A 72089-nucleotide genomic window follows, 5' to 3' on the forward strand; every position below is an offset into this window, starting at 1 on the left:
CCTTCCTCTGGTGGCGAGCATTGAGCTGATCTGTGTTGCCGCTGGCGGTACAGAGCTCTATATCATAGGAGTATTGCGCCAAGTGGCAGCGTGGGAGAACTGGAATATCGTAAACATCATTGGTAAAGTGGATGGGAGAAAACACAAAGCCTTGAGAGTACCCATCGATATGTGACGTAAGCTGGAGCATTGATCATGCTGAGTAACCAAGAAAATCCTACTGTGGAGGAAATTATCCACCATCTTCACATAGATGTCGGGTATGGTCGGCTGTCTCAGCAATTAGTACACAATATTGTCCTCAGAAGTCTTATCATACGCATTTTGCAGGTCCAGGAAAACCTCTGGCATAGAAATGTTGGAATGACAGCCCTTGCTGAAATTTTCGGTGATTCTAAGGACTTGAAGTTTGGCTGACAGATGGGAAGTGAATCCTAACTGTTCCAGACGAACTGTCCCAGCCAGAGGCTGGGAAATGCAGTGGAAGATCCAAGATTCTAGGACATTTGCCATGGTATTCAGAAGACCAATTGGCCTATTGTTGGTAGGGACTGTAGAATCCTTCAACAGCTTGAGGATGGCAATCATTTTGGCGTACTTCCACTGTGGGGGAAAACGGCCAGTTCTGAGACAGTGGTTCAGAATGCTGGTAAATAAGATCAGCCACTTCTCAGGGAGCTGGTGGAGGGGTTCGTGTAAGATGCCACAAAAACCAGGAGCCCCTTCCGCTGGAGGATCCGTTGGATTTCTGCTGGGGACGTAAGGTGAGGGGAAGTCAGAGGCAGTCTTTGTCTTAAAATGACAACGGTAGCTAGTGTATCGCTTTCATCCTGGACTTCATCAGGCATGAGGTCCTGGATGAGCAAATGGTTCTGGGCCTCAAAGGCATAGACCAGAGTTTCTTCCACACGAAAGTCATCATATCGTATTTATGTTGGAGGAGGAATGTGGACATACTGTTCTCCCATTGTTCTGTTTTCCAATCTCTGAGCCACTACCAGAATTCACGTTTGGAGATGCTTTGTGCGATGCTTATCCTGAGAAGCACAAAACTGCTTCCACTGCCTGCAGTAGTGGTTTTTCTGGATCTTGAGTTCGCACAGTTGCGGAGGCCAGTCATCTAGTGTGGTTAAAGCCCTTGGGACAGTGGAAGTAGAAGCCTTCATAGTCTTTTGGATTTTTATGGTTAGGTAATCAACCGCACTAACCAGTTTGGCAGGCCTTGACAGGCCGAGACGTTCTTGCGTGGTGTTTTTAAGGATCCTGGAAAATTTGTCCCAATCTGTGATGGTCAAGGTATAACAGACATCTAAAGACAGAGCAAATTTGGTAAGGTGCAGGAGCATGGGTTCGTGGTCAGAGGCCAGTTCGCGGAGTGTTTCCCACGAAAACTGTACTACAATGATCTTGAAAATGGCCACATCCAGCATGTTCAGCTGGCAGTCGGAGCAGACTGGTATATGGGTGGGAGTGTGTGTGTGTGTGGGGGGGGGGGGGGGTTATAGACCGACAGTACCAGAGGAGCTTCCAGGTCAAAGATGAGTCTGCCCTTGGGATCAGCAACACAATAATACTAAGCTAGATGCTTCGCATTGAAATCTGCCCCAAAAATGAGTTTGTCAAGTGATGTCAAGGTATGGCGGCCTGATTCCAGAAGTGGTAGGTTAGGACTCAAATACCCTGCAGCAAACGTTGTATCACCAAGGCGGGTAGAAACAGTGACAGCTGTTGCCTCCATACTTTTGAACGTTTTGAGAACCTAATGATTTGGGATTAGTGTCTTATGGGGAAACACTGCTGTGCCCCCACCGCAGCAATAGAGTCAATGAGTGCAATAGCAAACCATGTTGTGAAGAGGAAAATCGTCAGTGTGTTTCAGGTGGTCTCTGAGACAAGTAAAACGCCCACAAGGTGGTCATAGAGGAAAGTGTTCTATTCAGTCTTCATACCTTGAAGGCCATTAGCATTAAAAATATAGACTACTAGATCTCAAGAGGGCTGATGGTAGTGCAGTGGGCGATTCACCATATAATAAAATCTGGCTGGGCCCATCAGCAAGGGTGATTACCTCAGTGAGCCTGTCCTGCAAACGATGGATCCTTTGAGCTGTTTCACGGGTGACAGCACTGATATGGGGCCATGTGAACAGAGACTACCTTGAGGATCTATCATATGTCACCCCAGAAAGAAATATCAGTCTCCACCACTGGAGGAATTTCCCAGGGGCACTGCTGGGCTCACTGATAGGGGAGTGTAGTGGCTGGTGCAGAACGTGCCTCAACAGAGTGTTGTGGCACTTAATCAGGTGGGTGTGAGAAGGCCGCAGCCAGTCTTTCAGTTTGGTGGATGTTGGTATGCATCACAGAAGATTGATGAACAGGAGGAGACGGAGCTGCAGCAGTGAATGTGGTCATAGGGGATGGAGCCAGATGGGCGTCCTGTGTCGCAGATGTGTCAGGTGCCTGGGCATCAGTGGTGGGATGGTCGTCGGGTTTACCTCATTCGACGGGGAAATTTGTGCTGTTCCGTGATGGTGGGGTTGGCCATTTCGTCCTTGGTTTCCTTCTTAGAATGTGTGAAGACTTTGTAACCATCTGGTATATAGGACAATCCTTCTAGGAAGGCAGATGGTGGAGATCCTGAGAAGTGCCCAAACAGCATGCACATGTGGGTTTCTCTGAGACTGTGAGTTTACAGTCCTCTGATGGATGCAAGCCAACACACTTGACACACCAAAAAGGCAGTAAACCATAATAGCCGTCGTGACGCAAACGTTGACACCTACGGCAAATGGAGGGGCCGTTGAGGCCTTCAATGGTTCAATACGCACCTTGGTGCACAGGAGAGACCTGATTTGGTAAATGCTTTCGACGTCCTTTCTCCTAACAAGGGAGACAACATGGGTGGGCATAGGAATTAGTTTCTGGGACTCAAGGTCCCTCTTGTTGTATTAGTGGACCGTAAGGTCCAGGAACTTGACATAGAGTAATTCATTCCTGATTTCTGTTACTGTAACTTCGCAAGGAAGGTCTTTGATAACGATTTTTGTTCCCCTGTCACCAGAAGCCTGATTAGTGTAGCAGTTCATAGCCCTGGACTTCACAAAGTTGAGAACTTGGAGGTAGTCACCCGTTGTGTCAAGCAGATACTTGGCGTGGTCCTATACTGCCTGCAGTTGGCCCACAATGAGGTGTTGCAGTTCAGTGTTCGGTTTAATGTAGTTCTTTGGTGGTGATGGCGGTGTATTCCGAGAGGTGGGGTCGGCAGGTGGATCCACGCCCTGGTCAATGGCAGCAACAGGTCCTGCTGCTCCAGGTGTGGAGGCATTGGCATCCAAATCGCTGTCGTTGCGACGAGAGGTAGCGGAAGACCATTTAGACTGTCGACCAGGGGGGAACCTACAGTGTCGGAATCCCAGGAACGTCCGTTGGGCTGACGAGATGGTTTAAACAAAGCAGCACCCGACGCGGCGTCCACGTGGCGATCAATTGTATTAATGCTGGGAGCTGACATGACTTGACTGTTACTAGGTGACAGGTATATCATCAGGCAGGCATGGGAATCGTTGAAGGATGAAGAGGAAGATCTGTCCGTCACACGAAGCTGTGTGCAGGGGTCATGTGTATTGGTATCGCTTTCAGTGGTTATGGGCTACATGTGGCGGGAGACACAATATGCGCTCGGTCCTCAGCCCATTGTATGGTGTCAGCACCAACGCTGCCGGCAGCTAGCAAGGTCGGCCGTTGAGGGGCCGGTGGCACATTGCCGCGTGTAGGGCCGGCGGAAGAGTAGCCTAGCCACGGATTCCGGTCCTTGGCCCTATTTATGCTTTGCTTCGGCCCGACTAACGTAGTCACGACGCTGGCAGGCAAGTTACACTAACGCCTGAAGCCTATATACACCCGCTACAATGGGACGCGTACGAAATAACGTCGCCTAAGAAGGAGAACGACAAATCAACGTCGAATCAGACACTACGACTAAAGAACACTGCTCTACACTCTTCACTGTAACGAACAACGCGCACTTACTCGCAAGTAAACATTGTGAGGGTTCCAGCCTGACTCACGGCCGCGGCCAATCGGGAGCGGCGCGTAAGTCCTCTTCGCATAGAGGCCGCTGCTGTCGCGCTGTCGTCCTGGAAAGGGGTCGGTCAGCTTGCAATTGGCTGACGTCCTGTCACAGCCCTCTCTGATCTATTGTTCCCGAAAGGCGTGCTGGCGCTTGAATTTACGCCGTAACCGATAAATACCTAGCTTACTGATCTTCTCGTGCGTAAGAGGCGAGATCTGGAGCCAGATCAGATGAGATTATATTAGAAGCGTCGTGTGATGTTTTTGGGAGTAATTTTCGCTCTATGAATCATTTAGCTTACCTTGAACATGAACAGGTATGTGAACATCAATATTCTCGGTGACTAATGGTTAACATATATTAAGTATTTCCATGATCAGTCTGGCATCGACGGTTTGTTTGTCGAATATACTCGGCACATTGCTCGTCTCTCTCATCTCCGCAGAAGAGTCACTTAAATCAGGTGGCACGAGCCGTTCCTGTAGAGGGCTCGCCAGACACCGCCAAGTGGCGCTACACACGGCACCAGGAGATGCTGTTTTCGCATCACTTCATTATTCGCAATTGTGATTGATCCGCGCGTGGTTTTAAGCCCCCGCACTCAGAGGTTCATCTCAGATTGTCCTCAGATTATTATATGTAGACTATCATCAGTTTACTCTCGGATCACGCCGAGCGTACGGACGTCAGCGCTGTTTGATGGTTAGGAACCCAACAAGACGCTAGAGCTACTATTACTACAAGTGAATGTTTTACATTATTTACTTACTTATTGCCAAATTATAGGCTAGTTACCTGATGTTTTAAAATAGTTCGTACATTTTAAAATTTTAGTTTTTCACCTTTTTTGCCGTTTCCTTTCCTTTTGTTTTATCTACAACATTTTACAAAGAACAATACTACTCAAAATAACAATAATTTAAGGTTAAAATATAAATAAAGTTTTGTTGTCTTTTAAGAAGAATATTAAAATGTGATAGGAAAGAGGAGAGTTTTGTTAGTGCCATCACCGATTGTGACTGACGGTGAATACCTCAGAAAGGTTCCTTCGAGCTGTTGACCGCCAGTAAAACACACACACACATGCACAAATAGTAGGTTATTAGTAAAGAAATAATATTGTTAATCCTGTGTTTTGCTAACACTAAGTATTGCTAATCATATGTATTAACTTTAGGTGCTCATCCGTGTACAACATCTGGTGATTTCTTGGCTAGATCTCGAGCACTTTATGCTTATTTATTGTTGCATCTCATCTTCCTCCTCCTGTTCCTCTTTGTTGTCATTGGTTTCGCTATCAGTGTGGGTATCGGTATCCACCCTCTGGAGACTTTGGTCTCGCTACTGACTGCAGCTAATTTCAGCTTCCGCAAGTTCGAGCGCAGTGGCGTGACACCACACGTTTTGAATACGAGTGCGAAGTTGGCCATTGTCGACTGCCGTCGTCTGCTGTTGCTATCATCTCGCGATGGTAGGCTCGTACACAACTTCTTCAGCACCGGAATCCCAATATTATTTAAGTTTACGCCCTTCTCCTTCCTACTGAAATGGCAGCCGCTCGTGGTGGCCCGTACTTGAGTCCTATGAAAATGAATGTGGTAATCTCCTGATCGTAAGTCATGTTCCACAAAAGCTGAACTATCAGTCTGCCCTCTCCTACAATTGCCCTTGTGCTCTTCGAGTCATTTTTTGACAGTTCTTATTGTAGTACCCACATACACCTCACCACAACTGCACGTAATCCTATAAATGCCAGCTTTTTCCAGCGCTTGGTGAGCATCCTTGGCCGATTTTAAATGATTTTGTATCTTTCGTGTGGGTATGTAGATTACCGAAATGTTCCGCTTTTTCAGGATATTTCGTATGCGGTCAGTCACGTCCTTAATGAATGGCAGGAAACCATTAGATTTCCCCGGCGTTTCAGCATCGTTATAGTTTTTACGCTGTGGTCTTAACGCTCTTATCACCTCACTGAACATGCATCCATTCTTGAGCAATGCGTTGCTGAGATGTTTTAATTTTGCGTCAAGCAGCTCCGTTTGACAGGTTTTCCTTGCTCTATCCGCCAACTTTTGTATGATGCATCGCTTTCGTTGTGGGTGGTGGTTCGAATCCCGGCGTAGGTAACGGTCTGTGTGGGTGCGTTTTGGGTAAACCGTGTGGCCCAAGCTACCACCTTCTTTCTTGAAAACTAGTACCTGAAGAAAACATAATCTTCCGCTCGTCTCCTCCTCCTTGGTAAACTGAATTTTCGGATTGGTTCAAATGGTTCAAATGGCTGTGAGTACTATGGGACTTAACATCTATGGTCATCAGTCCCCTAGAACTTAGAAATACTTAAACCTAACTAACCTAACGACATCACACAACACCCAGTCATCTCCAGGCAGAGAAAATCCCTAACCCCGCCGGGAATCGAACCCGGGAACCCGGGCGTGGGAAGCGGGAAAGCTACCGCAGAATTTTCGGATTGCTTTTGCTGCACATAGTGGGCAAAATATGAAATACGGCGATTTTACTACTGCCAGCAGTGGTGTAGCATGCGGGAGAAAACATATCACCGAATGTTAAAGCTGCGCATAGTCCTTAACGTCTTCTTGCTCCTACAGCGTTTGGCGTGTCCTAAGGTGTTTCTCCACTTGGTTACGCTGGGGACGCAAGAGCCATTTATGTCGACGAGTTTGTGATCAGTGACTTCGCAGCTCTATGAAAGAAGATTTGACATTTCTGCATACGGAAGAAATCAATATTTCTTTTCGTGTCTGCGAAACAAACTGAAATTTTTCATTTCTAGAAACAGCTAGGAACGAAAAAATTCTATATATGTTGAATTTTGCATTGTTATTATTATCATTGTTATTGCAGTGTTCCTAGGTTGGTTGTATCTATTCTTTAAGTAATTTTTATTTTGTGTACAATTGCAACCTCTGTAGACCAAACAATCTATTGTTCAGTTTCAGAACTAACATATTCAGTCTTCGCTAAACAGCATATGTTATCTCGTGGACGCTCTACTATCGAAGCACAGAATCCCTGGGACCAGGTGCCGCGTCGTCTTTTCCCTTCTGTTGGTAAACAACAGGAGGAATGGAAAGAGTACCGGATACAGCTCGAGCAGAACTTCACCGTCTGCAAAGTCATAAGTTACTCACTACATTCTTTCTTTTTTTCTTGGCTAGTAGTGCCAGTACGTTTGTTGTATAGAAAACTGTTCCCGCAAAAAGGACTCGAAACCTGCCCTATTAGGAAGTTATTAGGAAACTTGATGAATTTTTTTAAAGAGCGGATTCGTGTAGTAGCTGCTAAATTTAAATTTTTTCTCACTCGTCTTCGACCTCAAGGGCATGACTCGGAACTGTAAATTCAACAGCACTTGTGGAGCTTCCTATCAAGAGGAAACGCTTTGCAGTGCAATTATTTAGAACCTTACAGACAACAGAATACGGGGTGCGATTCTACAGCATAAAAATCCTTGTCTCAGTGATACACCTAAATTAATCGACAAGGAGATAGTATAAGAATTGGCGGAATAGACTTACATGGTACTACAGTCACAGAGATTCGTTCTAGATGCTCTCCACACCGTGTGGCTTTTGTTCACAACAGCTCAAGCCAACCGAGTTCTTACGGCATGAGGCGCTTCACCAGTTATACTGATAAATTCACGGGCTCTGAATTCTTGTGTCAAGTGTTATGTCATACATGATCATAAACACTGTTTTGTATACGATCACAAACACTGTCCGAAATTAGGACAAATGTAGCATGTGTATCTGCAGAAGAAGCGCAAAGCAAACTATATTAGATTCAATCTACACTGGTGTCCAAAATTAAGGCAAAAAACCGTTATTTCCGTGTCCTGTGGCTTATTCGCGATATAATCACACATACTGTCAACCAGATGTCCGTACGATCTAGTTCTGCACAATGGAATTCCGGTCAACGGACAACCATGCCAACGATGACGTCAGGTCATTATGAATTGAGGAAGTGTTTGCCGAGTAGTTCCACATCCACAATCGCTGTGTACAGTAACAGACGGTGTAGTGTGGCACAGAGAAGATGCCTACCAGACTCTCCGTGGTGGAGGACCATAGAAAGAACGGAAGCAGGTCAGTCGCATAATCATGTGGCCCGATTGCTTAGTGTGAATCGTTCTGTTCCTTCTCGGATGTGGCGACAGTTTATAGAGACCGAAAGTGTATCCCGGCGACGAGGGCAGGGCCGACGTAGCGTGACTTCCGAATAGAGGACCGTCATTCGGCTGTAAGGGCACGACAATACCGCCGTAGTACTGCACGGCAACTGGCATGTGAGCTCGCAGCATCGGCTGGACTTGTTGTATCGAGGCAACCGGTCTGCATAAGGCTTCGTCAGAGTGGCCTTTACTGCCAGAGACCGTCTGTGTCTACCTCTGATTCGTCTTCACAGAAGCGACCATCTAGAGAGGAGTCATCAACATGCCACCTGGACGGTCGAAGAGTGGGCCGCTGTTGCTTTCACAGATGAGTCCCGGTTTGGTCTGGTGAATGATTCTCGATGGATTCGCATCTGGAGGGACCGCGGAACAATATTTCGGGACAAAAACATTGTGGAAGGAGACCAGAATCTTGGAGGATCTCTAATGGTGTTGGCAGAGATTATATTTACCACTCGAACTCGATCACGTAGAGCACGGGTGGTGGATGTTTTACTGGAAACGGAAGACACTGTACGCTCTCCCGATTTGAATTCCATAGAGCATGTCTGTGATGCACTTGGGAGGTGTCTTCCGTCACGACTGCATCCACGCCTGCTCTCTAAGTTTGCGAGCAGCTGTGTAGCCAGAATGGGCCTTAATGCCTCAACGTGAGACTGATGACATCATTCGCAACATCCCCCGTCATTGTCAGGCCTGTATTACTGCCCCATACTGAGCACATTAAGTAGTTGTCGAAATGTGTGTGCAAATACGTTCAGTTGGAAAAATGAAGAGCGTTTTTGTCTACCGTTATGCATATGGCAGCTGTTTACGTTCTGAATTCTTTGCTTTATTTCTACTTTACTGTCACCTGTTTATACTGTTTTGTGGAAAAATAAAAGCAAGTTTGCAAAATATCCGTCTTTCTCTAATTTTGAAGACCAGTGTAGATTTGAGCAAATGGCAGTTACTATGATCTTCCATTCTGAGTCTTTACCCCCACATTCTGGTTATACTCACATGAACTGTAGACGCGGACTCACGACTCGTAAATAAATGTTTAAAACGCAAAACTTGGGTAATTTAAATCAGTTTTCCTCACATGGACAAACAATAAAGGTTCTGTGTCTCACAGAAAGATTAAACCAGACTTCCAAAAGTTAGAACTGGCAGTTACATTCAGAGAACAATCCGTAAAGTATACTTATCATTACAGCTTTGCTGTCAATCTATACTATTTCTGACAGATGCTGGTGCTTCAGTCACTCTGATTAATGAAACTGCTTACGAGCTACAGAGACACTCTCACAACAAAAAATCACTTTTTCGCCTTACAGCCTACAACGGCAGCAGTTTCTCTGTTCTTGGAACGTGAAATTTGTTGGCGAAATATCGAAGTATGACACTACCAGTGCTATTCACAATAGTTCTATCACCATCGAGTACCAATATCTTTGGCGTGGATACTTTTAATTGGTTAGCATTAGATATTCAGGACAGGGTGCATTCTGTTGGTACTCAAATATCGAATGCCAAAATTCAGGAGTTGTGTGAAAATTATGTAGATTTATTCAGTGGCGCATTGGGATATGCAAAGAATTTTCAAGTGCACATTACGCTCAAAGACAATGTTCGACAAAACTTTTACCGCTCACGTCCGTTGCCTCACGCCATTCACAATGAAGTACCTTCTGAACTCAACGGGACATATTTGTCTCTTGAACCCTATTTTTGCTAGTGCAAAAATGGAATGGAAAAATTATCCTTTGTACTGACATTAACGCTCAGTGGTTATGGTTCTTTTCCGCTTCCACGTTTTGAAGACCTAATGGATCAGCTAAAAGGTGGACGTTTCTTTCTAAAATTGATTTCGCCAATGCTTCTGAACCTCCCTAGGATGCGGAAACGAAACAATATATGGGGGTCAATAAACACATCAGTTTGTATGATTACCAGTGTCTTCCCTTCGGAATCACATCCGCTTCTAAGTAATTTAGCGCTTTCTTGAACAAGTGATGTTGAAAGTTCCGTCATGTTAAAATTATTTGGATACCATCATTGTTTCCGGAAAAATACAGGAACAGCAAATCAAAATCTAGGAACCTCTTTTCCAGGTATTAACCAATGCAAGGCTTGACTGTAATGTACAGGAGGGTTCATTTTTCAACACTGAAACTGATTATTTGGGACCTCTTAAAAATGTAGGAGAACTACAGGCAGTTCTGGCCAAACTGACCTACCATATGAAATTTGAGCGCTGCACAAATTGCTACCCCTTGCATGAACTTCAGCGTAAAGGTATCCCGTTGCAATAAACTGGAGAATGCGAACATTCATTTGAGAAGTTTAATGATGCGTTTCTTAGTCGCCCATGCCTTAACTCGATCCACAAAACAAGTGGTGCTTGCAGCTGATGCATCATCAAACGAAATAGGAGCAGTTTTATGTCACGTAGTTGGTAGTACTGAACGCCCCATAACACTCGTGTCTAAGACTTTGAATAAGGCCCAAGTCAACTGAACTAGAGTCAGGAGGAAAAATAAGCCTGATCCTTCATCTGTGCTGTCATGAGATTTTATCAGTATCAGCGAGGGAGCTTCAACTTGGTCACTACTTGTTTCAAGTTAGCAGAAGGAAATTCTCTATCATCCTGTGACACAGCGTCCCAACACACACACTCTGTCTCGCTTACCTATGGGAAAATATCTGGAGTTGATGCATCAGAAGCTTCATGTCTTAAATTTGATCAACCTAATCAGCAAGCACTGCAAGCTTTCCCCATGGATTGTCGGTGAATTACGGTAGGTACTGAACGGAATTAGTCGTTACAATTGCTCAAGTATTCCATTCTGATGGGTTGGACTCCAAATCTGAATTGAATTTCAGATGCACCAGTATGCAAATACTACGCACAACGCATAAAACCTTCTGCTCAGAATGTTATTATTTTTTTACATACTAGTAACGATCAGACGCGAGTCATGATTGTCGTATCATTGCGGCAACATGTTTGGAAATTGTTACGTAGAGGACTTACAGGAATTTTTCGAGCTAAGCTAATAGCGAGCCAGCATTGTAAATGGCTTTGTCTCGACAAGCATACCGAACAGATAAGTGCCTACTGTCACGCATACACAAATAACTACGCAGATTAGCGCCAGCGTTTGTCAATTGGCGTCAACCTCATGGTCCTTGTGGTCCTTGGCAAAGCATCGACATTGATTTTGATGGTCCTTTCTGAAAAACACGGTCAGTAATTATCGGGGATGTATGCAGTGAATATCTAATACTCGCTCCAACAATGAATTTGACAATTGGTACTAGCACTAAAATGGGATAACAAAATGGGACTCGTCACAGCCCAACGGCAACACTATCTCCTCAATGTAACTGTGAAACCAAACGTTTCGTTCGCACTTTTACGCTCAGATTTCCAAAACTCTTCCTTCGCACTCGAGGGAAACTGCTTTTTAGTTGTTTCTCAGGGCCTATCGCATTCTGCCTTTTCACGATACCTTACCGGTAGAATTATTACATGGTCGTCGTCACTGCTCTGCATCAATTTCAACCTCGACTGTCTAGTTCAGACACGAACTTCGCAACGAAGTTCTTCACGAAGGACAAAGTTTTCTATCGTGTTTTTAACAAGCATCAAAACTATAAATCGGCCATCGAAACTCAGGCGACTGGTAGATCTCATTATACCACTGGAGGCAAATCAGAGACCCATCGACAGCACCAAGACTACTTTTTAGTGATGTTTTGATCCTGCGATAAACGTTCATGTTTCAGAAACGCTACCTGCTGCTGCCCGGAGCTGATGTTGCTGGTGCATGACGTTTAGATCGTTGGGTCGTCAGACGACTCTATCATGGAACTCGGCCACTGTCTTCCTACGCAGCCGCCGCCAACTCCACAGCCGCTGGAACATCATCCACCGCAATTCCCAGCGACGGCAGAGGAGGACGTAGAGTGTGCCAAGCCCTCTGCTTTCACTGCAGCACCGATGGTCGACCAGATTCTTGCCGCTGTATGGGCGTCCTCCCCCCAGATTTTTTGAACGTTGTTTGGGACATACACAGTTTCATCAGCAGCAAGACAATACAAAACTCACCCTGTTAGTCGTCTGTAACCTCGCTATGCAAAGGGGGTTTGGAATGCTTTCTTTTTTGCGGGTGGGGGGGAGGGGGGGTTGGAGGAGGGAGGAGTGCCGTACCGACGGTACCTTGGTCTACTGCCCTCGGCACATCACGCGTTGACCTCATCTACGCTGTTAGCTGTTAGAGAGGTCTCGCCAGACACTGTCAGGTGGCCTCGAACATGCAGCCAGAGAACGCCGAAATAAAGTCACATTGCGGCTTGAAATTATGATTGGTCTACTTGTCTCTATAAACCGAAAGACTCAGAGCCTGGCTTTACGTTATGCTAAGATTATCTTCATATCATCATATTGAACGGACAACAGTGCAATGAGAAATTTCCGCCCCGAAAAGGAATATGGTTCAAATGGCTCTGAGCACTATGGGACTCAACTGCTGTGGTCATAAGTCCCCTAGAACTTAGAACTACTTAAACCTAACTAACCTAAGGACATCACACACATCCATGCCCGAAGCAGGATTCGAACCTTCGACCGCAGCGGTCGTGCGGTTCCAGACTGTAGCGCCTTTAACCGCTCGCCCACTCCGGCCGGCCGAAAAGGAATACTGCAACTGCCGGTGACTATTGTAAATCCAATACTAGTGGAACGGAGGGAGATACAGCAGAGAGACAACAGGATATAATGTTATATATGCTTTCTAGCAAATATATGGTAAATACATACATTTATATTTTAGTCCTTCTACCGTGTTTGATCAATTCCGAAGGGTTCATCCATCTCGTTACACTGGAGGTTCGACAGTGAGTAAACTGTGGGCGCTCTGATTTTTCTAGATATCATCAGTCATGTACCCAAGTAGTGGGACTAAGAGAGAACGAGGCCAGTCGGCAATGTTGGTTGGTCCCCCCCCCCCACCCCCCCCCCCTCACACACACACACACACAGCCCCTCTGATATAGTTCAATCGCCTTACAAATAATATGATGGAAAATTACAAGAAATATTGGGAAATTGAAAATAGCAAAACAGTGCCACATATTTTCCCCACCACTCTGTTATCTCTGTGGAAATAGCCCACTACACGTAAGTGTCAAATGATGGGAATTTGAAAAACTAATATGAAAAGTAGTCTTTATGATGTGAAATTGAAATAACCAAGGTGGAGATCTGGAGACATGAGGACAGCCTATAAGACATCAGAATCGTAGGTAAGTCATCTGGCGTTACGAGAACACTCTGCGTGGTTGCCAGGTCATTTACGTCGAAGGTAGTGGATCTAGGGGTACACATCATTTTCCGATATCGCATGTCGTGAATTTACTATCATAGCCTAATCGTAAAATGATGGTAATCAAAAATCCTTCTATTCCACGACTCCTGTGATGCTACAGTTCAGAGTCCACTTGTCGTAAATATAAGTTCACTTGTGTTATGCTAATATTTAATGTATAAACAATTTCCTCCACCTTTCTAACATTATAAAGTGACACTCTAAGCTTAAAAGCCGGCCGCTGTAGCCGAGAGGTTCTCGGCGCTTCAGTCTGGAACCGCGCTGCTGCTACGGTCGCATGTTCGAATCCTGCCTCGGGCATGGATGTGCGTGATGTCCTTAGGTTAGTTAGGTTTAAGTAGTTCTAAGTCTAGGGGACTGATGACCTCAGATGTTAAGTCCCATAGTGCTCAGAGCCATTTGAACCAATTTTTTGTGCTTAAAGATTACGATAGAACCAGAACAGCAACAACTGCATCATCGTTTAAACAGAAAATCTGAGTGAGTGCTCTGTTCTGTGGTCAGAGGATCCATGTGCCAATGCCTGTCTGGTAACGTATTCATAAATGCGAGCACCATCCGCCACTGCCGATGGCTGCCGTAATGTCTCCATATGACTCACCACTCCAAGTGAGTCGCATGTCGTGCAGTGGAAATGGACGCTAAAAATCGTACCATCTCGAAGATAGCCCGGCGACATTTTGAAGCTGCTGTTGTGGCCGAGCGGTTCTAGGCGCTTCAGTCTGGAACTGCACGACCGCTACGGTCGAAGGTTCGAATCCTGCCTCGGGCATGGGTGTGCGTGCTGTCGTTAGGTTAGTTAGGTTTAAGTAGTTCTGAGTTCTAGGGGACTGATGACCTCAGATGTTAAGTCACATAGTGCTCAGAGCCATTTGTACCGTCCGCAGCTCGTGGTCGTGCGATAGCGTTCTCGCTTCCCACGCCCGGGTTCCCGGGTTCGATTCCCGGCGGGGTCAGGGATTTTCTCTGCCTCGTGATGACTGGGTGTTCTGTGATGTCCTTAGGTTAGTTAGGTTTACGTAGTTCTAAGTTCTAGGGGACTGAAGACCATAGATGTTAAGTCCCATAGTGCTCAGAGCCTTTTGAACCATTTTTGAACATTTTGAAACATTGCAGCATACATGGCTGACAGGCCGGAGCCTGGATGTGCTGACAAGTCTGTACCTACATTTTGGAAATGTTGACCAAAGTATGTAGTTTATTATGGCTCTACTGTCATCGCCGCAGCCCCTCTGGTGACAGAAGCCGAGAGACGTAAGTTAAAAAATCGGAGAAATTTGAAATGATAAAAAGCATACCCATGAAAATTTTGCAACTATTATGTAAAAATCCAGTCTGTGGTTACACAAGGGTAACTGAACCACCCATATTTTGTTACAACAGATCAATTCTTTGCGTGCCTAGAAAAGATGGATCCATACACTGGTTCCTGACTCACAGCAAATCAAGACAATAACAGAAACCGGGACGGACTCATCAGAGACACGCGTTTTCACGAGTAAGGACGCTCACGTCAGAGAACCTCCAAACAAGCTATTGGAAAAACGAGTTATACCCACCATGACGAAAATACACGGTTTTCCTCGGGTTTGGTCGCAGTTATCAGTTCCAAAATCTGCCATTCAGGGTGACTGTGTCATCTTCCTCCTTCGTGTGAGGTTTCAGTACCGTAATCCCAGAGAGTTTAATAAAATAGGTTTCGCTGTATGCAGACTTTGTGTTGATTGTGAAAAGGCATGGGACATGCATAATGAGGCCCTTGACTAATTATTACAGCATTCAAGAAGTGAAATTTTTGGGGCATGTGAGTCTCACTGCCGAGATATTGCAAGCTATCTCACATTATGCGGTAACCCCCTCAAGACAACGAGGTCACACATTTATTGAATTAACTAAGTCTAATAATGGTTCAAATGGCTCTGAGCACTATGGGACTCAACTTCTGAGGTCATTAGTCCCCTAGAACTTAGAACTAGTTAAACCTAACTAACCTAAGAACATCACGCATATCCATGCCCGAGGCAGGATTCGAACCTGCGACCGTAGCGGTCTCGCGGTTCCAAACTGCAGCGCCTAGAACCGAACGGCCACTTCGGCCGGCTAACTAAGTCTATAAGAGATTTATCGAGAACACCATAAAGGACCTCAACCTTGTTCCATGTAATTGTCACACATGTAAACTGGGACTGGAATGAGGAGACGCAAATGGAGTTTAAAGCACTGAAGTAGGCATTAATAAATGCTCTGGTCTTGGTCCATCCGGGTTAGGAACTGAAGGAGTTATTCATCTCTGCTAGGAAGTGGAACCAGGTGGCGCAATACTCCCATAGGCCATTGCATTCGCAAGCTGTGTTTTGAATAACACCAGGATGAATACCGATGTGACTTACTTGGAGCCTCTCGCAAATGTGTAAGGATTTACTAACTTGTGGTATTTTCTGTTCGGTACATCTACTAACGTATATTGCAGTCCTAAGGCTCTACAGTACGATGAAGTTTATACATGGGCTGCTGACCATCTGGTCAGAGTAGAACTAAAATGAGGAAGTGACAACAGCTTATCTGAAAACTGTCTTGATGTGTTTGCATACTACTTGGGAACCACATTGGTGTAAATGTAATGAATGTTGCCAGTTAATACCATAAAGACCCCGTACTTAACGAAGTGAAGAAAAAATGAAACGATGGAAACCAAGAGAACATTCAGCATTTCTGTATGGTTAAAAATGGAGTTTTCAACTATAACGTATGCCAGGTAGATGATAATCGGATGCTGTGTAACCTAGAGGAATTCAAAACAATTAGAAGGGGAACACACACTTGAGTTGGACACACTTTAATTTGTGAAAGTGCTACAACAAAATGAGGGAATCTGCATATTCCAGTGAGATGGAAAAGAGATATTGAAGGGTTTCTGCGTCCTGAAATTCCTGTCAATAGGCAAAACTGTCAATTGTTTCACTCAACAGTTAATTTTTTCCGATTTAGGTGGTGAGATTATGTGAAACTTCTACTGCCAGCTTGTCTGGCCCATTACCTTGAACACAACATGGATTTCAGCACGTGTTGGTGTACTTCCAAGTTGGCGACGTTTGTCCCTTTGAGTAATGGCATAGCGAGGTCTGTGACCATGTCGTTTAAGGATAAATTTCTAACAGAAATAGAGAAAGTAGAAAAGGTCGTTTTCAACAGTAATGCTGTGCTGTTAAATTCTGGTCTCATAGATGACTGAATATGTAGCTGTGGAGGAAGATTTAGGCCGTCTGTTCATCTAGGTGTCATATGGCTACCAATGTGGCACAAAGAGTTATGATGAATATCTAAGAAAGCTATTCCGACTCTGTTGCTAAAGACAACATGGAGTCTGAGATATCTTCCTCAATGATTTTCAAAATAAGATCGATGCGGTGGGGTGGGTCCCATTCTTTACCGGAAAAAATATTGGCCAGCTGATAAGATCAGAGAATCGATTCCATCTCCTACTGAGTGGAGAAACTGGTATTCAGAGATTGTACAATTGGTAATAGATCAAAATATCTTTTCTCACAAAAGCAGAAAGATCATCAAAGATGTGTGCGACGTCAGATGGATCTTAAAGGTGGACAGAAGATCTTAGTCAAATCACACGAATAATTGAAGAGGCAGAAGTTTCCTTGCAGTATGTTCTTTAATGTGTTTTGCCGCCCATTTCGAGAATGAAGGATATTATATCCAAAGATCGTCGAAGTGTAAATGTCAAACATGAAAAGTTTACAAGTGGCTCTACATTTATCGAAGCTCCAAGAGTTTTAAAGAGGGTTGTGAGTGGGAATTTGGCAGACGAAGGGTGAGAAATCTTCCCAGGATATTATAATAACGAAGTATGTTCTTTTGCTATAATGAGGAGCAAGATTTCCACTAGGAATTACTTCACATTTTGTGTTATCATGTGAGGTGAGCTGTGCAGATTTAATTTCTTCCTTGAGTTTTTGTTGGTGAAATAGAGTTGGCCAAGTCACATGTGAGGAGGCTTGACTGAGGCCAGCAGAAGAAATTTTGTGGGGTCGCTATGTTATGACAGGTTTTTCATTAAAATGGCTGGTACAGAAGTTGCGTTGTACATATGAACTACCAGATGCAAAATTTGTGTGGTGCCCATGTATGGATTGCCAGATGTGGATTTTGCGCTGTGCTTACAGATGCAGAAGTTGCGGTGTGCTGCAGAACTGGCCTGAGAGAGCAGGGAGATCAGTGAATCGTAGGGAACTGAGCTGTATTAGAATCTGTGGTGAAGTTAATTTTTTTCGGAAAGGAGTGATTCGTTCAAAGTTTTTAAGGAGGATGCATGGAGAAACTACAGTTCTGTGGTACATGATGATCAAAGATGCCAGAGGCCAGATAGAACAATAGAGAAGAAAAAGAGAGAGGTATGACAACATTTTTTGTGATCATCTTGCAACATCAGCAGATATTTATTAAAGAAATACTTAAATGAAGGATCGGTCAGGTAAGAAATGTATTTTGACACAACGTTTTTCGGCAATCCGAAGTGAAATTCTTATTATAACGTTTTATTCTAACTGTGAAAACTGTATTGATTGTTTTTGTTATATTTCGAATCGTGTTTCTTTTGACTAAGTGTAATGAAAAAGAGAATTCAGTTGTTTGAGTTTTCATTGATCGAGAAGATTTTTTTAAATTTTTTTTAAGGGTTCTGCCATCTCTGCAAAAGGGTTAGTTTTCACTAGAGTGAGGTCTCGCAGGATTTGGGTACAACGATGTTTGCGTACGTATGCTTAAGGTTAACCATTAATACGCGCTGATCTGCAGATAGATTGGTTCGAAAGTTGAACGAAGGGTAGTGGTTTGAATGGCACAGGGGGCAAAATGCCAAGGCAAGAGCAAAGGGGAAAAACCTCTTCCATAGTTGGGTCGGGTTGTAAGAGCAGTATCGGATATCTTGCTGCCTGTGACAAGCTAAGGAAGGGTAGGCTTTGTTAGTAGTGGGTATCATGCAGGTCGATACTTTTGACGTTGTGCGGTGCTGTTACTCGGAGGCTGCCGCTGGATGCCGGTGTTGATTTCTCGGTCAGCGTCAGCATACCTGTAACAGTTAGGTTCATCATCGTTTTGTGTCCGATAGGTCATATATCAGATTCACAGCGTAGGGCGATGTTGGCGATTTTTTTGTGCGTCGGTATCCCTGCTGCAGCTTGTTGGTCGGCTTTAATAGCAGCTGGCATATGCAGTCAACGTTCTGATATGAAGGGGCTTGCCGACGTTTGTCGCTTGTGGGTGTGTGTTAGCGTGCCATAGTTGGTTATGCCCTACAACCTATGGCAAGCTAACATACACCCACAAGCGACAAATATAAATGAAATATTCTCTGTGTGCTTACTTGTAGTCGAGGTTGTAAAGGTGCTTATGCATGACTTGATTTTCAATGGAGCGGGATGGAGGACACGTGATGAGGAAGAGGAGAGTTACAATCACAAGGAGTGAGTGTTGAAACAGTATTTTAAGTGAATAGATTGTATCTTTGTGTGTAGTAGTTATCATGTGGAAGTGTAGTGTAGCTGGCATGGGATAACACGATACAGCGTAACTTAAATATTTCTGGTATCGTATTTTTTACTTATTGTGTTGGGCGATTCGTATCTGTTAGGCGGATATCATACAATCTAATCTTGGAATTGGGTGGTTTGTGAATCAATTTCCTGTCACTATCATAGGATGTCTTATTTTCCTGAACCTCCATGAGATTATTGTTGTGTTGGCAAAAGAGCCAACACCGTGTTACTAGTGGAGGCCGAAATGCACGCGTTTTAGCTCACGCAGGCTGGCGTGAGGTCTGGAACATGACAAGGAATGAGAATTCAGAAAGCAGACGCAATTAGTTTGATACATAACTTTAATCCAATAATGATGAACGTCGCTCTTGACGGTACATGAGTCACAATATTACCTGTTCAGAAGACATAGTAAGTGAATATGGCGCCTTGCTAGGTCGTAGCAAATGACGTAGTTGTAGGCTATGCTAAACTGTCGTCTCTGCAAATGAGAGCGTATGTAGGCAGTGAACCATCGCTAGCAAAGTCGGCTGTCCAACTGGGGCGAGTGCTAGGGAGTCTCTCTGTAGACTAGACCTGCCGCGGGGCGGCGCTCGGTCTGCAATCACTGACAGTGGTGACACGCGGGTCCGACGTATACTAACGGACCACGGCCGATTTAAAGGCTACCACCTAGCAAGTGTGGTGTCTGGCGGTGACACCACAATTATCCTATGAAATTTTTTTTTGTCCAGAATCAGTTTTGAGGTATCTCAAATATGTTGTACATTTTCTCTAGGTAGCAAACAGTACGGAACATTATAAGGCTCTGCCAAATGCGCTTCTAAATTCTGTGTGCCCTTTAGTGTTTTTAAACTATGACGTGACAATCCTAATGTAAAATTTGATTTCTTTTCATTTGTTCTTTTTGTAAATCTTGTATTTCACTCTAAGTTTTGTGTGTGACTGGGGTTATGTCAAATGACTTTCATATCAGGCACGCTTTGAAATATACTCTTGTTGCTGTTATGAGGCTTTGTAGGTCGAGTTTGAAAGATACGGTCTGACTTATGGCTGAGCTGAAATCATTGTTCTCAGACGACCTTGTTTCCAATCCTCTTGCCGGCCACACGGTGGAGATTGCTGCCACTGCTGATGTACACGCGAGGAGATGTTCCTCGGTCCTACCTGCATGAGGCTCCATGTAAAAAGTACCAACATAGCGATTGCCGAGGCGAAAGGTGGTTCAAAACACATGATAATCCGTCTCCTCACCCGGCCATATGTAAACACGCTGACAGAGCAGCGACAAGCTGGTCTTCCTGAGGCTATGTGGCCAGCGGTTACATGAACAATTGGAGCTGATCGACTTCCTGATGTCATATGAACAGTTGCGTGGGGGCATGAGCTATTGTGAAAAGGTTCCGATCAAGTTCAAGGCACAGAAGTCCTCGAAAACCAGTTGGTTAAGGGGATTTACTGGGAGGAGGAAAACACAGAGACCTGCAGGTTAGCTATCTGCGGAGAGATGTAAAACGGAAGGGCAAGTTTTTCTTGGTGTATGTACATATATGGTGCAACGTTATCTTAACAACAAAATGCTAGAATGCTGTTACGGTCGCCGGTACACAAATGCTGCAGTAACAACAACTTATGGAGCTTTATGCGCATGCGGCGTTTCCAAACACACCAGAACGTTCTTTGAGCAAGTTGAAGTATCCGACCTGCCGTTCTTGTAGACTTCGGAGTCATATTTCCGGACTAATTGACGTTTCCTCTATCGGGTGAAGTAAACCACCATACTGTAAAAATTTAGAGGTCACGAAATGCTGGTGTCGTAGTCGAACATGACAGAGACTCACCGGAACTCTATGTGTTTTGTGCCGTTTCTGCTCACACAGTTTATGGACCTTTCTCTGGCAGGAATGTCATACCTGAACATGCCTCATGCGTGAAGAGTGAGCGCATGACGACCATTTTCTGCCTAGAGTCCGCTTGTGCCTCACGCTTGAGTGTTAATGATTGTTAGATGAACTCACAAGAATAGATGAGAGGACAATCGCTAAAACGTTGTGGTAGGAACTATGACAATGAGTCAAACTGGAGCTCTTATTATGTGACCATTAATGAACAACACTATTCTTGTGGAGCCACAGTAAATTTCAGGACGACGGAGTCCCAGCTATACTTTATATATGGAATATTATTAGATGGTGTCTGAGGTGTGCTGGAATTAACTAATGAATGTATAGAGTGGGAGAGAGTCGAGAGGCTGCACTTCAGGATGCGCGGAGGTGATTAATCTCTCGACTGATGTAACGAGTCATTCGGCAAGACAGATTTCAATGGTTTATTACTGACGAACTGTAAAAGTAGAAACACATAGCGCATGTGTATTGGATAGAGGAAGGTAAAAAGTTTTTCCGCAGCTGCGTTGTTACTTGTTTGATCGGCGACTTCACGACAAGCGAATTCATTTTATGTGTTATAATTTGCGCTCAGTCGATCCATTGTTCAAGCGCAATGTGCATTCCTCTGTCGATTCAGCGTCAGCACAAGCAGATTTATCACTTGCACACAAAACTCTCGGAAGTTGATTACGTATGCTAAGGAGAGAGCACTTGCTGGCCATGCACGTCTACATTTTTGTAGAGCTTGTCAGAGATGTGTTCACACGGAGCACTCTGAAGTCTACAAGATGAGCAGGCCGGGAACTTCAGCCTCCTCAAAGAACGGTCCGTTGTGTGCGGATACGACGCTTGCGTATGAAGCCCCATAAGTTGCGGTTACTGCATCATTTACGTACCGACGAAAGTAAGAGAATGTACTAGTTTAGCATTTCAATCTCCAGGATAGGACAGGGGATACTTTTTCCAAACGACTCATATTTGCGGACGAATCGAAGTTTCATCAGTTGGGTGAAGTAACGCGCCGTACTTTATAAATTTAGAGGTCACAAAATGCTGGTGTCGTAGTCGAACATGAAGGAGACTCACTGGAAGTGTATGTGTTTTCTGCCATTTCTATTCACAAAGTTTATGGACCTTTCTGTGGCACGAATGTTATATCAGGACATGCCTCCAAATTGGACATTCCATCAACTTCACGAATATTCTAATGATTTCACTCTTACGTGTGACAGCGTCTAGCTTCACTATCACCATGAGGTGCAGCGTTATCTTAACATCAAAATGATATAACCTTGGATTCGAAGAACTGGACAACAAGACCTTTTTCATTGTTTTAGGCCTTCTAGGTCAGTAGAACGTACACCATGTGATTTTTGTCTGTGAAGATGTGTAGAAAACAGAGACTTTGTCGTATCTGTGGCGGCTACTCTTCAATAACTGAGAAATCAAACTGCTGAATCAGTCGATTCAGTAAACAGGAACCTGTTGATTCACATGTAAAATGAAATAGACAAGCGTATGTACGTTTGTCGAGCAACGCATGGTGCTCAGGTTGAGTGAATGGCATAGTTACTGTGCAAAAATAAAACTCTGAACCTCCCTGTGTCCAGTGAGAACAATGTGTATCATAGTTTCTCGAAAGTAAATATTTGAAATCCGTTCGTTCTCTTTGAATAACGATTTACATTGTCTTCGTAGAATCGTGTCAACGAAGCTTACTTCCATGCCCTCCATCCAAGATACGTAGTAGAGAATTTCACGCCAGTGTCTACTCTACCTTCGAACCAGTTTGTGTTTCAGTTATACCCAGTGTAGTGCCATGATAAAAAACGCTTATTATTTGTTTCTCAATAATAGTGCCATCAGTGTTTCTGTGATTAGATACTTCTGTAAAAAATTACATTCAAATGTAAATTTTCAAATGTTCATTCAAATGTATTCAGCGTTTTTCCTTTTCACTGACGTTGTACTGTTGACAACACCTCTTCTTATTTGTGAGCTCTTCTTTTTATCATAATACCTGGTGTTAAGTTTTGTGTGGCCGTCTCTTCTTAAATATTCGTTACCTAGTTATCAGTTAATGTTATTGTATCAATTTGAGACAGTTGCTAACCTTTCTTCTTCCTTTATCATTCTCATATGATATGTGTTTAGATTGTTCTCTATTACGAGAACCATTATTAATTGTATACACTACGTGATCAAAAGTATCCGGACACCCCCAAAAACATACGTTTTTCATATTAGGTGCATAGTGCTGCCACCTACTCCCAGGTACTCCATATCAGCGGCCTCAGTAGTCATTAGACATCGTGAGAGAGTAGAATGGGGCATTCTCCGGAACTCACGGACCTCGAACGTGTTCAGGTGATTGAGTGTCACTTGTGTCATACGTCTGTGCGCCAGATTTCCACCCTCCTATACATCCCTAGATCCACTGATTGCGTTGTGATAATGAAGTGGAAACGTGAAGGGACACGAACAGCACAAAAGCGTACAGGACGAACTCGTCTATTGACTGACAGAGACCGCCGACGGTTGAAGACGGTCGTAATGTGTAAAAAGGTAGACGTCTATCCAGACGAACACACAGGAATTCCAAACTGCATCAGGATATACTCAAAGTAATACAACAATTAGGCGGGAAGTGAGAAAATTTGGATTTCATGGTCGAGCGGCTTCTCAAGAACCTCCCATCACATCGGTAGATGCTAAACGACGCCTCGCTTGGTGTAACGAGTCTAATCATTGGACGATTGAATGGTGGAAAGACGTTGTGTGAAGTGACGAATCACGGTACATAATGTGGCAATCCGATGGCAGGGTGTGGGTGTGGTGAACGCCTGGTGAACGTCACCTCCCAGCGTGTGTAGTGTCAACAGTTTAATTCGGAGGCGGAGGTGTGATTGTGTGGTCATGTTTTCCTTGGAGGTGGCTTGCACCTCTTAATGTTTTGTGTGGCACTATCACAGCACAGGTCTACATAAATGGTTTAATCACCCTCTTGCTTCCACTGTTGAAGAGCAATTCGTGGATGGCGATTGCATCTTTGAACACGATCGAGCACTTGTACATAATGTATGGCCTGTGGTGGAGCGGTTACACAATAATAACATCGCTGTACCGAGTCCTGACCTGAATCTTGTCGAACACCTTTGGGATGTTTTGGAACGGCGACTTCGTGCCACGCCTCACCGATCGACATCGATACCTCTCTTCAGTGCAGCGCTCAATGAAGAATGGGCTGCCATTCCCCAAGAAACCTTCCAGCACCTGATTGAACGTATTCCGGCGAGAGTGGAATCTGTCATCAATCCTAATGGTGAGCCAACACCATATTGAATTTCAGCATTACCGATGGAGGGCGCCGCGGACTTGTAAGTCATTTTCAGCCAGGTGTCCGGATACTGTTTATCACATAGTGTATAATCAATGTGTTTGTAATCCTACTCTCGTGTGAAGAAAAAACAAAACATTTTCAACGACTAGAGACAGGACGTTGATATTCAGAGGATAAATATAGTAGCATGCTCGGTCAGTATTATTAGTATTTCAGTCACCTCGGTTCAGCATGTGTTCTGTTGCCTAGTAAGCACAGGGTCCTCCATGGTCCCTGATAACGTGTTCCTAGCGTGATGGCGTCGACGCGTAAAAGGCGGAAATGGCGTCCTGTGGTATAGCCATCAATGCTGCATTCACCTGATTCCAAAGTTCATCTGTGGTAACTGGCAATGGGTCACAGTACTGAACCTATCGTTTCACCCTATTCCACTCATTTTCGTTAGGCAACAAGTAAGAAGCTGACGTACTGTGACACCACGAAGGTATTTTTTCCTGCAGCAAAATGTGGTCGTGCATTCTTGTTGAAAAATGGCGTCTGATATGATGGAGGAAAGTGTATGGCTACAGGTCACACAATGGCATTCACGTAGGTCACACTAGTCATAGTGCCCTCAACACTCATCAAATATGATTTGTGATTATACCCAACAGCACCCCATACCATAAAGCCTGCTGTTGGTATTCTGTGTCTTGTGTGAATGCAGTCACTGTGATGTCGCTCCACCTGTCTGCACCGAACCAAAATGCGGCTATCACTTTGAAGGAAACAGAATCCGGATTCGCCGAAAACGCCATCTGATGGCATTCCTGTTCCCAGTGGCGTCGTCCCACACATCGTTACCGCTTAGCACGTTTATGCACATTCGTCAAAGATAGGCAGAGGTGCCCCCCCCCCCCCCCCCAATGAACCATGGACCTTGCCGTTGGTGGGGAGGCTTGCGTGCCTCAGCGATACAGATAGCCGTACCGTAGGTGCAACCACAACGGAGGGGTATCTGTTGAGAGGCCAGACAAACGTGTGGTTCCTGAAGAGGGGCAGCAGCCTTTTCAGTAGTTGCAAGGGCAACAGTCTGGATGATTGACTGATTTGGCCTTGTAACAATAACCAAAACGGCTTTGCTGTGCTGGTACTGCGAACGGCTGAAAGCAAGGGGAAACTACAGCCGTAATTTTTCCCGAGGGCATGCAGCTTTACTGTATGATTACATGATGATGGCGTCCTCTTGGGTAAAATATTCCGGAGGTAAAATAGTCCCCCATTCGGATCTCCGGGCGGGGACTACTCAAGAGGATGTCGTTATCAGGAGAAAGAAAACTGACGTTCTACGGATCGGAGCGTGGAATGTCAGATCCCTTAATCGGGCAGGTAGGTTAGAAAATTTAAAAAGGGAAATGGATAGGTTGAAGTTAGATATAGTGGGAATTAATGAAGTTGGGTGGCAGGAGGAACAAGACTTCTGGTCAGGTGACTACAGGGTTATAAACACAAAATCAAATAGGGGTAATGCAGGAGTAGGTTTAATAATGAATAGGAAAATAGGAATGCGGGTAAACTACTACAAACAGCATAGTGAACGCATTATTGTGGCCAAGATAGATACGAAGCCCACACCTACTACAGTAGTGCAAGTTTATATGCCAACTAGCTCTGCAGATGACGAAGAAATTGAAGAAATGTATTATGAAATAAAAGAAATTATTCAGATTGTGAAGGGCGACGAAAATTTAATAGTCATGGGTGGCTGGAATTCGAGTGTAGGGAAAGGGAGAGAAGGAAACAGTAGGTGAATATGGATTGGGGGACAGAAATGAAAGAGCAAGCCGCCTGGTAGAATTTTGCACAGAGCACAACATAATCATAACTAACACCTGGTTTAAGAATCATGAAAGAAGGTTGTATACATGGAAGAACCCTGGAGATACTAAAAGGTATCAGATAGATTATATAATGGTAAGACAGAGATTTAGGAACCAGGTTTTAAATTGTAAGACATTTCCAGGGGCAGATGTGGACTCTGACCACAATCTATTGGTTATGACCTGTAGATTAAAACTGAAGAAACTGCAAAAAGGTGGGAATTTAAGGAGATGGGACCTGGATAAACTAAAAGAACCAGAGGTTGTACAGAGATTCAGGGAGAGCATAAGGGAGCAATTGACAGGAATGGGGGAAATAAATACAGTAGAAGAAGAATGGGTAGCTTTGAGGGATGAAGTAGTGAAGGCAGCAGAGGATCAAGTAGGTAAAAAGACGAGGGCTAGTAGAAATCCTTGGGTAACTGAAGAGATATTGAATTTAATTGATGAAAGGAGAAAATATAAAAATACAGTAAGTGAAACAGGCAAAAAGGAATACAAACGTCTCAAAAATGAGATCGACAGGAAGTGCAAAATGGCTAAGCAGGGATGGCTAGAGGACAAATGTAAGGATGTAGAGGCCTATCTCACTAGGGGTAAGATAGATACCGCCTACAGGAAAATTAAAGAGACCTTTGGAGATAAGAGAACGACTTGTATGAATATCAAGAGCTCAGATGGAAACCCAGTTCTAAGCAAAGAAGGGAAAGCAGAAAGGTGGAAGGAGTATATAGAGGTTCTATACAAGGGCGATGTACTTGAGGACAATATTATGGAAATGGAACAGGATGTAGATGAAGATGAAATGGGAGATATGATACTGCGTGAAGAGTTTGACAGAGCACTGAAAGACCTGAGTCGAAACAAGGCCCCCGGAGTAGACAATATTCCATTGGAACTACTGACGGCCGTGGGAGAGCCAGTCCTGACAAAACTCTACCATCTGGTGAGCAAGATGTATGAGACAGGCGAAATACCCTCAGACTTCAAGAAGAATATAATAATTCCAATCCCAAAGGAAGCAGGTGTTGACAGATGTGAAAATTACCGAACTATCAGTTTAATAAGTCATGGCTGCAAAATACTAACACGAATTCTTTACAGACGAATGGAAAAACTGGTAGAAGCGGACCTCGGGGAAGATCAGTTGGGATTCCGTAGAAATGTTGGAACACGTGAGGCAATACTGACCTTACGACTTATCTTAGAAGAAAGATTAAGGAAAGGCAAACCTACGTTTCTAGCATTTGTAGACTTAGAGAAAGCTTTTGACAATGTTGACTGAAATACTCTCTTTCAAATTCTAAAGGTGGCAGGGGTAAAATACAGGGAGCGAAAGGCTATTTACAATTTGTACAGAAACCAGATGGCAGTTATAAGAGTCGAGGGACATGAAAGGGAAGCAGTGGTTGGGAAGGGAGTAAGACAGGGTTGTAGCCTCTCTCCGATGTTGTTCAATCGGTATATTGAGCAAGCAGTAAAGGAAACAAAAGAAAAATTCGGAGTAGGTATTAAAATTCATGGAGAAGAAATAAAAACTTTGAGGTTCGCCGATGACATTGTAATTCTGTCAGAGACAGCAAAGGACTTGGAAGAGCAGTTGAATGGAATGGACAGTGTCTTGAAAGGAGGATATAAGATGAACATCAACAAAAGCAAAACAAGGATAATGGAATGTAGTCTAATTAAGTCTGGTGATGCTGAGGGAATTAGGTTAGGAAATGAGGCACTTAAAGTAGTAAAGGAGTTTTGCTATTTGGGGAGCAAATTAACTGATGATGGTCGAAGTAGAGAGGATATAAAATGTAGGCTGGCAATGGCAAGGAAAGCGTTTCTGAAGAAGAGAAATTTGTTAACATCCAGTATTGATTTAAGTGTCAGGAAGTCATTTCTGAAAGTATTCGTATGGAGTGTAGCCATGTATGGAAGTGAAACATGGACGATAAATAGTTTGGACCAGAAGAGAATAGAAGATTTCGAAATGTGGTGCTACAGAAGAATGCTGAAGATTAGATGGGTAGATCACATAACTAATGAGGAAGTATTGAATAGGATTGGGGAGAAGAGAAGTTTGTGGCACAACTTGACCAGAAGAAGGGATCGATTGGTAGGACATGTTCTGAGGCATCAAGGGATCACCAATTTAGTATTGGAGGGAAGCGTGGAGGGTAAAAATCGTAGAGGGAGACCAAGAGATGAATACACTAAGCAGATTCAGAAGGATGTAGGTTGCAGTAGGTACGGGGACATGAAAAAGCTTGCACAGGATAGAGTAGCATGGAGAGCTGCATCAAACCAGTCTCAGGACTGAAGACCACAACAACAACAACAACAACAACAACAGGCAGAGGAGTGGAAGACGCGTACCTAACGCATGCCGACGGACTGGCACCTCTGGTAGCGTACGATGTGTTATACTGTTCCACTGTTGCGACACAGCCGAGGACACACGTCTGGGTTCTGCAACCTGATCCATCTCGTAGTGTTCTGCCTTCCGTGAAACATTCTGCAAACACCCGTTGCATTGCCGAAACACTTCGTCCCAAGTGTCAGTCATTTTCCGAATGGAAGCATTACATTCTCTCACGTCAATAATGCACCCTCTTTCCAATTCACTGATTTGAAGGTACGGTTAATGCATACTTCAGCGAGACATCCTGCACGTCTGCTCAAGTCACACTGATCCATTACCTTCAGAATATAGCGACAACGAGAGCCGCAGACATATTTTAGCGGCGGGTGGTGTTGCGCCGCAATATCGATATTGACTTTGAACCCACGGGCCGACATGATTTAAATGCTAATCATTTCTGTCGAACGTACTAATGTACATGTCCTGTGATTATGAGCGTCGTATCTCGAGTGGTTCAAGGTGTTCTGTTTTTTTTCTGAACTTGAGTACATCCCCCTGTTTATAATTCGTAATGATCGGCTATGATTTGTCAGCGTATGTTCCTACATAAGAATTTATGTGAGTTTCCACTAACGCATAATTAATATTTGTAGACACGCTACAGAAATCTTAGATTACCATTTTGGTTGATAGTATTAGTATTGTCTCCAATGTTTTAATACTTGTTTTAATGTTTTTGCCAGTGTGATTAGTAATGATCAGTTACTAGTTATATATTTTTGCTATTAATGTCAGTTTAAATGTAAACTTGATGTTATTAATATATTTATTAAATGATCACCCAATTTGTAATTTTATAATACTTTTAATAGGGTGTAGTTAATAGATTTGACACAACTGTAACTTTGCATTTAATGTATTATTCATCACGCAATTACCCAAACGATAATCTTGCTTTTAATATAGTGTTCTTTACACAATAAACAAGCAGACCAACTGGGTGAAGATTAGTCTTCTCTTTTTAATCTTTGCAAGATGCTGGGAATATATCAATGGTGTTCTTTTTTTTTGGTCACAAGAAAAATTTCCTTGTTCCTAATTCTTTACGGTAAACTTAAAAAAAAATGTTACGGCATACATTTTTCCCAACAAGAAGTGGAATAAGAGTGGTACTACTTTTGCCTCCTTTCATAACTTAACACTTCATGGACTACTAATGTCGAAAGTTTTTTGTGCTTCTGAGGCTGTACAGATACTTGGGAAAGGGACCGAATGGAGTCGTTCTGTTTTCATCCCATTTGAGATCAATAAACCCTTTCCCACCGAGCGTGGTGGCGCAGTGGTTAGACACTGGACTCGCATTCGGGAGGACGACGGTTCAATCCAGCGTCCGGCCAAACTGATTTAGGTTTTCCGTGATTTCCCTAAATCGCTCCAAGCAAATTCCGGGATGGTTCCTTTCAAAAGGCTCGGCCGACTTCCTTCCCCATCCTTCCCTAATCCGATGAGACCGATGACCTCGCTGTCTGGTCTCTTCCCCCCCCCCCCCCCCCCCCAAAAAAAACCCTTTCCTTGTCCCTTACCACACCCGGGATGTCGGTTTATACAATATGGATGCACAAGTAAGTGTTTCTCAAATGTAGCGAGATATATAAAAGAAGTTTGGATAATAGAAATTCTAACGTAAACGTTTCTTTTCCATAGACGTCCTCTACCACAGTGTGGTGAAAATATAGAATCTTCTCGCTTTTCTGTGTCGATTCTATCGGCTAGCAGAATAACATCGTCCTCCCCCATACAAACAAATAAGGCTCCATCTTCAACGGACACCTTGAAGCACGTTTTTTGAGTTATTCTTGTGCCCATCATCTTAGCGTGAGTATGCTTTTTCCTCTGCCATACAACCTTCCCAATTCAGATTGGTTTTTGTGGGTTTGTATGTCAACAGATGTGACTGAACAACGTTTTCGTGAAGTAACTAATAATTAATGCTTATGGCGTAAGGCACGTGCATTCCAACTAATTAAATTCGTATATTAAGTGAAATCTTGCAAATATGTCTTTTCTGTAGGTCATTAGAAACCATGTTCTATGTTAGTTGTTGCAAAGTTTAGTATTTCATATTTTGATATGACTTGTCAATGCTAGTGTGTTCACTGAGTGTTAATTTGTCACTGCATGCAACGTAAACGATTTTTTTTTCAATGTAGCAGATTTTTTGTGCATTATATGAATGGTTTACTGTACTTTCCCCTTACAGTCCCAAAATCCACTTACTGTTCTCAAATCTAATCACTTTCGGCAATCTGTCCTCTTTATATTCAAGAACTGACCTGTTTGTTTCTAGTTTGTATACTATATGCCCTGCAGTTTGAGCCCAACCTGTGTGAGGCACTGTCTACCACGTGGTTTCGTACTTGGGCTTTACAGTAAAAGATCCTTTCTATTAGAGGCCGTGCAACTCATTAAGTCTAACAAACACTGTTGCATGCTTATAATTCTCAGTTTTATTATTATTTATTTTATGGCCTTCATTGGACCACTGTAGTCAAAAATACAAAGTTCTAAACAAGTTGTTACACATGTTACACAATTTGGTTCGACAATAACTTAATATATTTAGGTAATTTAATTATTAGAGGCTATTCTTACATGAAAGGTGTTTTGCTCTTCTGTCTGCCCAATATTTCTTCATTCTTTCAGATATACTCTTTCTTTCTTCATCTCAGACAACTCTTCCTGTACTCCTTTTATTGATTTTCATTTGTAGTCTGGTTTGCGGGTCTTGCAGTATTCTGGTTCTCTCTGTCTTTTTTTTTAGGTCATCTACTGTAATTTGAAGTTCTTTTATATCTTCCTTAATTTCTATGATCCATTTAATGTCGCTAATGCTATTCCACAATTTTTGTATACTTTTTTTACTAATTCTGTTTTCTGGAGTTCTCATCAGATGTCCAAAGAATGAGATGCGTTTATTCCTGATTGTGCTCATTACTGGTTTTATTTTCTTATATACTGTTTCATTTGATGCTATTCTCCAATGTCCATTTATTTTATACTATTTATTTATACATGTCCTAATTATTCTTCTTTCTATTTTTAGTATTCTGTCAATTTCTGCTGTATTCGTTGTTTTGAAGATAGTTTCAGCTGCATACGTTATTTCCGGTTGTGTAACTGTGTTATAGTGTTTTAATTTTCATCTATAGATAAGCTTTTTTGTTGCATGTAGTTTTGGTAATGTAATTTGCATAGTTCAGTTTTTTTATTCTGTTTTGCCATGATGGCTTCTCATTTAGGTTGTATTTTATTATGTCGCCTAAATATTTAAATTTATCAACAATTTTGATTTCCTGTTCTCCTACTGTAATCTTGTTTGCAAGTGGTGGATCAGTTAGCATAATCTCCATTTTTTCAAATGATATTCTAAGGCCTACTTTCTCTGCTATTTCTTGTAGTGATTTCACTTGTTGCCTGGCTTCTTGAACGGTGTTTGCTAGGAGAGCAAGATCATCAGCGAATCCCAAGCAGTTTAAGCAAATATCATCTTTTGCACTTCCAATTCTTATCCTCTTTGGATTGTCCTTGTACCATTCTCTCATTATGTATTCCAGTGCACAGTTGAGAAGTAATGGTGATAGGCAGTCACCTTGTCTTAAGCCTGTTTTTATGAGGAATGGTTCCGAAGTTTCTCCTGTAAACTTCACTTTTGATTTGGTGTTGGTTAGAGTGAGTTGTATTATTTTAATTAGTTTTGGATGGAGTCCTAGATTTCTTAAAATTTTTAATACTGAAGGTCTGTGGAGACAGTCATATGCCTTCTTAAAATCTACAAATGTTATTGCCAGAGGTTTGTTCTGTTTCTTGTAGTATGCCATAATCAATTTTAAACTAATTATCTGCTCTGCACAGCTTCCCCATGGTCTGAAACCTCCCTGATATTCCCCTAACTCCTGTTCTAATTGCTCCTTGATTCTTTCATATTAGATCTTGGATAGAATTTTATATGTGCAATCTAGGAGAGAGATTCCTCTGTAGTTGTCTGGGTTGCTCTTATCTCCCTTTTTGTGTAGTGGGTGGATGATAGCTGTGGTCCAATGTTTGGGAAATTGTTCTGTTACCCAAATTTTTGTTAGAGCCATGTGTATGGAGGACTTGACTGTGTCACTTGCATATTTCCACATTTCAACAAAAACCTGATCTTCTCCACATGCCTTATAATTTTTTTGTTCTTTAAGAATTTCTTCTACTTCTTGGAAAGTTGGAGGGTCTAGTTTGTTACGTTTGGTTTTTATTGGGGTATTTATGTTGATTTGTAAGGGTTCTTTGGGTTCCTCGCAATTCAGAAGTTTGTAAAATGCTTTCGCCATGATTTCTGCATTTTCCTTGTTACTGTGTGTCATTCTTCCATCTTCATCTTTCAGTATTAGTGTAGGGGCCTCATATTGTTGTAGTTGTTTCTCAAAGATTTTGTAGTAGTTACTGGAGTTGGTTTTATGATAATTACCTTCTATAGACCTTATAATATCTTTATGAAATCCTCTCTTGATTCTTCTAATATTTTGAGTGAATTTTTTTCTTTCATTTTTTAGGTTGATGGCATTTTCTTAAGTTTTATGTGTTTGAAACTTTAACCATGCTTGGTGTCTATCTTCATGGAATTTGTCACATTCTGATGTCCACCATGCATGTTTCCTTCGTGGGTTCAAGGGAGCTAGATTCTCTGCTTCTTTTTTAAGATTAGGCACTAGTTGTTCTAGATCATCTGTTAATTTGATGGTTTGTGTTATTTGTTGGTACTTACTATTTTTAATTAGCTGATGTGGGTCAAACCTCCTTTTCACTTTATTAGTTTTTCCGGTCCTCTTGTTTAACGGTGTGAATTTGATTTTAATTTTAACCATATAATGGTCTGTGCCTGTGTCTACTCCTCTCAGTACTTTAACATTGTGGATCTCCTTATGAAAATTTTTGTCCATACAGACATGGTCTAGCTGCCACTCGCCCTTCCTCCCGTCTGGATGTTTCCATGTTTTAAGTTTACTTGGCTTCCTCTTAAAGTATGTTGATTTAGATATAAGGCTGTGTTCTCTGCAGAGTTCTACAAGTCTTTGACCGTTTTTGTTTGTAAATGTATGTGGACTCCATTTTCCAATTATATCTTTATATTTCTTTTCTTTTCCCAACTGATCATTGAAATCTCCCAATAAGATTTTTACATTCTTTTTATTTACTCTGTTCACAGTTTGTTCTAGAAGGTCCGAAACTTTATCTACCTCTGCCTTTGTTTTTGTTGGACAATTTTTTTCATTTGTTGGGGCATGAGCATTTATTATTGTATAGGTTTTATTCATTGTTTTAAAGCTTAGAGTCGCAATTCTTGGTGATACTGCTTGGAAATCCGTTACTGAATCTATTATTTTTATGTTTACTAAAAACACTGTTCCAAACTGGGGACATTGTTTCATTGCCTTCGGTCCTGGTTTCTCATTATAAATTCTGTATCCTTGTGATTCGAATGGGTCCTCTGTGGTGTTTCTCATTTCTTGGATCCCTGTTATTAAAATTTTTTGTTTATTTAGTTCATCTGTGAGCTCCTTGAGTTTTTCGGTCTGAAGTAGTGAGTTTATGTTGTGTGTTGCTATATAATTTATTTGCTCATGTTTAATCTTCTTTTTGTGTTTTAGCGTGCATTTGGATGGTTGCAAACGCTCCGATTCGTTGCTGTCTTCTAGTTGACTACCCACCGAAATCGATGTAGTCTTTTCCTGCCTCTTTGAGCTGGACGGTGGAATTTTTTTCCTAAAAGATCTTTCTATTTTTGACTGTCGAAGGTTGTCAACCTTGGTTGGAGCAAGCTCCGATTTACAAATCCGGTTGTTAACCGCAGAGCGTGTGTTTGGTCCGCGAGAGCTATTTTATTTCACTCAAGTCCTCCAGTAAACCGGTGAGGACTTCCCTATCCGCCACCTGGGGCGCGCCACGTAGGAGTATCACCTCTCCTCCTACTATGACAGCATAGTAGGTTCGTGGTATAATTCTCAGTACTTCGATTTATTGCAATGAAAGTGCTTTTCTTCGCTGAGTGACTATAGCCTTCCCTTGACTTTTCGTAGCATCCCTCTTTAACTACGTGATAATAATTACAATCAGTACTACCAATCCCTATATGCACGATAAACATATCCGGCACGATTTCTTTCACTCACGTCCTAAGCACCAAATTCCACAGTCCTTGCTGATCAGGTAATTACTTACATACTTACTTACTGAACTCGTGGTTGTTCGTGACGTATTGAATATGCCGGATTTCGAGAGGTTGCTCTTATGTATTAAAGTTCAATTGATTAACTGGTTCCTCCTTGATTCACCACTTCTGCACCCTGTACTCCTCTGTGTATCGTCATATGTGTTAAATGGGTGTTAAATTGCATTCATCAAGAGATTTCTTTGACAGTGAGAGTAATCGAGTAATATAGTTGCACAAAGTATGAGAAATGGAGCCTTATGCGTGACTTAAAGTCTTTTTTACCAAATTAACTCGTGCTTAAAACATGCAACTCTCTCATGGACTAAGTTATTTTCTTTTTCAAGTGAAGTGTCAGGTGTTCATCATTGTTGGAATATATGATAGCAAATTAAGACGAATTGAAACTTGCACATATGGTGATTGAAATGTTGTCTGTATAGGAGTAACAGAAATTAAACATTTTATCAGGAATGCCTGAGGAACTTTGATAATCAAACTAAATTCATTCACTATGGTCATAGAGGCAGCTCCTTCAGCAGGCAGGTCGAGTGTTATGAAGACAAGAGGCCAATCTTTTCGGCCTCCAGGCTGTGTTTGAGCAACTGGTAATAAACAGGAAACATTTTCTTAACACCGGCTTCGAGAATTGGCTGCTGTCTCTTAACCTAACACATTAATTTAAAGAATATTCGTAAAGATACTCTACAATGGTGTAGAAGGATTTTCCTAACAGAAAATTCTTTGAGTCACCCTGAAACTCTGTTATACACTAGAGGAAAATATGCAACTCTCTCATGGACTAAGTTATTTTCTTTTTCAAGTGAAGTGTCAGGTAGTTCATCATTGTTGGAATATATGATAGCAAATTATGACGAATTGAAACTCACATAACACAGTAAAGCGTGCCAAAACAGTCTCAGCGTAACCCCCTCTAGCAAAAATGCAAGCGTGTATTCTCACATGCTAACGAGCGTAAAGGTTCAGAATGGCATTCAGCAATAAATTTGTTCACAATCATATTGTGGCTTTTGTTGTATTTCGACAGTGGTTCTTGCAGTCCCTGGAGAACGAGTAAGTTTCCGCTTAATCATCTCCACTTATGTTCAATTGGAGAGTTATCTGCTGATCTGGATGACTATGGTAATTGTCGTATACGACGAAGAGCATGTAAGTCTCAGCAGCCGTTTTTGGATATGCATTATCCTACTGAAAAAGCACATTACTTTCCTGTCGAAGTCATGGTAACAGCACGAGGATAAAAACCCGTGTAGTTAGGGAGTACTGGGTACTTTATCCAGTAGAAACAACAAATGTGAATATGAACTGTAAATGATCCTCCCCCGCCCCTCACCCCATGAATCCAGGTGTGGGACCCATGTGTCATCGGCAAACGCACTCTGGAAACGGCAGCCCAACAGATCTACTCCTTGCCCTCATACGTACAGATCCTACTCTCGTCAACACTCCCACGACACCAGAGTACCCATGATCGGCGGTGTTGTGGTGTCTGTTGTAGGCTAGCCAGATTCATGTATGTTCTTGGTCCCGCTGCTAGCAGACAATCCCTAATGGTCCCTGGTGACACAGCAGGTGCGACATGTGCCCAGATGTCGCACCTGGAAAATGTAGGGTTGTCCACCACCGCTCTCGCTCGCACAATGCGTGGATCTAAAAGTGCGTCTGTACAACACATAATTCCAGAATATGGTCTGCAGGTAAGGGAATATTTCAGAGCCCACTGTTAAAAGTAGCAACACACAACTGATGGACTGTAACAGACTTGTGCAACAGTCGGTCGATACATCTATCCGGCTTTCTGCACTCCCACAGACCGACCACGTTTAAATGGCTGAAGTTGTGGGACAGTTGGCGTTGGGGCGTGTTAGTGCTGAAAAATGGTTGCTGCAAACCCTGTTTGCCCATAAGCTCAGTTCAATTACTGGCTGTAGACTCAAAAATGAGGGCGCACAAGTTAACTCCTTAGCCCTATTCGATCGCCGACGACCGTGACAAATGATTCAATAAAACTATAACCTCACAGTATCCATATATTATACACAGCCGTATCTGACTTCTTTCAGTGCTAATGTCTATCTTAGAAGTCATTACAGAGACTGCTTTTGGTCCTTGTATTATACGCAACGTTTTCACCATGTTTTGAGAGAAGATAATTCCAAAGAACATAAATGAATGCATTCACGGTCAAATAGTTGTCTCACTACCACGTTTTATGAACAGAACACTACAGAATGTTCTAGAGGTAACACCAGCAATAGTTTTTGTCTTACGCTCCTGTAGTCTGCTATTATTATTCCTGTAAATTGTGTTTGCCTACTAACTATTTCTATTTCTACGATCATAAGACTGGCACAAATTTCCTGTCGTTGCTCGTCAGTAACTTAGGTTTCAAGATAACTGCTAATAAATCAGTGGAAGTGTATGAGGTAACGGTTCACACTGATCGACAAAGGCTGAAATCCTACCTTTTCTTGCTTATTATTAAGGTTTGTAAAAGGAAGTAAATTTTCGTGGTGTTGTTTATTATTAACAACTATTTAACTAAAATTTCTATTTCATACATTACTGTTTAATTTATATTTTACATTCATACATGTGTCAAGTGCAATGAAAATAACATCGTTTTCAGTGCGATAGGATCCGCAGCTGCGATGAAGTTTTTGAAAGATTTGTTGAAGCCTTCAGTTTCCGTTCTCTTTATTTTATGTACGATGATACAATTTCAGCCTGAGGCCATTCTCAAGTATTTTATAGCTGATTTTTTAGTAGTAAATTATGTCATCTATGTGGTTGATCCTGTGATTCCAGGAGCAACGATACACATGACACAAGTAATTACTAAAAAGTCATCCATAAAATAATTTATAATGACCGAAGGCCGAAACTGTAGAATCGTACATGAAATAAACAGAATGGAAGCTGAAGGCATCAAGAAATCTTTCACCAAAATAAAATATGCTAAACGAAAACATGGTTGATAAAGGGGATGTGTTATTATCAAGGAAAACACCGAGGGAGAGATGATACTTTTTGAGCAAACTGACATTAATAAGGAACAAAGTAAAACACATTTTATCTCTCCTTCTCCATTTAGTTTTTATTTAAAATCATCAAATACCTACATTATGAGTGGTTTGGCGCTTATAAAAACAGATAAAATGAATGAAACCTAGGTAACAGTTGTTTGCTGCAATTGTTATGAAGTTCTAGAGCAACCAAACGGACAGCTGAATCGTCAACTGGAATTAATCTTCAGTATTTTTAATGGATTAATATTATTCCTGTCGATAACTGCCAATCTCATATTCCCAACTGTGTACACTCTGTCAATAAATCCAAAATAAAATTTGGAGTGTGTTTATATGTGCTCAGTACCATATATTATATGCAAAAGATGAGAGACTGCTAGGATTTATTGTTCATTATCAATATCTGCACCATAACACCTACTCTTTAAATCAAAAATCAAGTATGTTATTGATATGGCCGCAACATACATAAAAACAGTTCCTAGGGAAAAGGAACCAATTACTATTTATGCATGTACATGCGAATACGTTGTACCATCACTTTCAACAGACGGAGAGGTAACCTTCGATGGTTTCTGAGTAGTAATCCGGAGAAACTCAACCTCTTCAGATGTACAACCAGTTGACTTGCATCCTGGTGGTGGCAGGGAACAGTCACTCTTCTGCAAAACATCTGACCCATCGACAGGTTCACTGAACTTCGCTTCCAGTGTGTTTCTTGTAGTGTTTTCATCTGACGTGGGTACATTTCTGAATAATAAGCAGATAAATATATTAATATTTGTTATCAATGTGACAGTGAGAAAGTATCTTACTTATAGTACACAGGGGGATAGGGTTATGATTAAACTTCCACCACTTGAGTCAGTGTGAACAGAAAACCATTTACTGTATGGTTAAAAAACTTTATAGCAATTATGTTCAGACTGTGCTCTGCAGCATTTGCTTTGTCAGAAGTGTTAGTGTCACGTCTTGCCGTCTGGCGTCTTTACCGATGCAGCAGTGTACGTTTTAAACACAAGCATCACCATGTGTTACAGTTGCAGACAGTGAACTTGGGTGTGGACAAACTGAATAGGGCTTTGCTCTACATCTGCATCTACATTTATACTCCGCAAGCCACCCAACGGTGTGTGGTGGAGGGCACTTTACGTGCCACTGTCATTACCTCCCTTTCCTGTTCCAGTCGCGTATGGTTCGCGGGAAGAACGACTGTCTGAAAGCCTCCGTGCGCGCTCTAATCTCTCTAATTTTACATTCGTGATCTCCTCGGGAGGTATAAGTAGGGGGAAGCAATATATTCGATACCTCATCCAGAAACGCACCCTCTCGAAACCTGGCGAGCAAGCTACACCGCGATGCAGAGCGCCTCTCTTGCAGAGTCTGCCACTTGAGTTTATTAAACATCTCCGTAACGCTATCACGGTTACCAAATAACCCTGTGACGAAACGCGCCGCTCTTCTTTGGGTCTTCTCTATCTCCTCCGTCAGACCGATCTGGTACGGATCCCACACTGATGAGCAATACTCAAGTATAGGTCGAACGAGTGTTTTGTAAGCCACCTCCTTTGTTGATGGACTACATTTTCTAAGCACTCTCCCAATGAATCTCAACCTGGTACCCGCCTTGCCAACAATTAATTTTATATGATCATTCCACTTCAAATCGTTCCGCACGCATACTCCCAGATATTTTACAGAAGTAACTGCTACCAGTGTTTTTTCCGTTATCATATAATCATACAATAAAGGATCCTTCTTTCTATGTATTCGCAGTACATTACATTTGTCTATGCTAAGGGTCAGTTGCCACTCCCTGCACCAAGTGCCTATCCGCTGCAGATCTTCCAGCATTTCGCTACAATTTTCTAATGCTGCAACTTCTCTGTGTACTACAGCATCATCCGCGAAAAGCCGCTGTTCTATCAAAACAGCAGTTTAACAGTGCTGCTGCTCTTCACAAGTGTCGAGGTATTGAAGGAAAACCGAGGGCTCCTCTCTCCGCACCGGGGTTGAAGAACATGATTCAGAAGTTGGAACTATATGGCGTTTTCAGAATTGTTCTAGGGAGAGGTCGACGGCCAATTGCGCAACAAACAGTCGAATGAGTTTCTGTTGCCATGACTGAGAATGCAGTGCGCAGCGTGTGATATACAAGTAGTGCACAAGCTGTGTTATGAGAATTGTACATTATATGTTCCACCGCTCGAAAAGTGCTGCGAAAAACTGTGAAATGGTATCTGCAGTGCGATTCCAGGCTGTCGTGGATGCAGATTGTCATAACATAGCACCGTTTGCAACCTGAAACGTTTTCATGGTAAGCAACTGACAAATGTTACCATCTAATGTGAAACTTAAAATGTGTTGTTCTCAATGGTTTATTCGTTATTTCTCTTCTGCGTATCCTGGGAAATGTTTCTTCAAAGTTTCAATCTCCTACGGTCACTTGTTTGTCCCAGGGGACATCAAAAGTAGTGAAAGCTTCGTTACAACCACCCCGTGTATCTAACTGATTTCCAGCCATTGCAGTCACTACTTAGTGGAAACTGGACGATGATCTACATTCCAGTTACCAGTTCCCGGTCTGAATAAATCTACCTGACCGATATGTTACCAAATGAAAGCTGCCAAAGGAGAGGTAATATTGGGCCCGCGAGTTATTAGTGAATTCCGCTGTCGGAATTAATTAAATAAATAAGATATTACGAACTAGTTTTATGCGTTTATTGTTGCCATGCGTATTATATGAGTGTAAGTACGTAAGTATAAGTGTTATTGGCATCGCAAGTAAGTTAAAACTGTTTAAGAAGTACATTTTCCTCTAGCGCCTACTTTCCTAACGTTAGGACTGATTTTACACGCAAGAAAGATATGAAACTAGTAATATAAATTCGTATTTCATTACATCTACTGACCTTACGACTTATCTTTGAAGGAAGACTAAGGAAAGGCAAACCTACGTTTCTAGCATTTGTAGACTTAGAGAAAGCTTTTGACAATGTTGACTGGAATACTCTCTTTCAAATTCTAAAGGTGGCAGGGGTAAAATACAGAGAGCGAAAGGCTATTTACAGTTTGTACAGAAACCAGATGGCAGTTATAAGAGTCGAGGGACATGAAAGGGAAGCAGTGGTAGGGAAGGGAGTAAGACAGGGTTGTAGCCTCTCCCCGATGTTGTTCAATCTGTATATTGAGCAAGCAGTAAAGGAAACGAAAGAAAAATTTGGAGTAGGTATAAAAATTCATGGAGAAGAAATAAAAACTTTGAGGTTCGTCGATGACATTGTAATTCTGTCAGAGACAGCAAAGGACTTGGAAGAGCAGTTGAATGGAATGGACAGTGTCTTGAAAGGAGGATATAAGATGAACATCAACAAAAGCAAAACAAGGATAATGGAATGTAGTCTAATTAAGTCGGGTGATGCTGAGGGAATTAGATTAGGAAATGAGACACTTAAAGTAGTAAAGGAGTTTTGCTATTTGGGGAGCAAAATAACTGATGATGGTCGAAGTAGAAAGGATATAAAATGTAGACTGGCAAAGGCAAGGAAAGCGTTTCTGAAGAAGAGAAATTTGTTAACATCGAGTATAGATTTAAGTGTCAGGAAGTCATTTCCGAAAGTATTTGTATGGAGTGTAGCCATGTATGGAAGTGAAACATGGACGATAAATAGTTTGGACAAGAAGAGAATAGAAGATTTCGAAATGTGGTGCTACAGAAGAATGCTGAAGATTAGATGGGTAGATCACATAACTAATGAGGAAGTATTGAATAGGATTAGGGAGGAGAGAAGTTTGTGGCACAACTTGACCAGAAGAAGGGATCGGTTGGTAGGACATATTCTGGGGCATCAAGGCATCACCAATTTAGTATTGGAGGGCGGCGTGGAGGGTAAAAATCGTAGAGGGAGACCAAGAGATGAATACACTAAGCAGATTCAGAAGGATTTATGTTGCAGTAGGTACTGGGAGATGAAAAAGCTTGCACAGGATAGAGTAGCATGGAGAGCAGCATCAAACCAGTCTCTGGACTGAAGACCACAACAACAACATACATCTATTGCGTTTCATCCCGGTAACAGAAAGCTTACACCATTGTGTAAGGATTTTACCAAAGATAATCAAGCACTGATAGTTGGGGAACCCGGAAATAACGTGGTTAAAAGCGGAAAATTCATAATAGAGGTGACCGAGACGAAATCGAAGCAGCTGCTGAGCACAGAAATACGGCTTTTGTGGATGTTTTGTGGTACCACGATCAGTCCTGTGTTTTCTCCACTCTTCGTGAGTAAACATGGTGCTGAGGATGCTCATTTACACGGATGTCGAGTATCATATGAGTGCTGTTCCAGTAGTTGCTGTAGGAAGGTATGAGACACCAAGCTTAGGTCAACATCAGCGTTAATACAGACAGTAATAATCTAAATTAAATCGATTGAAACTGTCAGTTATTATTATAAAAATAGAGTGAAAGGTAATATGAGTCTGCATCATCAGAATACAAGGGGATAAAAAACAGAGAAAATGATTTGTTACGGTGTATAGATGGTCTTATTACTTGGAAAGAAATTGTTCTCATTCGTCTCAAAACTATATAATGAAAAGGACAGAAAATTTATATGTAATTAGTTACAAATTGGCTGCACAATTATGTTGATACAGTATCGGTAGAGGAAGAGCTATCCCACTCATAAAACAGAAATATAAATAAAAAATATAGAAATAAATGAATTACGTATAGATCAGAGTACAGAAATATGTTCTTATATATGAAGTCTTCACGGGTTGTCAGCCGAGTAGCATCATCGTCTCGTAGCAACGTTTCGATGGAATGCGTCTCCATGATCTTCAGGCGAAGGCGTTGCTACGAGACGACGATGCTACTCGGCTGACAACCCGTGAAGTCGTCATATAAGAAATTCGCCAAGAAAGCCTGCACTAGCATATAAATATGTTCTTGTGAGTTAATGTTGGGAAACGATATATTTGTGTTTGTCTGCGTAACTGCGAAATATCGATAAAAGTTTTTGATAGCTCATTGTGATATTTGTCACACAAAATGACGTTATTATTGATTTGTTGTGACTTTAAAGTCGATTTATCGAGAGAATCTGACACTAAAAGTGATCTAGTGGTGCTTACAGCTACTTGTAAATTAGTCATAAATTTCCTTGCTCGACTTGCTGAAGATAATAATACCCTTATACATAATGTATTCATACAACAAGTGGAATTTAAGTGGTAAGCGGATTATCAGATCACGATGTGCAGTAAATCCCATTACATAACACAGTTCCATATACAATTAAGAAACAGGATGGTTTATGGCAAAACAAGTAAATATTTCAAAGAAAGCATAAAAATAATACCTGTAGAGATGTTTTCAATGAACTTAATGCTAGATTTAAATAGACAATCTGTATCCAATTCTGAATGTAGTTTTCGTGGAAAGATAATTAAATGCATTATTTGGAAGTCACTAAAGAGACCTCAGAGTACTACAGGTATCATAGTATGTTCCAAATGAAAAAATAGGAAGAACTGATAATTTTTGTAAAAGAGATTCATGTTGTAAACAGTACTGCAACATTTTAAGAAAAGTTGTAGTAAAGTCCTGGAGCATGTGCCTGTTGTCTGATATTGACTGACGAGACAATAAAATCCAATCTGTTAGGAATATTGTTAAAAGAGACATGGAAGGAACCCATGGCACATGATATCATTTTTCTTAAAAGACACGTATTGTGTAGCAGATATTTTTAATCATAACTTTTGAGCTACTCACGGAAACAGTTCAGAAGAGAAAGCAAGTACTAATTAAAGTAACGATACAGAAGGTATTTAGTGAAATTACAAGTGATCCTACTCTCTCCTTTGGAATATGGAATATTAGTATGATCCTAAAAGAGTCAGATCTCAAATTATGATTGTCATTCCGCATCAACTGTAGAATATTTCAGAAGAAATGCAACTTTATGCCAGACCGGGACTCCAACGCGTAATCCCCGCTTGTCACAAGCATTTGCCTTAGCTACTTCGGCTAACGCCTGCATGAGCGGCCGAAGTCTCAGTTTGTCCTGGTGTCCTGGTGTCTTCAATTCCTGCTCGAGGCCTAGTCTGGCACGAAATTTTATTTCTTCTGAAGTATTCTGCAGCATATACAGAACCGTAATCGCAGTTTTCGATTACATTCTTAATCGAACACGGCTGTTGTTCGTTAACGCAGTGTTTCAAACTGCGCTACAACATGTCTCTGAAAAGTAAAGTCTCCTGTTGGGTGATTAAGGTCACCTAAAAATCAATACGAGTTATAGGGCCAGTAACATGTACTGTGTTACTATGGAATGCGTAATTAATTGAAGACGTTTTCCAAGATGTGTTGAAATATGTCGCTGTTAGGCCTCTCTGTGCGAAGAGTGACTCCACAAATGTCAATAAACATCGCACAGTGCCCCTCCTTATGTCATACTCTACAATTCTGTTGAAGGTAACGTTCTCTTTTTTCTGGCATCCCTTTAAACAACTGCTAATATTAACTACAAGCTCACTCTACTTTCATTTACTTATGTAACTTATCAACAGTCCACATAAATGTGAGAGTGACAGAGACAATCATAACTGCAACACTAGAAAAACAATACTGATCTTCACAATCTGCACATTCTGTGACTTCGGCACTGGTAGGGGTGAAATATAGAACTATAAAACAGTTTTTTGGTACACCAATAGAAATATGATGTTCCATAAACAGAAAATGTCAGTAATTAGTAATTTATACGTAAAATACCTGTAAATGACCAGCATGTAGTCAAATAAATTTTTTATTACATGCTCAGTTGACACGTTCCACATTACAACGTTTATCGTGAATATGACTTAATGTTTCTATTCTAATGTGTTCTAGATATCTGTGAAGAGCACCAATTCATTTATTTGCTGTTGAGAACCGCGGAAAGCTATTTATAAGAATTCTAGAACGAACATTAAGTAATTAATCTGGAAACATACTACAGGTTCCTACGTATGGCTCCAATATTCGCCGTAAAGAGAAGAATAGACCAATGGCCCAACGTAAAGAAACGTTTAAGTAATCGTTCTTCCCATACGTGAATAGAATGAGAGGAAGTCTTAATAACTGATACAATAGGACGTACGATCTGCCACGCAGTTCACAGGGGTTTGCAGAGTAATGACGTTCCAGAAATATTGTGACAGGCTTCGACGGGTAGTAGAGGCTGTCTCTAGGAACAAATCGTGGACAGGAACCAGTGTCCGGAAATGTCGTCCAACGGCGCTACAGGGCATCGAAGTTACATGCACCGGAACCTGCTACTAGGCCTCCCTTTCGGCAGCAGACGCCATGTACACTGACGGACTGTACGTGGAATATCTCGCAATGTTCTTTGACTGTCACGATGACCAGTGTACAAGGCATAGCTTGCTGCTGCGTAGAAAGGCCTTACCTCCTACTGATGGAATGCTGTGTTGCTCTGGTAGATAACGGTTTTGGACACGGATCGCCATCCGTAGTTAATTTTTCTCGTACAACCCTCTAAAATCTGAAATGTTTTTCGGTATACAATGGACAAATAAAGTTCAGATGGAAATCTCTGTCCGAAACTGTCATGTACCAAGCCAAAAGACAATCGCATTCACAGGAAATAAGTCCTGTCTTCGCAGTAGCTAGCTCGATCTTCTCCACAGGTCATAGTGACAATGAACCTTGATAACTGAATGGCAGACAAAATTGCGAGACATGCCGACTATGGTCCGTCAGCGTACAAAGTCACGTTTGCTGGCGAATTCTGGTCTAGTTGCAGGCGCCGGCACCTTTAACTTCGACACTCTGTAGCGTCGTAGAATGACTTTCCTGACACGAGTGCCCATCATCAATTAGTTCCTCAAGCCAGTCTCTACAACCATTCGAAATCTGTGGCAACGTTTTTAGGACACCACGTATATGTAGATCGACACTGTGATTTTTTGCGTAGGGCAAAATGTTGTGCGATACGATACTACAGACGTGTACCTAATTCATTTTATAATTGGTGTACGTGATTGAGGAGTTACATGACATCGAATATTGCCCTTAATCGTTGGACAAACTCGTTTAGTTCCTATTACTTGCACAGATTGTACCAAATAGATAAAACAGACAAATGTGTTTTCGTTAACATGTGCTGCTGAAATTTTATCATACCATACTCAAAAGAATATCCCAGTACCTCGCCTGTGCCCATGGCTAAATTCTCTCATCGAACATACGACAGCACTTCTAATGCAGGGGTTGCTCGAACGTAAACAGAACTGCGCCAGCGATGAGTGTTATCATGAGGATACTCACAATGGAACTGCATCTGTGGACTCGCCACCTGGGAAGTCATCAAAATATGGAGCAGTATCGTCGATGATAGGGAGCTGTTCTGTACCTTGGAGTGCTGGAAACAAAACAAAAGAATGCTCTTCAGCTATTTATAGCACTGTTATAGCACTGTTATAATATCGCACATTAACAGAGCTACATTTGTAAAAAGTAATTTGGCTTTACCGATATTTCTCCGATGTTATACTTACCTAGTGAAAAGCAATCGTGTTAGTTAAGTGGAAAGTCATTTAATGCCAAAGAAATCACCTATAAATCTATGCAAAAAAGAACAGTTGGCGTCTTTTAAGAATTTGATGAAAAAAAAAACATACTGACACGAACATTTACGGAAGATGGCATAGCGTTAATTGATATGTGGTTGAATTCTTTACCTTCAGCATCCACTGTGGAGGAAACTGCTGTGAACGTAAACTACAACTACTGTTCTCTCCATAATCGCACTGTGGCCTCTAGCTATCTACTAGCTGTACTCGGTACAATCGATAACAGTCATGTTCAGTATCTTTGCGACTTTAGCCAATTTCTCTATATACGGTCACTGATAGTTCTTGATGCATGCGACGGCGAGTGACAATGACGTTTACTTCAGGAAAGCAACTTTTTAAATTACGTGACATTGTCATGTCCGAAGATCAATGGATTTATTTTAACAGGTGCAGGACTTTGTAATACCTTTTGTCATTCATCATTACTGCTGAACAGGTCTAATGGTCATTGTATTGTACGAACAAAATAAAATCTGTAGTACTGCTTCTTCGGCACGTTTTTACATCTAGCTAGTAAAGCAAACATTTCTTGTCGTAATTTTATACCTATCGCTCATGTTAATGTGAGCATAATCTCCTGAAAGTTTCTACACGTATTTCAAACGTACTCCTACGTTGTCATGTTGGAAGTCATAAGAGACTTAATTCATGTAGTGCCTACTGTGTAAGACAGTGACTTTATGTGGCATCATATCTACGAATGAAGAGAAGGTCTTTGGAGAAATACTAGATATGCCATGAAAAACTGAACTAAAAGTTGTAACACGTATATTGATTAAGTAGATTTATATTATGTAACTTTGTAATTATGAAGTGTTTATTCTTTGTTAGTTAATACCATTGATTTGTGACAGGATATTTAAAGTCTGTCAGGTATGTATGTAAAAAGCTAAACGATATTTAAAATAACGACATTTTGTAGTATGTGTATATTCAAAAGAAAAACAGTGTTATTGGAAAGTGGTTTACGCTCAGGGCACTTGTATTGTAAAATTTAAAAGATGTAGGGAAGTCCCTCCGCAACGGAATTGGCTTCGCGCTATGTAAAAAATGGTTTTGGTGGTCGAACTGGGCAGCTCCTTGGTGGAAACGGTACGCAGTCCGTTACGCGGTACACATCGACGGTGCCAAGGGAGGCAATGGGAAGCGGCTTTGCAAGGAATTTGGCCTCGGATATGGATTTGGCTGTTGCATGGTACTCTCGGCAATAAGGAATGGCTCTTACACGTTAAAACTCCGTCGCCAAGAAGATATTTTATAGAGCATTCAAACATCAAGTGCCGTGAGTACAGTTAGCCACCATGTCGTTTGCCACCACCATTTCGCCATCACTCCACCAACTTCATACATCAGAGAATGGACCAGTTAATTTGTGTGAGTGATTTTAATAATAATCGAAGTGCTATAAGCCTGTGTTTACAACCATATCTTCCATTCTGATCATGAACCTATGCAGGGCGTTATCATAAGCGTTTATAAAACCGAGTATCACGTTTCAAATGAACTAGTGATTTTTTCGCGTTTTTCAAATGTGCAAGAATTAGCAAAAGTTTATGTTAGTTAGAATTTTGCTAAAGAGCTCTCAATTTATTGCAAAGTATCGTTTTGCAAAAAATTCATTGCCAGACTGTGTAAAAGTTCTGTCTAAAATACCTACTTCACAGACAATGAAACCAGTACAATAGTTAAACAGAATGAGATTTTCACTCTGCAGTGGAGTGTGCGCTGATATCAAACTTCCTGACAGATTAAAACTGTGTGCCAGGCCGAGAATCGAACTCGGGACCTTTGCCTTTCGCGGACAAGTGCTCTACCAACTAAGCTACTCAAGCACGACTCATGCCCCCTCCTCACAGCTTTACTTCTGCCAGTACCTCGTCTCCTACCTTCCAAACTTTACCTGGGGGATGTTTCCAGAATGAGATTTTCACTCTGCAGCGAAGTGTGCGCTGATATGAAACTTCCTGACATTAAAACTTTGTGCCAGGCCGAGACTCGAACTCGGGAACTTTGCCTTTCGCGGGCAAGTGCTCTACCAACTGAGCTACCCAAGCACGACTCACGTTTCGTCCTCACAGCTTTACTTCTGCCAGTACCTCGTCTCCTACCTTCCAAACTTTACAGAAGCTCTCCTGCGGACCTTGCAAAGTTCCCGAGTTCGAGTCTCGCCTGGCACACAGTTTTAATCTGTCAGGAAGTTTCACATAAGTTAAACATGTTTGAAACATAATTAGGCTTGATTACTGTCATGAACGATTTTTTTTGAAGTTCATTGAGCTCAGTGTTGAATAATTTGACTTGAAAAATCAAAATGAAAATATTTAAATTCTTCCAAGTAAAGTTGAGAGTTAATTTTGTTTAAATTAGTCTTTGCTACTGAAGTAGTCTTAGAACTTTACTAGTCACACCATACTAGTTTATGGATCCCCATCATATTCTTCACATATTCAAAAGATAATTGGACTATCATTATTACTAAGGAAATCTTACATATTTCTATAAATCGGAGTATAAACAGTGTGATTGTGGTATTATTCATTTTAATTGGGGGATTTATATGGTTGAAATTTCTCTGAGCACTATGTGACTTAACGGCCGTGGTCATCAGTCCCCTAGAACTTAGAACTACTTAAACCTAACTAACCTAAGGACATCATACACATCCACGCCCGAGGCAGGATTCCAACCTGCGTCCGTAGCGGTCGCGCAATTCCCGACTATAGCGCCTTGAACCGCTTGGGTACTCCAGCCTCCGTGATTTATATTTCAGTTAAGTCAGAAGGCCCTCCTGCCCAATTTTAGTTCTGCACTTCTGGCACGAACATTTCAGGACTGATCCAAGAAACAACATTTTAGTGTAGCTCTTTTTGTGTGAGTTTGGTAGGAGTTTGCTTTCTATGATTACTAATATGTGCATTATTGGTAACTACTGCTACCCGCAGCTGAGAGTGCCCTGTGTCAGTTTGTATCCTGTGTGCTATTCAAAGGGAATATTAATAAAAGTAACTTCAATAACTGACAGTCAATTCCCTTAAACTTATATTTCCAAGTTAATGAGCCGGATTAGGCTGGCCATCATGCGTTTTTCATTCACATATGTATTTTTACTACTTTCATTAAACCCCAAAATTAGAGCCTGTTTTGCTTTTCTGTTAACTGCCATGTATTCAAAATTCATCTGTTAGACACACTCGCGGCCAAAATTTCAAAATACTGTCAGAGGGTACCATTAGCTTGAGTAACGGCAGGCTAGTGTTATAATGTATCCGTATCACTTTCGAATATTTTAAGTGACCTCGGAGCAGTTAATCAAAAAAAGCTTTATTCTTAAATTCGTTGAAATCTATGTAATCTCGTGATAGTTTAGATATATAAGGTGCAGTAAAAGAAAAGGCATGTAAGAAAACTGAGCCCGGCTACGTATTGTCATGGCTGTTTCGCGTATGCTGGTATGTTTGGTTGTGAAGCTCTTGCACATCCTCGATACAGTCCCTATTTCCCCTCATGCAATTTACATATTTTTGGAGCGTGAAAAATGACAGTCGTGGCCGTCGATATGCTTCGGACGAAGAAGTGCACACTTGGGTACAGTCATACATCCGTAGGCAACCGCAAACATTTTTCCATGAAGGCATTGAACATTTTGTCTCACTTTGGGATAAATATGTTAACATCTATGGCACTTACTTTTGAAATAACAAAAATATTCTTACTTTTTCTGATCTGCATGTGTGTCGCTTATATATATTACAGTGAACGATTGATAATTGTTTTTATCATCTTTGTCTTACACATTTACGGTTTGCCTTTCCACGAATTTAATTTGCTATTTTGGCCAATATTATTTTGGTAACTATCTGCTCTAGAAGGGTGTATATGGTTTTCCATGCTTTGTAGCGAACGGCCTATTTGTTCTCTGATCAGGTTCGTGAGACGGTTGCGAAGTGATTTGTAAATAACCACAATTTCTGTGGTTTTGGTTGGCGTAACAAGTAAACATTTGGACTTCCTTCCTGAAGAATAATGAAACCAGAAGAATCCTTTTTACAAGATTGTAAACAAACGTAATAGATTTGTACAGCAAATATATTATTGATTTTAAAGATGTATATTTGGGTACAACACAAAATATGTGTGTTGTAATTACGACAAATTCAGTACAGTGAGAATGACGTAACAACTACAACGATTTGCAAAATACGATGAGAGTAGTGTGGGCTATGTATTTTCCCACAATTTCTACTGACGGTTACTAGGTCACTGCTTGTGTCCTCCTGCTGAGACGTGGTACATATATAGAAATGAGGATGCTAAATGAAAAAGGAAAATGTTTAAATATGAATGTATTGTCCCTCTAGCAGTAATAGAAGCTATAGACCCTTTACTTAGGAAAACTGGCTCATACAGAACTTTTGGAAAGGTTTTAACATGAAAAACACAGTACCGGTTCATCGAAGGAACAATCAATAAATCTCTCTGTAATTTTCCAATCAAGTTATGTGATTCTTAGGAGAAATATACCAAGCTATCTCCATGGGTGAATTAAATTTTATTTTGATGTTTCTTATAACTTTTAGTGGTTTGCCTTTACATTCGTACATATTGCGAACAACACTGCTCTTATGAAAATGTTGTAACGTTTCCTGCGATTCTTTTGTGCTGACCTTCTTTAAGATTTGAAATCTGTTCTAAGATTGATGTGAGTCAACAAAGCCTCGTCATCTTGGTGGCTAAATAGTCTGACGATGTTGAAACGGAATTTTTTTGTCCCGTTACATACTTTCCTCAATAAATTCCGGTACAGGAGATTTATAGCGAGCGTGTTTTTACTCTGGAGAAGTAAATCCGTGGGTAAATAGCAGGAGAGAATGGACCAAGTGGTGTTTATTTATTAATTCATTGATTTTTTATTTCGTGTTTGCCTCGTTTCCTGAATCCTTTCCCTTATGCGACGTTGGACTGTATGAATGAGATATTATGTGAAGTAGCAGAAAGCTTTCGTCAGAAGTCGTAGCACTGCATGAGTAGAGTGGTTCTGTGGTAGAATAGTACCAACCCTCAAAACACGAACAAGCTTGACAATGATAGTGTGCAGTTCGGGTCAGAGAGGTCGCGAATGCACGAGTTGGGGAACCATCCCCTCCACAACCTTTTGAACGAACAACGGTCAGGTGAGGTGTCTGCAAGTCCAGTTGCTCCTGGGTAGCGGCGCTGGACAGACGTGGAAACGCCGCTCTCGATTTTGGTAATGTTAGCAAAGGTATTAGAGTGTCTCAAACGTGATTGTTAATATGGTCCAAATGTTGAAATCAGGTGTGATATTACCACGAAACCCCGATAAGGGAGTTTGTTTTCATAATTTAGTCTAATTTCACTAGAACTTTGCGTTGGTGCCTTGGTCAGGCCATGCACCATGGGCCTTCAGCCCACGGTCGTATTATTGCTCTGTGCTTAACAGAAGTTCACTCATTTAATGTATTTTAATGTGATCTTTCTTTTACAGTTATCTTTGGGTGGATTTTTATTTATTTGTCATAGGTTTTTTATGTGTATTTGCTTTCCCGCCACGTGGTCGATTGGAGCAACTGCCACATTGGTAGACGGCTGTTTCGGCCTGAAAATGTATAGTAGTCGAGTGAATAACCATATGGTTGTTTTCTTTCCCCCAGCTCAGTAACGTGGTATTGTTTCTGAAAGCAAGATTAAACCAAAATTGACAGTCATAGTTAAGTGCACCACTTGTCCGAAAAAACATATACCATCTTCATATAGTTAAGGCTAACTGGCCATTAACCTTCTTCTTCTGTGCTGGATGCACACGCCTGGCCAAAACTCTTACGGGACTCGGTAAGATTATCTACCGGGAGAAATGAGTGTAATGGGAAGGGGCACTATGAGTCTAGTGTGTGGACATTAAGTTGGGAATGTGGGTCTCACGGGGAGCGTGCAAGGGCTAAATCCCTTCTGTCCCACTATCCGCTGTGCACTCAGTGGCTCAGATGGATAGAGCGTCTGCCATGTAAGTAGGAGAACCCGTGTTCGATTCCCGGTCGAGGCACACATTTTCAACTGTTCCCGTTTATGTATATCAACGCCTGTCACAGCTTAGGGTCTTATTTTATTCATCATTTAATTCTAAGAGAGCTGCATGATCACCGATAGTATCTGTTCTTTCTGACATGTGTGAAAGAACAGATACCATCTTCATACTGAAATGTGCGGCTTGTGAGAGGTACCTCGACCAATACAAACCATTATTTTTAACTCTTTGCTCAAAATCATTACGCTACACCGACTGCTGACAGCACATCCGAACTCACGAATTATACGTTCCGCTGATTTCATGCTGTTTCTCACAACCACTATCCACAATTATCGATGGTAGCTATACGTCGTCATATGCGGTCTATCCCACCTTGATTTAGCTGCGACTGTTTCTTCGTGTTTCCACTTCAAAATCACAGCATCGGCAGTAGACTTGTGCAGCTTTAGAACTGTTGAAATGTAACTGATGGATTTGTTACTCACGTAATATCCCATGACTAGTCCAGTTTCAAAGTCACTAAGCTATCCGGACCGACTTAATATGCTGTTACTGCTTCTGTACTGACAACACAATGCTCATGCCTCCTTTCGTACTGGCGGGTCAGCCTCTCTTGATAATTAGTGTTCAGATCCGTATTACATGGCGTTTCCCGTATAGTTTTGATCATAAAGTAAATGAATACAGGATGAGTCGTCAGAGCAATTGTACGTAAGTAGATGTAGCATATTGCATATCTGCGATTATATAACCAGCCTTATCGTAGAAATAGTAGACGAGTGAGTGGAAAAAGAGAACAAGTTCTGACTGAAGTATAGTCAAAGCCTACAGGATTATCGGCAATAGTGAAAATTATCGTCAGATCTAAAGGAATTCTCTTCTTATCAAAACTATTACTGGTAAGAATGATCGTAATTTAGTCGAGAATTCACCATGTAAACATGTGTAGCACTTGTTTAGGTAGGATATACAAGGGCATTAACAGCCTCAGACGTTGACTGATCACGGCGAAGGATACGGAGGTGTCACGTAGGTATTGATGCGGCAGTAGCAGCACCTGACAGAGTTTAAAAGTGGTCACATGTTGAGCCCTCATTTGGCCGAGTGGTCGAATCGTGCAACATCCAGATTTGTCTGGTTTTCGGATGTGGCAGTGGCTAAATGTTGGACTGCATGGCAACGGGATGGCACGCATACTTGTCATGTTTCTGGTTGACGACGTCTGACCAGTACAATGAAAGAACACCGCGCTGCACGTCAAGCACATCGAACCTTCACATCTGTGCCTACCATACGAGACCAAGTAGTGTAATCCGTGTATCATTCTGTTGCATACCGGGCCATTACACGTAAGCTAGCTGCAACTGGACAAGGGAGTTACTGTCTAATGCGTGAGCTGTTGGAAACACCACAACATATACAGCTGCTTTTCAAGTGGTGCCTTAGCCGGGAAGCATGAAGAGCTGATGAATGGCATCTCTCTGTAATCAGCGATGAATCATGTTGTGCACCTCCCCGGATATCGATCTTAAATATGACGGTGACCTAATTCTTTCAGTGTTTTTGAGAGGCACAGAGGTGTTATTCCTGGCGTCATGGTGTTGGAGAGCCGTCAGGTACAGCTTAATGTCACGGCTAGTAGAATGGAAGTGATTGAACGAACTCTGACGGGGCAACTGTACGACACGTGCATAATGTGTTCTAATGTGTTATCGCTCATGCGACGGTATCGTGGTGCCATATTTCAACACTCACCTATACTTGTCAACCATCTCTATGAACAGTTTGCAAGATGTGGAGGTACTCCCGTAGCCAACAGGATCCTTACATCAGTCTGCGTTGGAACATTTGGGGGCCCAGCTCAGATGTCAACTCCGTCTCAGAACCAATATCCACGATATTAAGTACCAGTTATAACAGTTGACTGCCATCTTGCCTCAGGAGATGATGGAACTCGTCTCAGCCGAATTAGTGTACGCATCCAAGCCAGAGTCGATGCAGCATCTTACCGATTATATGGCTTCATACTGCCAAGTTTTTTAATTTGACTCAATTTTGAAATCACTGAAGTAAAATACCCTCTCAACTCATTAAGTCCAATTGCCTTTGCTCCTCCACTTCTATGCGGTAAACTTTTTTTTTTTGTCAGGCTGTGTATTTACATTTCCCTCTACAGCAAGACCTGACTGATCCGCATGCGTGTCCTGCAACTACCGTATCGTACATGCAAGATGAATTCAAACGACCGGCAGTAAAAACGTATTGAGGAGAAGCTGAAACCTGATACCCGTCCGCGCATGCATTTTTCTGGTTCCCATGGTATCCGCAAAATGTTACAGAGAACTACTAGGATAGTTTCTTAGAAAAGACCACACCATGTTCCTTTCCACAGCTATGTCCAATCCGTCTTTGTGCCCTATATAATTATTTCGTTGTAGATTGGGAAGTGAATTCTGAACTTACTTTCCGGAAACGATCGCATCGCAGAATGATAAAGTTATGTGTCTCGTGAATATATCGAATGTATGAAAATAGGAAATGAAAACTAGACTATAGTGACACACCGTTACTGAACAGCTGTTCTCTCAAATTTAATATCAACAACTAACTATGACGGCCAGTACCTTAATCCAATAGGGATGGAAGAAACGAAACATCTAGTGGCACACAATGTAACCAGATTAAAAGGATACCGTGTAATGTATTTCCTTTACGTCGCCAGAAAGACAAGTCTACACAAAGAGACGGTTCGTATGTAAATAGTTGTTCAAGTTGAAGCACTCATGTACCTCGTTACAATTTCTATCGTTTCTTATAGTATTAATCCAGTGAGAGACACGCTCCGGTGATTTGGTTGGCAATGACTTCAAATTCCTCATCATTTCTGCAAGCTACGAATATGTTAGACAATTTAACATACCATCGATGTCAAAGTTACATGTGTTAGACCACTACTGTAGATATTAATGTGGAAGGAAATCTGTTCGAGCCTCGCTAATTGAAGAATCTTAGCTTTCGACAAAGATGTATTGAGTGATGACAAGTATCCGTATCAGAATTCAAACACTTTATAACATACATTATCAAACGGGAATAAAAAATTGTAGTTGCAATGTTGTAAAGAGACTTACTGTTGAGAAGAATAAAGGCGACGATCCAATTGAAGGCTTTCATTTTAGCTGAGAACTCCTTCGCTGTGATGACGTACGCACTGCAGGGCAACTGACAACCGAATAAGATTTACTCCCTACATTCATTGCTGAATGGTCAGCAGCTGACTCACTGGCGATGTGTCACAACTCCGTAGTGGAGGGCAGTATTCCTCGTTCCAAAGTTTATCACGTAATTCCCCGTTACTGCGATCGTGACTCACGAAGTGAAGTCTACAGAACTGTTAATCAAATACGTAAGAACTCAGACGAATTTAAGTTATAGTTATGTTTGAGTATATTGAATCTAAAAAAAAAAAATCTGAGTGTCTAGATAAATTTTCCATTTCAGTTGCTCCCATTGTTTCCCACATTCAGTGAATAAATATCTATTTTTACACATATCTACGTTTACACGTATTGCATCCATGACCAAATGTGTAAATTCTCAACACTTCGTAACGAGTCGCTACACTGTGATGCATACTGATTATAAGACCTTTCGAATGGCTTAAGCAATGATTGATTCACAGCTGGGCCAGCCAGTGTGGCGGTGCGGTTGTAGGCGCTTCAGTCTGGAACCGCGTGACCGCTATGGTGGTAGGTTCGAATCCTGCCTCGGGCATGGATGTGTGTGATGTCCTTAGGTTAGTTAGGTTTAAGTAGTTCTAAGTTCCAGGGGACTGATGACCACAGATGTTAAGCCCCATAGCGCTCAGAGCCATTTGAACCTTTTTTATTTTTTATTCACAGCTTGGCCATCTAGTTCAGCAGCATTACCTTCAAGAAACCAAAGATTTAATAAATCCTAAAAAGGTAATCTAAACTCCGCCAGATCTGGTCAAGAAGGCCCAACGGTGCCAATCGACCGCCGTGTCATCTTCAGTCCACAGGCGTCACTTGATGCGGGCATGGAGGGCATGTGGTTAGCAGACCGCTCTCCTAGCCGTATGTTAGTTTACGGAACGGGATAATCCGTAAATAAATAGTGAATATTATTTATCTTTCGTCAGCAATATTACCATTTACCAGTCTTAGGGAACAAAAGACACAAAGCTAACGTCAATTCATGTGATGTAAAGCCACAGTAATTTGTAGCTCTAAGGTTTACGCTTTACAAAGTTTTGAGACTGCTTTGTCGGTGGATGCGTTTCCACACTAAAATCGTACTGTAGAGCAGTGGACTGTGCAAATGGTATGCAAACCAAAATTTTGTAACAGAGTAGCAACTTACTTCTGTAGTAGGGTAGATCGAAAATGGCGTTAAAACCGAAGGAGGAGATTTTCAAAACCAAACATACATCTTGAACCATATTACATCATTTAATTGCCTAATTTCACATGAAATAGCGAGAAACTTTAAAATCACACAGATAGAAAGTTTCTTCCAAACTAGAAATAAAGTAGCTAATACATAAAATAAATAAAAGGAAACTCATTCTACAAATTACAATGCATAAGATATGTATGGCAAGCATGAGACTAAAAGAAAAAAGGAGAAACAACAACGACAACAGAGTAGTCTAGGTGGGCTGCGCCTTTCAGCTTTGCTGATGATGGCTGAAATAACGCGTTTCCAGGTGGACGTTATAAATGCATAAAACCCTTAAAGGAAATTTTAGGAATTTCTATAGGATCGTTGGTTCTTTGACCAGAAACAGGTACTTCACCAAATTTCGATTGTGCTTTACCCAAATTGAATCCTAACTCCTGATAAATCGAAATATTAAAATAAATGTATCTTGCAGTCAGAAAATCTGTATTTTCTTAGTTTTGGATAATAGTTACTCTCATTCAAGCTTCGATGAAAGTAAGTGCATTATTAATTTCCTCAACATAAGGACAAAACATACTTCACTCTCATTCCGCAGAACTTTTCTCACAAACAATTGTCATAGGTGTACAACACAAGAAGTAACCAGCAAATATCTGTGGAAGAGAGATAGTTTCAAGCGAATTGTTAAAATGTCGTAAATGTCCTAAGTGTAAACTGGTGGGAGATTTTTTAAAAAAATGAGCTTTTGCCTTATTGTTGGCAATTAAAAGTAGATCAGTTGCGCTAAGTATAGAATCGAAGATGACGCACCAGTAGATATGGAAGTAAACTGCAGCACCGAATGCGTGCTGCGAACTCCACTACAAGAATTGAAATTGAGACCGAAATCAGTGATCTCCCACATCACCACTCAACACATCCGGCCTTGGTTAAAGGTTGTGAGAAATTTAACATCCAAGATAGTAATTAAGATTTCCACCACTGGTTCGTTGTTTGAGAGGACCCTGCAGTCACCAGGAACATTATACAATATCAAAACCTCCAGCAATATATGAAGCTTGAGTTTGCAACTTGATAGAGTCACCCACACTAACTCCGCCAATAGCGTTCCGGATCGTAGGACTACATTGTTCTAAATACCGAAAGGTGCCTTGTGTGATGTATGACTTTGAAAAGGTTTTTATGAAGTTATAAATAACGCTATTTTCGGCAAAAATATGGAAAATGTCAGCGAACACTGTGAAATTCGCTTAGTCACCCATTGAAATGGTCATTACGGAGCAAGAGTCTATATCACCATGCCAAATTTTAAACTGACCACCATCTTGAGTAAAGAATTCGTCACTCTCAAGATGGCAACAATTTCGATAGTTTATATGAAACCTGTTTAAGTAGTGTATGTATATTGTATCAACCGAAACTCCACATGTAGCAATATCATTACCAGTTTCCAAAACGTACTTTTTTGTCCCAAAGTAACTTTATGATCATTGCTGGTTAAAGACGCATTTGGAGACGAATAACCCAGTACCCAATTAACGTTCGTGCGAAAGAAATTATTTTGTATAAAGTTAATCAGACTTCGACTTCAGGTCGGCCGTGGTGGCAGAGCGGTTGTAGGCGCTTGAGTCTGAAACCGCACGACCACTACGGTCGTGGGTTCGAATCCTGTCTCGGGCATGGATGTGTGTGATGTCCTTAGGTTAATTAGGTTTAAGTAGTTCTAAGTTCGAGGGGACTGATGACCTCAGGTGTTAAGTCCCATAGTCCTCAGAGCCATTTGAACCATTTTTTCGACTTCAGACGGAGGTTCCACTTTCAAAAAGTGAAGTAATGGCGCTCTGTCGTTCCATCACCAAGCTAGTCACTTCCGCCCGAATTTAAAAGGCCAGAAATTACTTGCATTATATAACTGAAACAGGAAACCTGGGAGATAGACTATTTTGGAAAATAAAACTAAGTTTAAAATACAGTACTAATGACAAAATGTACAATGAATGCACTTATATCTGTATAATGCCGCTGCCAGAAAGCGAAGAGGAAGACTGTAATGCCGTTTTCTTTATAGTTATAATAATTAAAACTTTGCAGAGCAAAGATTAGTATTGTATTTACAAACGTTAACCTATCCAAAGAGTACGCCTTTTTATAATCCAGTTATAAGAAAGAATTCCTTTCTGTCCACTCGATTCACCTGTCATAATTTTGAAATATTTTTGTTAAATAACATCAGGGGTTATTACATAAGAGTCCATTACATAGAGATTTCAGGTATGTTATACAGCATCTTCTATTGGTTAGGGCAGTGTCCATTACTGTAACCTGTGTATCAGCATTGGACTGGATATTATACGCTTCAAGTTTTACGAAAACGTTTGGAAAGGCACAGAAAATATTAGTCACTTCGCTACTGTAATTGATTAGTGTTCGTGGTAAGAGAACGATTTGACTGGACATAACTTGCTGTCGTTCGAATGTGGCTTTGCTATACAGACTTTATTATTACAGTCCTTCCACGGCATAGTGTTCACCTCATTAGATAGTCACTGATCTAATCAAGCTTACACTGGATAATTAGAGATCATAGCGGATGGTTAGAATATAGATTACTTTACCAACGCTTAGAATCATATTTTACATGTTTATCCCTCTATTCAGGCGAAGAAAGCGGAGCTAAAAGGCGGGACAGGGCACTCAGACAATAACATAGTTCATGATAACAAATAGTATGGATCAGAAGCTGCTTGTCACAGAACGTTTGGAATTTACTTCTAGTACACTGAATTTGAGATCTTTGAAAAATGGTTTAAGTGTATGGATTTTAGACGTACTTCATGTAATACAAACAGGATTAGTAAAAGTGAAGATATTCTGGCGTATATAGCATCCAACAAAACTTAAACTTTACCCCTAAGCTGCTGACATGCTGCTGTGCGCAGTGTGTTTTGTCTGGAATAAAATAAATAAATTTCATGGAATTTATTAGGTCATAATAGCCTTCCCAAAAGCATCTCGCATAAACATGGTGTGAAGAGAAAATTTTTTTCTCGGTGGATAAAAAAGATGAGTTTAGTTTTTACAAGAATCATGGACTTCTGTCAACGTACGGAAAAGAGACACACAGGTTAATATGTGGGTTATAACAGTGGCTTTGAAAAGTATGGACATTTTGGACGGTACCTGTCGACGTGATCTAACTTTTTGAGAAGAGATGGACTGGATCCCCGGTAGAAAAGAAGTGTCAATCGTTGAAGCAGAATCAGTTGTAGAGAGGAAGCGATCCGGTCAGCCAAACCAGTGATGTGGTAGGATGTTACGGACCTCAGGATAGGTGGCTGTCATTTCAAGGAGACAGTTCATCAGTTATGGGTAACATGAAACAGTGGTACATTTTCATCAGTAGCACTTGACGTGACATCTATGGTAGGTTGTGCAGAAGTAAAAATCTTATGAACATATACACTGACAGAAAACAATCACAACACCAAGAAGGAGTTGTCCAACATTGACGAAAGTAGGGATTCGTGTTCCTGCCTCTAAAAGTTCAAGTCCACTCAAATTCTGAGCCAGTCGCATAAGAGTATCACTAGTAACGTCACTATAAGAATGCAAATAGGTTTTAATTTAACTCTCATGACCGTTACAGTGTGTATTTAGTTACTTTCGAGACCAGACGTGGTGAGTATATGTAAGTCAAGAATGCCTTTAAGACGACTTTGTCAATACCTTATTCACTTTGAATGGGGTCGTGTAATAGGACTACGAGAGGCTGGAAGCTCTTTCTGCAATACTACAGAGAGATTAAGCAGTAACGTAGTCACTGTACATGATTACTGGCGGTGGTGATCACGGGAATGAACGATCGCAAAACTAGGCTCCGGACGACAATGTAGCATGAGAGGAAACACCATCGTTTATGCCTCTGGCCCATCGTACTATGTCTAGAGCAGAAATATAAGCAGCAGCTGACATCACAGTGACAACGAACTGTTACAAATCGGGAACACCGAGGACAGCTCCGAGCCAGACGACCTGTAGCGTATGTTCCACTGACCTTGAAATACAGCCATTTGTGACGTCATTGATGTCAAGCGAGAAGCCATCGAAGGGCAGAGTGGAAGTCTGTTGTACTTTCTAAAGAAAGGTGATACCGCCACTGTACTAGTGATGGCCATATGTTGATCAGGAGGAGGCTACTTGATAACGTGCAACCAACCAGTCTGCATGTTCTAAACCTGCAGTAACGGTATGGGGTGTGCTTTCGTATGACAGAAGGCAAATCTGCAGGTCAAGTTGGTGATTCGACCTGCTGTCCTGCCATTCATGAGGAGCATTCCAGGGTGTGTTATCCATCTGGATAACACTCACCCACATACCACTGTTGTAACCCAGCGCGTTGCACAGAGCGTCGAGATATTGCCTAGGCCTGCTCGATCACCAGATCTTTCTCCAATCGTACTCATATGACACATTATTGGACGACAACTCCAGCGCCATTCACAATCAGCATTAACTGTCCATTTATTGACCGACCAAGTGCTTCAGACATGGAACACCATCAAACTAACTGACGCCCGGTACCTTTACAATACAATGTATGCACGTTTGTATGCTAGCATTTAAAATTTTGGTTTTTACATCAGTTATTACTGTACCAGCATTCAACATATTCAGTGGTTTATGGTTCAAATGCGACTTAACTTCTGAGGTCATCAGTCGCCTAGAACTTAGAACTAATTAAACCTAACTAACCTAAGGACATCACACACACCCATGCCCGAGGCAGGATTCGAACCTGTGACCGTAGCGGTCGCTCGGCTCCAGACTGTAGCGCCTAGAACCGCACGGCCACACTAGCCGGCGACTGTGTGTCAATATACCTTTTTTCCTGCTGCATATCGACGATAACGATATGGGCCTGTAATTTAGTGGATTACTCCTACTACCTTTCTTGAATATTAGTGTGACGTGTGCTGCTTTCCAGTCTTTGGGTATGGATCTTTCATCGAGCGAACGGTTGTATATGATTATTAAGAAGAAGCTAATGCAACAGCACACTCCGAAAGGAACCTAATTGGTATACAGTCTGGACCAGAAGACTTGCTTTTATTAAGTGATTTAAGTTGCTTCACTGCTCCGAGGGTATTTACTTATATGTTACTCATGTTGGCAGCTGTTCTCGATTCGAATTCTGGAATATTTACTTGGTCTTCTGTTGTGAAGGCATTTCGGAAGGCTGTTTTTGTACCTCCGCTTTGGCAGCACTAGTATGTCCATTGCTGTCGCGCAGAGAAGGCATTGATTGTTTCTTGCCACTAAAATACTTGACATACGACCAGAGTCTCTTTGGATTATCAGCCAGGTTTCGAGACAAAGTTTCGTTGTGAAACTGTTATAGACATCTCGCATTGAAGTCCTCGGTAAATTTAGAGCTTCAGTAAAAGATCTTCTATCTTCGGGATTTTGCGTCTGTTTATTTTTGGCATGTTTATTTCGTTGTTTCTGTAATAGTGCTCTAACCCGTTTTGTGTACCAAGGACCAGCTCCGTCGTTAGTTAATTTATTTGGTATAAGTCTCTCAATTGCTGCCGATACTATTTCTTTGGATTTAAGTCACATCTGGTCTACATTTATACACTCCTGGAAATTGAAATAAGAACACCGTGAATTCATTGTCCCAGGAAGGGGAAACTTTATTGACACATTCCTGGGGTCAGATACATCACATGATCACACTGACAGAACCACAGGCACATAGACACAGGCAACAGAGCATGCACAATGTCAGCACTAGTACAGTGTATATCCACCTTTCGCAGCAATGCAGGCTGCTATTCTCCCATGGAGACGATCGTAGAGATGCTGGATGTAGTCCTGTGGAACGGCTTGCCATGCCATTTCCACCTGGCGCCTCAGTTGGACCAGCGTTCGTGCTGGACGTGCAGACCGCGTGAGACGACGCTTCATCCAGTCCCAAACATGCTCAATGGGGGACAGATCCGGAGATCTTGCTGGCCAGGGTAGTTGACTTACACCTTCTAGAGCACGTTGGGTGGCACGGGATACATGCGGACGTGCATTGTCCTGTTGGAACAGCAAGTTCCCTTGCCGGTCTAGGAATGGAAGAACGATGGGTCCGACGACGGTTTGGATGTACCGTGCACTATTCAGTGTCCCCTCGACGATTACCAGTGGTGTACGGCCAGTGTAGGAGATCGCTCCCCACACCATGATGCCGGGTGTTGGCCCTGTGTGCCTCGGTCGTATGCAGTCCTGATTGTGGCGCTCACCTGCACGGCGCCAAACACGCATACGACCATCATTGGCACCAAGGCAGAAGCGACTCTCATCGCTGAAGACGACACGTCTCCATTCGTCCCTCCATTCACGCCTGTCGCGACACCACTGGAGGCGGGCTGCACGATGTTGGGGCGTGAGCAGAAGACGGCCTAACGGTGTGCGGGACCGTAGCCCAGCTTCATGGAGACGGTTGCGAATGGTCCTCGCCGATACCCCAGGAGCAACAGTGTCCCTAATTTGCTGGGAAGTGGCGGTGCGGTCCCCTACGGCAGTGCGTAGGATCCTACGGTCTTGGCGTGCATCCGTGCGTCGCTGCGGTCCGGTCCCAGGTCGACGGGCACGTGCACCTTCTGCCGACCACTGGCGACAACATCGATGTACTGTGGAGACCTCACGCCCCACGTGTTGAGCAATTCGGCGGTACGTCCTCCCGGCCTCCCGCATGCCCACTATACGCCCTCGCTCAAAGTCCGTCAAGTGCACATATGGTTCACGTCCACGCTGTCGCGGCATACTACCAGTGTTAAAGACTGCGATGGAGCTCCGTATGCCACGGCAAACTGGCTGACACTGACGGCGGCGGTGCACAAATGCTGCGGAGCTAGCGCCATTCGACGGCCAACACCGCGGTTCGTGGTGTGTCCGCTGTGCCGTGCATGTGATCATTGCTTGTACAGCCCTCACGCAGTGTCCGGAGCAAGTATGGTGGGTCTGACACTCCGGTGTCAATGTGTTCTTTTTTCCATTTCCAGGAGTGTATTATTTATTTGGAATGAGTGGAGATTGTCTCTTAGGAAGGCGTCAAGTGAATTTTTATCTGCGTTTTTGAATAAGTATATGTTTCGCTTATTTTTCGAGTATTTAGGGATTACAATATTCAGTCCTGCTACGACAACTCTGTGTTCACTAATCCCTGAATACGTTTTGAAGTTCGTTATTAACTCAGGATTGTTTGTTGCTAACAATTCAAGTGTGTTTTCACAACCGTATACTATTCGCGTGGGCTCAAGATCTAACTGCTCGTAATAATTTTCGTAGAATGCGTTTAGCACAATTTCGGATGATATTTAATGCGTACCTCCGGAATTAAACATGTATTTTCGCCATCATATCGAGGGTAAATTAAAGTCACCACAAACTATTATAGTATCAGTCGGGAACGTGTTTGAAATCCAACTCAAGTTTTCTTTGAACTTTTCAGCAACTGTATCATCTGAATTGGTACGTCGGTAAAAGGACCCAATTATTATTTTATTCCGGTTGCCAACAATGACCTCTGCCCATACTAACTCACAGGAACTATCTACTTCAATTTCGCGACAAGAAAAACTACTTCTGACAGCAACAAGCAATAGGGTTCATGTCTGGAGAACATGCTGGCCACTCTAGTCGAGCGATGTCGTTATCCTGAAGGAAGTCATTCACAAGATGCGTAAGATGGGGGCGCGAATTGCGTCCATGAAGACAAATGTCTCGCCAATATGATGCCGATATGGTTGCACTATCGGGGGCTAGCATTCACGTATCGTACAGCCGTTACGGTACCTTACATGACCACCAGCGGCGTGTGTGGGCCCCACATAATGCCACCCCCAAACAGCAGGGAACCTCCACACTGATGCACTCGCTGGACAGTGTGTCTAAGGTGTTCTGCCTGATAGGTTGCCTCCAAACGTGTCTCGGACGATTGTCTGCTTCAAGACATATGCGACACCCAACAGTGAAGAGAACGGAATGCCAATCATCAGCGGTGCATTCGGCATGTTGTTGGGCCCATCTGTACCGCATTTCATGATGTCGTGGTTGCAAAGAAGGACCTCGCCATGGACGTCAGGAGTAAAGTTGCGCATTAAGCAGCTTATTGACCACATTCTGAGTCATAACACGATGTCGTGTAGCTGCACGAAAAGCATTGTTCATCATGGTGGCGTTGCTGTCAGGGTTCCTCCGAGCCATAATCCGTAGGTGGCGGTCATCCACTGCAGTAGAAGCCCTTGGGCGGTCTGGGCGAGGCATGTAATCGACAGTTTCTGCCTCTCTGTATTTCCTCCATGTCCCAACAACATCGCTTTGGTTCACTCCGAGACTCCTGGACACTTCCCTTGTTGAGAGCCCTTCCTGGCACAAAGTGACAATGCAGACGCGATGGAACCGCGGTATGCACTGTCTAGGCATGGTTGAACTACAGACAACGCTAGTCGTGTACCTCCTTCCTGCTGGAATGACTGGAACTGATCGGCTGTCGGATCCCCTCCGTCTAATAGGCGCTGCCTGAGCAACACTAACTGAGGTGCTGATCGCTCTACGCTGCTACAGCTCTGCAGAGCCCTTGTTCAATCCCGCCTTGGCTATGGAAGTCTGGTTTATGTATCGGCGTTTACTCGAACCAGCGCACCACTGTGGCGTTCGCCTAGCGACAGGAGCTTTCAGGACGAGTCCAGTAACCTCCGTCCAGCTGGAGGCCGGAGTCTCTCGACGGCAGGATAGGCGTGCACAACTGCTGGCCAGTCACATTGCTCACGTTCGTAATTCTCCTGCGCATTGGAATTACCATCTCCATTTCCCACCCACGGCCATTTATCTCCTGCATTGACGGCCCAGTAAGGGCTTCCAATTGCAGTTCGTGTCCCATCTCTTCTTTCCAAACTGGAGGCCTTGCCTTTACCACACTGCTGACACGTTACTACCTGAACCTAAAAGTGCATCTAACATTTCTTTGCCAACTTTAATTTCAATAATTGCCTGTACATTTAATATTTCCTTTCGTTCTAAATATTTATCCCTTAATAAATCATTTTCTACACATCGTCCCTTCTCTTCCCATTCTAGCGTAAGCATATCCTGTTCTATCCATCCCTCAGTCTCATGTTCATTCCAAAATAATTCATCAAATATTTCCTTCACCCCAAATTCATTCCTTCCCTTTTCTAAACCTCTAGCAATTTTAAACTTCTGTCGTTTCCAAATATGCGGCAGTAACGACCGTAACTTTCTACCGTACCAACGCAAATCACTCACACTAAAATCACACTCCTCATTCTTATACCAATTGGTACGAACTTCATTACATAAACTACCCTCATCCACACTATTTACTTCAGCCCTCTCTAAATTTTCTGCTAGTTCTCCCACACCTTTCGCCGATTAACTACCCACAGCATGCACAACTTTACTATTTCTCCGCTCCGAAATATCGATACTTGCAGCTTCAACAAAATTACACATCAATTCACTGTTAAACACATTATCTTTCTGAAATAATATATCGATGCTTTAGCCATCATCACCGTAAATAATCATCTCAGCAACCTTATCTGCTGATATACCATTTAAATCACTACAAAAATTCACATCAGAGACCTTTCTTTCATCCTTCGACAAATTAACTTTACGTGAATCGTACACCACTTTATCCTCCGCCGCTACATTGCACAAATTACTACTACTTTGTAGTACAATTTTGGGACTTCCAGACATGTTACAATCCGCTGCGACCCGTCAAAAATCAGCATACATTGCCATTTTTACACACTCTTCATCCAGATCTACCCCTGATCCTACTTTACATTCATTCTCACATTCACACTCTGACAAACCTTTTAGATCAAAACATTCATCAATACGTTTCGTTTCGCCTTCATTCGTGACTAGAAACGCGTAAATTCCTTCCTCCGAGTATCAATACCAGTAGCTTTTACATAATTACATAAATTACCATTACTTGTTCCATTAAACATAAATTATCTACCTCCACCGATACGTTTTGAACTTCAGTTGCTGGCTAGACCAATGCTAAGCCTTCCTTAGTAATATTGATTTTTCCCGCTGGAACACAATCACCCTCACTTGCAGCTGGCGAGATCAAAGCTACGTCGCCTTCACTAACATCGACGCTTTTCGCCGATTCATAAATACTTGCTACTACGACACCTTCGTTACTGCAAATGCTACTATTTGCTAATACCTCTTCAGAACTCTCCACACAATTTGCTTTCACAAAATTCATCTCCTTTTTTACTCCTTTTTAAACCACTGAATCTTTCCATTCACCACCATTCACACACACATTCATTACACATCCATAACTCACATCGTTCCCCGCAAATTTATTCCCATTACTTTTACTTAAATCTCTCACAAAACTATGCTTCCGCAGTTAGCGCCTGCTTTTATTGAAAGAGCCACCTGTATAGCCTTCCTCTTTAACATACTCCTTATTACATATTTGTTGCCTTTCTCCAAACCTATCAACATTTCTACCATTAGCATTGTCTCCAATACTTTTCATCGCCTGTTCACATCACCATCCCCGGACCTGCGATGTGGCGAACATCAGTCTCCCGAAAAGTTGTTAAGCGATTGCACTTCGCGAGAATTTACCCCGTCAAATCGGCGTTCTTTACTTGGGTCCCGTTCACGAAGTTATCACTCCCGTTCGTTCTCCGACCATTCGGCTCATTCCAGATACTATCTCCAAGAGAATATCTTCGATTTCTCTCACGATTATTATTTTGGTGATGATTATTTGGATTCCCATTTTGATAACTACCACCCGGTTCGCTGTGAGGTTTGAACTCTAAAGCCCTCTCTAAATTTTCTACTAATTCTAGAAAATCGTCTATGGAATCGCATGGACTATGGACAAGATCCAACTGCAAATTTTCGGGTAATCGCCTTTTTAACGTGGTGTTTTCCGTTAAAACCCCCAACGGATGTATCACATGCATAAGTTTGCCAAGTTCGCGCTTGCAAAAATCTCTCATCGGCCAATTACCGTATCTGTTACTCGGCCCCTTTAAAAATTCATTTTGAATCCGCGTCTGCTTTGCCTTGCTCCAAAATTTGTTCAGAAAATAATTTTCGAACTCTTCGTATCATTTGCACTAACTACATTTCACATTTGCCCAAGACTGTGGGTCTCCCTTCAAATGCCGTTTAACGTATTTTATTTTCGCTTTGTCCGACATGCCATGAACAAAGGCGTCCCTACACGCACCCAAGAAATTTACTGGGTGATATTTTCCATCATCTGTGTAACATTTCTCAGATCCGGTATTTACTCAAGGGATATTTATAACCGCCGTGGCCCGTTGGGAGGCTAACGAATTCAAATCACTTTTATCTGTTGAATTTGCTTTTTAAATTCATTTTCACTAGTGATACTGGACTATTTTATCTTTAATTTCTCCCTACACGGGGACCGATGACCGTAGCAGTCTGGTCCCTTTAATCCCACAAACCAACCAACCAATCTCCCTACACGATTGGCAATGTCACTAATACCTAAATGTACATCCCTTTATGAGCATCTTGTGCTTTTATACAGTCTCTTACCCTCCCCCCAAGTTCCGTCTGTATCGTATCCACTTTTCCCCAAGCCCATTTTCCACTGATTCGATTTTAGGTTTTACTATTACAACTTCGTCTGTAATTTTCCCCGCATCTACTCGGACACATTTTAATTTATCATCAATTGGGTTTTCGAGGTTACCCATAATTTTTTTAGCTCCCTCTTTCATAGCGGAACCTATAAATTATACCAAAATCAGTCCAAATTTTATCCGTAAGTGTTCGAATTGTACTGATATTACTTGCCATTGTATTCATATTATTCCCCAATCCCTGGATCATTTGCATTAGCTGGGACATCATATCTCCACGGCATTGTTTCACCTTGCCTGAATTCCTATTTGTTACACTTTCGCACTCTGGTTTCAGACTAACTGGCTCACTTCCGTTTTCAGAATTACACATACTAGGTGACTGTTTTATATTCGCAAGATATATAAGTGGAGCTTGAAGTTCAGAGTTAAACACTGTCTCACCATTTGCGCAGGCACTTATCTGATCTGAGATGGGTCCCTCTGCCATGGTGATACCGTAAATTGTAGTGGAAGTCGACATTGAAGACTGCCCTGGAGTACACGAAGAAGCAGCTGTCGTACTGCTGTTGAACTGCGTCCGCCACTGGAGCAGTCGCCCTAAAGTAACTGTAGCTGCCGCTGGTTACTGCGTGTTCCAACCTTCTCCGATACAGCAGTCTGTTAAATGCTCTAACCGCTACTGTTCCCTGCACTTAAACTTATTTACACTCAGAGCAACCACGCAAATTGCCTTTAATATGACAGATTAGGACCTCTAGCGATAGCATGTGTTAGGTGTGAAAATTACTGCCTAATCTGACTAAATTCAGAAACCTACTTGGAGGAAAAATCGATCTCACACCGTGTTTTGTGAGAGGTTCACTCTACAGAAATCTCTACTGATTATGCAAAGGTTTTTAGACTTCACATAGTTTGCTGAATAGCAGAGAGCAAAGGGATTAGCACTTTGCAGGACACAAATCCTGGACGAGCCCCCAATTACGGTCTTTCAAAAAAAAAAAAAAAAATGTGATGAGTGATATCGACCTCAATTACGTAATCTCAGACTCAGAGCTGAAATATAAAATTTTTGGCTGGTTACGTTGTCTAGGAAAAGGTGGGATTTTAAGGAGATGGGACCTGGATAAACTGACTAAACCAGAGGTTGTACAGTGTTTCAGGGAGAGCATAAGGGAACAATTGACAGCAATGGGGGAAAGAAGTACAGTAGAAGAAGAATGGGTAGCTCTGAGGGATGAAGTAGTGAAGACAGCAGAGGATCAAGTAGGTAAAAAGACGAGGGCTAGTAGAACTCCTTGGGTAACAGAAGAAATATGGAATTAAATTTATGAAAGGAGAAAATATAAGAATGCAGTAAATGAAGCAGGCAAAAAGGAATACAAACGTCTCAAAAATGAGATCGACAGGAAGTGCCAAATGGCTAAGCAGGGATGTCTAGAGAACAAATGCAAGGATGTAGAGGCCTATTCCACTAGGGGTAAGATAGATACTGCCTACAGGAAAATTAAAGAGACCTTTGGAGAAAAGAGAACCACTTCTATGAATATCAAGAGCTCAGATGGAAACCCAGTTCTAACCAAAGAAGGGAAAGCAGACAGGTGGAAGGAGTATATAGAGGGTCTATACAAGGGCGATGTACTTGAGGACAATATTATGGGAATGGAAGAGGATGTAGATGAGGATAAAATAAGAGATACGATACTGCGTAAAGAGTTTGACAGAGCACTGAAAGACCTAAGTCGAAACAAGGCCCCGGGAGTAGACAACATTCCATTAGAACAACTGACGGTCTTGGGAGAGCCAGTCCTGACAAAACTCTACCATCTGGTGAGCAAGATGTATGAGACAGGCGAAATACCCTCAGACTTCAACAAGAATATAATAATTCCAATCCCAAAGAAAGCAGGTGTTGACCGATGTGAAAATTACCGAACTATTAGTTTAATAAGTCACAGCTGCAAAGTACTAACACGAATTCTTTACAGACGAATGGAAAAACTGGTAGTAGCCGACCTCGGGGAAGATCAGTTTGGATTCCGCAGAAATATTGGAACACGTGAGGCAATACTGACCTTACGACTTATCTTAGAAGAGAGATTAAGGAAAGGCAAACCTACGTTTCTAGCATTTGTAGACTTAGAGAAAGCTTTTGACAATGTTGACTGGAATATTCTCTTTCAAATTCTAAAGGTGGTAAGGGTAAAATACAGGGAGCGAAAGGCTATTTACAATTTGTACAGAAACCAGATGGCAGTTATAAGAGTCGAGGGGCATGAAATGGAAGCAGTGGTTGGGAAGGGAGTGAGACAGGGTTGTAGCCTCTCCCCAATGTTATTCAAGCTGTATACTGAGCAAGCAGCAAAGGAAACAAAAGAAAAATTCGGAGTACGTATTAAAATCCATGGAGAAGAAATAAAAACTTTGGGATTCGCCGATGACATTGTAATTCTGTCAGAGACAGCAAAGAACTTGGAAGAGCAGTTGAACGGAATGGACAGTGTCTTGAAAGGAGGATATAAGATGAACATCAACAAAAGCAAAACGAGGATAATGGAATGTAGTCGAATTAAGTTGGGCGATGCTCAGGGAAATAGATTAGGATATTAGACACTTAAAGTAGTAAAGGAGTTTTGCTATTTGGGGAGCAAAATAACTGATGATGGTCGAAGGAGAGAAGATATAAAATGTAGACTGGCAATGGCAAGGAAAGCGTTTCTGAAGAAGAGAAATTTGTTAACATCGAGTGTAGATTTAAGTGTCAGGAAGTCGTTTCTGAAAGTATTTGTATGGAGTGTAGACATGTATGGGAAGTGAAACATGGACGATAAATATTTTGGACAGGACAAGAATAGAAGCTTTCGAAATGTGGTGCTACAGAAGAATGCTGAAGATTAGATTGGTAGATCACATAACTAATGAGGAGGTATTGAATAGAATTGGGGAGAAGAGGGGTTTGTGGCACAATTTGACGAGTAGGTACCGGTTGGTAGGACATGTTCTGAGGCATCAAGGGATCACAAATTTAGCATTGGAGGGCAGCGTGGAGGGTAAAAATCGTAGAGGGACACCAAGAGATGAATACATTAAGCAGATTCAGAAGGATGTATGTTGCAGTAGGTACTGGGAGATGAAGAAACTTGCACAGGATAGGGTAGCATGGAGAGCTGCATCAAACCAGTCTCAGAACTGAAAACCACAACAACAAAAACGTTGTCTAGGGTGTGGGATACGCAGTAGCCGCATTACAAGCCAAATACTTCAGAGTCTACAGTATACAATATGAATAGACACATGAATCGAATGGTCGAAAGTTCCTATCACTCTGCAATTGCGAACTTTTAATGTTACACA

At 42.0% G+C, this 72089-nt stretch overlaps 1 protein-coding gene across 1 annotated transcript; it reads right to left on the reverse strand.

Moving 5' to 3' along the window:
* Positions 1 to 38384: 38384 nt before the first annotated feature.
* LOC126469651 (uncharacterized) lies at positions 38385 to 55843 on the reverse strand. The gene is made up of 3 exons (XM_050096775.1): positions 55761 to 55843; positions 46279 to 46372; positions 38385 to 38684 (listed from the first exon to the last, which is right to left on the reverse strand). Exons 1-3 carry the CDS (start codon positions 55801 to 55803, stop codon positions 38441 to 38443), a joined length of 381 nt encoding a protein of 126 aa, XP_049952732.1. The 5' UTR covers positions 55804 to 55843; the 3' UTR covers positions 38385 to 38440.
* Positions 55844 to 72089: the final 16246 nt, after the last annotated feature.

The sequence above is a fragment of the Schistocerca serialis genome, chromosome 3, assembly GCF_023864345.2.
Source record: "Schistocerca serialis cubense isolate TAMUIC-IGC-003099 chromosome 3, iqSchSeri2.2, whole genome shotgun sequence".
Taxonomy (NCBI): Eukaryota; Metazoa; Arthropoda; class Insecta; order Orthoptera; family Acrididae; genus Schistocerca; species Schistocerca serialis.

Coding starts and splice junctions, on each gene's coding strand:
- LOC126469651 (XM_050096775.1), bottom strand. CDS start 55,803: ATGAAAGCCTTCAATTGGATCGTCGCCTTTATTCTTCTCAACA. Junction 46,373..55,760: donor CGCCTTTATTCTTCTCAACA/GTAAGTCTCTTT, acceptor TTTTGTTTCCAG/CACTCCAAGGTACAGAACAG. Junction 38,685..46,278: donor TCCACAGATGCAGTTCCATT/GTGAGTATCCTC, acceptor CTTATTATTCAG/AAATGTACCCACGTCAGATG.